This window comes from Callorhinus ursinus, unplaced genomic scaffold, assembly GCF_003265705.2.
Source record: "Callorhinus ursinus isolate GAN/ISIS: 27379988/994484 unplaced genomic scaffold, GSC_fseal_2.0 scaffold4, whole genome shotgun sequence".
NCBI classification, from domain to species: domain Eukaryota; kingdom Metazoa; phylum Chordata; class Mammalia; order Carnivora; family Otariidae; genus Callorhinus; species Callorhinus ursinus.
Window position 1 is genome coordinate 20,489,184 of NW_027397066.1, and position 71,765 is coordinate 20,560,948.

Below are 71,765 nucleotides of genomic sequence, written 5' to 3' on the forward strand. Positions count from 1 at the left end.
CTTATCTTGATGAAGTCCCAATAGTTCATTTTTGCCCTAGCTTCCCTTGCCTTTGGCGATGTTTCTAGGAAGAAGTTGCTGCAGCTGAGGTCGAAGATAGAGCTTGAAGTCCGGAATTGTGATGCCACCAGCTTTGCTTTTCTTTTTCAACATTCCTCTGGCTATTCGGGGTCTTTTCTGGTTCCATACAAATTTTGGGATTATGTGTTCCATTTCTTTGAAAAAAGTGGATGGTATTTTGATGGGGATTGCATGAATGTGTAGATTGCTCTAGGTAGCATTGACATCTTCACAATATTTGTTCTTCCAATCCATGAGCATGAACATGGATGCAAAAATTCTCATCAAAATACTAGCCAATAGGATCCAACAGTACATTAAAAGGATTATTCACCATGACCAAGTGTATTGATCCCTGGGCTGCAAGTTTGGTTCAACATCTGCAAATCAATCAATGTGATACAATACATTAATAAAAGAAAGAACAAGAACCATATGATCCTCTCAATAGACGCAGAAAAGGCATTTGACAAAGTACAGCATCCTTTCTTGATCAAAACTCTTCAGAGTATAGGGATAGAGGGTTCATACCTCAATATCATAAAAGCCATCTATGAAAAACCCACAGCGAATATCATTCTCAATGGGGAAAAACTGAGAGCTTTCCCGCTAAGGTCAGGAACATGGCAGGGATGTCCACTATCACCACTGCTATTCAACATAGTACTAGAAATCCTAGCCACAGCAATCAGACAACAAAAAGAAATCAAAGGCCTCTGAATCGGCAAAGAAGAAGTCCAACTCTCACTCTTTGCTGATGATATGATACTTTATGTGGAAAACCCAAAAGACTCCACCCCAAAACTGCTAGAACTCATACAGGAATTCAGTAAAGTGGCAGGATATAAAATCAATGCACAGAAATCATGCCATTTCTATACACCAACAAGACAGAAGAAAGAGAAATTAAGGAGTTGATCCTATTTACAATTGGCACCCAAAGCCATAAGATACCTAGGAATAAATCTAACCAGAGGCAAAGGATCTGTACTCAGAAAACTATAAAATACTCATGAAAGAAATTGAGGAAGACACAAAGAAATGGAAAAACGTTCCAAGCTCATGGATTGGAAGAACAAATATCGTGAAGATGTCAATACTCGCGGCCATCTCTACTCTGTAGGGACAGCTAGCCCCACTGAGTGCACTGGGAGATTGGCAGAAGGAAGCCCCAGGGGGCCCAGAGGACACGGCAGGCCCATATGCTGATCAGAGGGGCCCTGAGCCAGGGTCTGCACACCTGAGAATATATTCTGGTGTCAGGATGAAAATCAGCAGTCCACAGCCCTGCTTTGTTTGGCCTGTCTGGTTTTTTGGTTTGTTCAGTGGTAAATTTTGTAAAACCAGTTATCTGGCTTCTCCAGAAAAGTCCAAAGATCTGGCAACATCACTCCGTGTCTTCTCATGCAGCCCCTGGAGCTGAGCCCTGACAGGGCATTTCCTGCCCAGACTGGACACAGAACACACCGGTCCTCTAGCACCTGGCTTCCCCATGCGCACTTCCCACCTGCAGCCTGCCCGTGATGGAGATACTCTCTGCCCCCTCTGTTCAGGCGCTTTGTCTGTCTCCTCATCTAAGCAGGACTGAGCTCTATAAGCAACAGTACTGTTTATAAAGAGAAGATGCTTCCCTCCCCGGGCTCCGATGCGTCTCACCCCTCCAAAGGCAGCAACACTGGGCTGGAGGCCGGTGCACTAGGGGAAGGCAGGCACGCTGGGAGAGGCTCACTCAGGCTGCTGGATTTCCAGGAAATAGATCTTTCAGGAAGGAAATCGTGTGAGAGGACACTTTCTATGGGCAAGAATTCTAAGTGTCTTCGGTTAGCTGGTAAAATGTGGGGTGGGTAATAGGGTGGGTTAATGGGGGAAGAAGGAAGAGAAATGCCAGACCTCCCCTTCACCTCGCCTCAGGTGTCTTCCTTCTAGATTGTTACGTGCATGAGTGTAGGTCCCCAAAGAGCTAGAGTTGGTGTTATTTTAAATTTACTATGCGTTTCGGCAGCTTTTCAGGTAAGGGGAATGGACATAGGACATAGATAAAAATGTTTAAATGCAATTCCAGTCCTCATCAATGCACCCAGACACGTTTGGGGGGAGTTACTGGGGATATGGGTAGACTCCCGTGTTTCCTACATATTTCACAGAACAGTCTGTGTGTATGGCATAGTACGCCCATACAGTCCAACTATCTTACATCTGTGTAACTCTACAGTTAGCAGCCTTTTCCTGATGTAATCTTACTCAATTTTCATCGTGAGTTGGGGAAGGTAGCTTTAAATGTTGTCCTTATTTAACGGATAAGAAAACTCCAACTCAGGGGTGCCTGGGTGGCTCAGTCGTTAAGCGTATGCCTTTGGCTCAGGTCACGATCCCAGGGTCCTGGGATCGAGCACTGCATCAGGTTCCCTGCTCTGCCAGAAGCCTGCTTCTCCCTCTCCCACTCCCCCTGCTTGTGTTCCTTCTCTCGCTGTGTCTTTCTCTGTCAAATCAATAAATAAAATCTTAAAAAAAAAAAAAGAAAACTCCAACTCAGAATTAGGTGGCATCTCCTAATGGATGGACGGATAGAAATTTTTTCCCCCCTAATTTTTAAATTAGTATGTATGGATAGTCCTATCCATAACAAGAAATCGTTAGATTTTACCCTGTGATTATCCCTGTTAAGGTTGGTATATATCTTCCAATCTGTTTCTTTCCATAGCTATCCTGTTTTTTGAGTGGTACCTACCCCATTGGCTCATGGCTGGCTTTAAGAGAGGGTTTTGTTATGTATGTATAAAGCAGTAAATGTAGTTTTTGTCTACGTGACGGCATTATATCAATGGGAGAAAGGTTGTTATACATTCATTTAAGTGGTTTCCAATTGTTTGCCACCATAAGCACTGTCTTTTAGGAACATCTAAAAAAAATACTTCTGGGGGAGGGTCATGAGACAATCTAGGAGTAAAGCAGAATAGAGACCATTTTTAAACACCACTGTCACTGCCGGCATCATCTCCTGAGATAACACACCCCTGTCTTTTCCCCCTAGCTCTTCCCACACTGGGTTCTATAACTTTCACTTTTTTTTTTTTTTTGGTAGTCACCTATGGTGGGACTATGAGATGCCCTAACAGGCTGTAGGAGATCTTTCTGTGCGAGCGGGTGCTCAGGAATCACTCACATCTCTTCCTTTGGCATCTCCAACCAGGCCTGTGGGACCCAGACCCAACAGAGAGCAGAAGAGAGATTCGAGCCTCCAGGATGGCGTTCAGGCTTAAGTTCCGAGCTGTGAGTTCCTCCTTAACTTCAAAATTATTGTTTTATCTTTTGATTGTAATTAACCAAAAATTAATTTTAAGTAATGTGGTCAAAAGTTATACATTCAAATAACTTTAAATCCCCTTGGTTTAAAATTGAAGTTGAGTGAAATATTTAGGGAGCCATTTGGACCCCCAATCCCAGTCCCTCAACCCAGGAAGGAGCCATTTCTTTGGAGATCTAGTGTTGAAAGAAGAGGCCCTATGACAATCCGTGAAGGAAAAGAACAGGGGTGATGATGGCTGAGGGCAAGGGAAATGCTCAGTGAAAGTCTGACACAAGAATGATGAGGAGGAGTGTGCATGTAAAAATTTAGAAAAATGTTCCGGGCAGAGGGATGGCAAGAGCAAAGGCCCTGGGGTAGGAATAAATGACAGAAGCAAAAGGAACCCCAGCATGGCAGGGAAGCCACCTCTTTCTCTGTGCTGGACTCCTGGCCGCCAAGCAGGCCGTGGGGCCCAGCGTGATGATCCAATCTGCACCGCTTACCCCGGGCCCTCTGTATGATACTAACTTGTTAGTCTTATTCCCTGATGGTATGTCCTTGTAAAATGGGATTTTAGTGTTGGTGGCCATAACGCTTTAGAATCTAGTTTGGTACAATAGAGTAAGAAGAGGTTTTCTGATTATCTAAAGCAAATGATGTTAAGCCTGGGCAGTAAAAAGATGCATATAAATAGGCCCATTAGACCTTTCAGGCTTACTTACTCTTGCTTTACACAGTTTTAATGACCATTAATTAAATGGATAAATGAATGAGGTGAGCTATTTTTTTAATCCACAAAAGGTTAGAAATAGCAATATACTGGTGGCTTCTGATAATGATAATGTAGGAGGTTCCTGCTGCATATACTTACAATGATCCCTCAGAAGGAGCCTCTAATGACCCAACTGCTAACACTGGGCAACAAGAAGCAAAAAGGGGCGCCTGGGTGGCTCAGTTGGTTAAGCGTCTGCCTTCGGCTCAGGTCGTGTCGTAATCTCAGGCCGGTTCTGGGATCGAGTCCTGCCTGCATCGGGCTCTTTGCTCTGCGGGGAGCCTGCTTCTCCCTCTGCCTGCCGCGCACGTGCTCTCTCTCTCTCTGGCAAAAAAATAAAATCTTAAAAAAAAAACAAGAAGCAAAAAAAATCACCCAAACCCTCCCCAAACACATGCGCACACACACACACACACACACACACACACAGGAAAAATTGAAAACTTAGCTGTCTGGGCCTATTTTAGATAGAAAAACAGCTCTGAGGCGCTTCAGAAATTATGAGCTGGTCACTAGATTTTATAAAAGTCATCAGGAGGTTGTTGGAGTCCGTTTTCTGCTGGCAGGAAAAGTCCGTGTGTTCTGTTTTAAAAGTGGATCACATAACTGGTTAAAGATCTAGGACAGAAGAAGCTATACACATAAGTGCTAGCTATGGGGACGGTAAGTATTTATGTGACACAGCCAGTCAATGGCTCAAACCTACAGGCTTCAAAGGATTTCCAAGTCCCTTGATAGAACCCAGAGTCTATTCTCTTCCCTGGACCCCTCCCCAGTACCACTAGGGTTTTTTTTTAACCTTTTTCTTTTTTTTTTTGAAGATTTTATTTATTTATTTGACAGAGAGAGACACAGTGAGAGAGGGAACACAAGCAGGGGGAGTGGGAGGGGGAGAAGCAGGCTTCCCGCTGAGCAGGGAGCCCGATGCGGGGCTCGATCCCAGGACCCTGGGATCATGACCTGAGCCGAAGGCAGATGCTTAACGGCTGAGCCACCCAGGCGCCCCAAGTCCTCACTTTTCTTCATAGTTTTCCCAGTTAAGCATGCATTCCTGAGCCATAAGACTTAATTTGGGCCGGTTTGGGAATTTCATAAAAGCGGAATCCAACAGTATGAGCCCTTATGTCTGGTTTCTCTTAACTTACTGGTTAACTTACCTTTGTGAGAACATCTATCCATTTCCTTCCACGTAACAAACTGTTCGTTTTCATCACAGTTTATCTGGCCACTTGACTCCCAAAATGGCAATTTCCTGATAGTATTTCATTGTAGGAGTGTTTTGCGGTTAATATTCCATTCTATTAATGGAGATGGACCTCTGAGCTGTTTCCGCACGCTGTACTACCATGGGCAAATTTGGGCAACTTTGGGCAACTTTGTCTTTTGGTGAACATACGTGTCCATTTCTCTTGGGCATATACCTGGGACTGGAGGTGTATACGCTGGGTTTAAATCTAATGGTGGTTTAATTCTCGCATTTCCTTCTGTTGTGATACAGAGCACCTTTTAATGTGTTTATTAATTATCCTCGTTTGTGAAGGGCCTGTTCTAGTCCCTTGACCATTTTTTAAATTGGATTTTTTTTTTCTTGATATTTGGAACAGTCTTTATACACTCTGAAATAAGCTCTTGGTCAATTCTATGTGCTCTAGGCCTCTCCTTCCACTCTGGTTGGCCTTTTCATGGTCATAAAAATATCTTTTCCCTTATGGTTAATACATCTTGTTTGCTACTTAAGAAGTCTTTCCCCCACCCTGAGTTCATGAATATTTGCTTATATCGTTTTCTAGAAGTCCTATTATTTTGGCTTTTACCTTTAGATAAATGCTTGGGTGTGTAGGGTGTCAGGTAGAGGGTCAAGTTTGATTTGTTGCTGTTGGGATATGCATTTATTGCAGGTTATCTTTACCCTGCTGCTCTGCGGTGATATGGCTACAAATCTAGTGTCCATATATGTTCCCGAACTCTCTATTCTTTCTGCTCATACATGTTCTTTGGGCAACCAAACATCCCTATAAGGAAAAGGAGGTATGAAATTAGTGAAAATGCTTGCTGGTTATGTGGGTGGAATTGGTAACTAGGTTAAGATTTTAACTCTGTCAACTAGTAGTCCTGCAACATGGTGGGGGGAGAGTTATTTCACTTTTCTGGGACCCAGTTTCCTGGCCTTTATACCTCACTCCTAGTATTATAAGGACTAATGACTTCCTATATTTAAAGTGTTAGGACAGTACTCGGGTAAGGGCTCAATAAAGAGCAGTCACACAATCTTTAATCTGCTATTTAAAAACTCCTATCATGCCAAACCCTAGCCTGAATTGATAAAGCAAAGTCATGCCATGTAATATACTATTCGTACATCTTTACAGCCAAAAAATATCAGGTTTGATTGCAGGGTGCTGCCCAGGCCCCAGAGGGTCTCTCGCATCTTTCTAAAACTGGGAAGTTCTAAATTCTGAAACACATCTGGCCCCAGAGTCTCAGCAAGGATTGTGGGCCTATGTTATTAGCACATAGTTTTGTAGCCTTGGGCAAGCCTCTGGGTGGGCCTGATCTGGCATTAATGATACATTGAATCCAATCAGTGTTACCTTATAGGACAACAGTAAGCACACAAAGTGCTGAATGGTACTTTTAGAAGTTTGTGTGTAAACATAGGCTGTGCAAAGTATGTGTAAGTTCTTCTCAAGGATGATAGTGCACTCTATCTAGGATGGGATGAAGATAGGAAAATACCCTGTAGCAAACTGTGCTCCCCTCTAAAGGGAGGGATTCAGGACTGACACATAACACATGGCATCTAGATTTCTTCCAGATTCTGTGGAAAAAGTAATAGGAAAACTACAATCTCAAAGTAGAATCAAATAGATATCATCCCTCCTCTATTACTGGGATGCACACACATTAAAAGAAAGCCTCCTGATTCAACCAGCATTTTGCCTTTTCAATTGGAACAGAAAAGGGAAACTTTCCCTTTCCAAGGGTTGGTTTTTTTTTTTTTATGTTTATTCATGAGAGTCAGAGAGAGAGAGAGGCAGAGGGAGAAGCAGGCTCCCCACCTAGCAGGGAGCTCGATGCAGGACTCGATCCCAGGACCCCGGGATCATGACCTGAGCCAAAGACAGACGCTTAACCATCTGAGCCACCCAGGCGCCCCTACCTTTCCAAGGTTTTTTTTGAAATTTTGATCTATTCATTCCTTGTTGGGAGTGATGTAAAGGCAACATGAAAGTGATTAGCTCTGTGCCTCACATTAAAGCCCACAGTAACTGGTGGGGGGAGGCTTGTCGGGATGGGTGTCCAAGTAGGCTCACCCCTGTGAGCCCCGGAAGGTGGTGTCTGCAGCCTGCCTGCCCAGGGCTGGAGGGGGCACTGAGCTCAGTGAACACGTGCCAATGGAGTGCCATCACCAGGAGGCTCTGCTTTGGAAGTCACTCTGAGGAGAGGTGCTGGTTGATCACTGTCTCCAAGGGCTGGCTTTGAAGTCTGGCACCCACTAGCACAACGATCATCCCTCTATTAAGAACAGCCCCGGCTGATTTGATTTCTATGCCCACTCTCCAAGCACGATGTCCTGACCCTTGGACTGATGTGCCTGGCATCTGAGGCTGTGGAGAAATGACCTCAGAGTCCCCGAGGTTCACGAAGAGAGTAATCAAAGCTTCCCACTCAGTGTTCTCCCAACACCGGGAGGTTTCCCGTGAAAACTACAGTGGTTAATAGGTACTGGGTGCTCATGTGCTCATCAGATACTGTGCTATGTGCTATAAATATTTAGCTCATTTTACTCTGATAGGGACATTATTCCCATTCTACACAGGAGTAAATGAAGGCAGGGAGAGCAAAGGGTAGAACAGGAAACTGAGCTAAGGCACTTTGACCCAGAGTTAAGTATGCATAACCACTGACTTCCCAGGGTCAGCCCTGCTCTGTGGGTTCTAGGAAGCAGCGCTCCTGATTTCCTTCCCCCGAGGGAGGAGAGAGCTCTTGGTTTGCAGATGAAACCAACGGGCCCTCCACTCTTCCTTTGCGCGCAGCTGGGTGACTAGTAAACTAAGTCTCACCTTCCCTGTAGAACCAGGACCGTGTGGCCGAGGGAAGGGGCCTGGGTTTTGGAGTAAGATCCAGGTTTGATCCCCACTGAGCACATCCGAGTAATGCTATGCCATGCCCCCTAACCCTTCCAGAAGCCTCAACTAGAAAGGAAGCTACTGTCACTCCTGGGAAGGGGTTTGTGTGATCATTGGAGAATGTCAGCCCTCACATAACTGGGTAGCTGTTAGGATGTATCATGATAGGCTCTCCCTGGGACAGGTCTTCTCACAGCTGGGATGGACAGAGATGTGCGGCCACATGGGGAGTACAGAGGGCAGAAGAGGGTGAAATTAGGGACACGGTCTGCCAAAGCCCAGATGAGCAGGCAGGGGCTCCCTTCTAGAGGTGAGAGCAGCCCCTCTCCCCTTGCTTAGCTTGGCTAATCCAGCCCAGCCCAGGTGGCAAACCCGGGGCTCCAGAGGGCCAACTGTCTTAACTGCAGAGTCCAGGCTAGGAGGACAGAAAGCACCCCCAAAGACTGATAAGGCCGAACAATCCTGGCTTTGTTTTGGAAGGATTTGTCCCTGAGTTTCCAGTTGGCTTTTATCTGTGTCTCAACGTCTCTGACCTCTTCAGCCTCACAGGAGCTGAACTAGAGGATTCAGGGTCTTGAGTTGCAGAGAGCAGGGGACGGGGTGCGGTTGTGGGGCGAGGCGCAGCCCAGGGCTAGCCCCCCAACTTGCTGGGCTGTGCGGCGGTGGCCGGCGCTAGGGCGGTGGGGTGCGGGGGGAAGACGAGGGTGACGGGCGCTGCCTTCGGGGCGCGGGGCGGTGTGAGGCTGTCCGGCAGCCCGGGCGCCCGGCTTTCCTGCGAAGCGGGGCGAGGTCACGATGGGCTCATTAAGCCGTCAGGTAGGCAGTGCCCCGGCGGCGGCGGCAGGCGGTCCAGGAATGTGCGAGGGGCGTGATGACAGCGGTCGCCGGCGGCCTCTTTGCGCAACACCTTCGCTATATATACCCCGGCCGCTGAGCTCCACCTGGGTGCCTCCCTGGGTCCATTACCTGCGTTGGGAGCGCTGGTGAGTACCGCCGCCGGGCCAGGCGCTTCCTTCTCCCTTCTCGCTCTGCAAAGAACCTTCATTTACTCCCTATCCGCCCCCCTCCCCCCCACCACCTCCCTCGCACTTCATTCTTTTAGATATCTCTCCGATGTTGACCCTCCAGGAACTTGGCTGGCTTTGGGCTGCAGAAGACAAAATAATACACCTTCCCTAAATTTTCAGATTTTTTTTTTTTTTTTTTTGTTCTCGCTGTGACTGCTTTTTTGCTGTCACAACTCCCACGACGACGTTGTCAATGCTGGCCATGGTATTACTCAGCCACAGCTGGGGGTTCTAAAATTATACATGTTTTGGAATTCGTGGTTTGGGGAGGGGAAAATGGGGAGATGGAAGGTGCCACCTAGAGATCAGGACGGTGGGGCTCTCCTTTTGGTCATTCACTAGCCGTGTGACCTAAAAGCAGGTTGCTCTGAGTCCCTGGGCCTCAGTTTCGCCCTCTTTGTGAGAAGGGGAAGGGAACCGTCTCCTGGTGTTCCCGGGCGCTGAAAATTCTAGGTTTGTGCAGCTGTCCAGTAATGCCATTCCCACCAGTGTGACTTCCATGTGCCACCATTTTTGTCTGTGGCACTACTGATCTAAAGTGACTGCAGGATACCGTCTAGTTTGCTGGTCCCATCAGGGCAGGCAACCATCCGCACAGGGCCTGTTTTTACAGCTGGGGGTGGGAGAGCCCTCAGTTTTTCAGTGTTTTCAGAGTCAGAGGGGACCAGGTGAGCAGTCTGGGGGAATGGCTTGCGAGGAAATGTGCACAGGTGTGGTCGGGTTGGGCGGCACCCAGCATCTCCAGGCCAGAAGTAGGTGGCACGTAGAGTGGAGTGGATTCAGTCTGCAGATTCCTGGAGGCGGATGCCTGCCACGGGGCAAAGAGCGTTAGAATCACTCCGTTTCCTTAGGGAGGTGGCAATTTTCTCAAACATGTTGATTTCATGGAGGCACCTTGTGGATTTCATCACTTAGAATCCCCTGTCCCTCCCTGTTTCTATTCACAAGCGATTTCTGTGTTAGCTCTGCTTGCTTCGGACCTGTTTGTCTTTCTCTCTCCCCCCGACCCCCCTTCCTGAGCTGGAGTCCTTTAGGTTGTTCAGGCTTGGGTATTCTTGAGAAAGTTGTGCTCCACAGGAGGACCCATTATTTGAGGTTGTTAAGAGTGTTTGAATCTCTCTGCTCCTGCCAGCCAACCTGCTGATAATGATCTCTGTTTTTGTAACTTTGGGAACCGGTGGCAGGAGAGCATGCTTGTACAAGGTTTGGATGTTGAACAAATTGTCCCCTCTAAAACCCACCCCAGATCACTCAACCATCTCACTGAAACAAGTCCCCAGTGGTGGGAGGACGGACGTCTGGATTATAGCTGTTAGGCACAAAGCTGACATAAAAATAGCCTGGATTCAGTTTAATGAAGAAAACAGCTTCTTGGGATCAGTGATTTGGAATAAACTTTTTTTTTTTTTAAAGATTTCATTTATTTTGAGAGAGAGAGAGACAAGAGATAGCATAAGCAGGGAGAGAGGGAGAAGCAGGCTTCCTGCTAAGCGGGGATCCCAGAACTCTGGGATCATAACCTGAGCTGAAGGCAGAAGCTTAACCAAGTGAGCCACCCAGGTGCCCCTGGAATAAACTTTTAATACCATTTTCAGCCACCTTCCTCCCTGCCTGCCCTCTTCCTGTCCCCCACCTCAACCATAGGGACTGCAGAATGGCAGTATCAACAGGAAGTAGTCAGGACATCCCACTGAATTTAAAAAAATGCACCAGAGTGCAAAAAGAAGGCTGCAAACAGATTGCAATATGTTGAAAGTGGTTTTGGCAATTAGCTCTTTTAACCCCCCACCCCCGACACAATGCAACAGAATTGATATAGTTAAAAGTGAATTGCAGGATTTATTTTTAAAAGTTCATAAATGTACATTGAAAGTGCATCATGAAGGTGTGGTGAGGTAATACAGCCAAGGTTTAAAGAGATAGAGTAAATGTCTTTTTAAAATCCCATTCATTCTTGTTGTCAAAAGTCTATAAACTAGAGCCACTCATCAATGCAAAACCTAAGCCAATTGCTTCTGTCTCCTGTCCCATGCAACCTCCCCACCCACCCCCCCCCCCACCCGGTCTTTGGGATTATTTTGCCTTGTGATGGCTGAAGGAAGCTGAAAAAAAGTAGCCATTTGCCCTCTTGGGAATTTTTGAAGTCTGGGTCATTCTTTCAACGTATGGAAAGATTTCTGAAGCATATTGAACGGTGGACTAAGTTTGAATTGTTCCTGAAGGTGTAGAGTCTGTATAACTTGAAGCAATTAATTTCTTTGTGCCTTGGTTTCCTCCGCTGTAGAATTAGCATGAAAGTATAAGTACTTAAAAATACATTTGCAGAACTAAAGTGCGTGTAAGGTGGGATGGGTTAATTTGCGTAGGGGGGCCAGGAGGGAGACTGTGTGCCTGTCCCTGTCTCAGCAGGACTCTGCTCCTGCCTCCTCCTCCCGGGAAGTACAGGCGGCCCCAGCACCGGTCCTGGTTGGAGAAGCTCAAACAATGCAGAGTGGAGGGGTTGGGTGACTGCCAGGTGCCCTACATTTTCCCTGCTGCTCAGGTCTGACAAGAGCCGGGAAGTGTCCTCTCCTTGGCCTGCAAGAATTCCTCTTGGCGTGCGATACACACGTGGATGTGGGAAGTTGAACCAAAAGAGTTATTCGGCTCAGTTGTAGGGATGAGTGGTGGGGAGCAAGGGAGCAGATGTGTGATCATAGCCACGTCAAAAAACAAACAAACAAAAACATATCTTTGTGGCTATTAGTACTAAACAGCCAAAATAGATGACTTTATCCGTCTCTGCTCTTTCTGGCAGGTAAGAGTGTGCCCTTGGGAAGGTGGGAAGAGGGAGCAGCTAGATCAGAGGATACCCTGGGGAGAGAGCCTTGCGGGGGGCGGGGGGGCGGTTCAAAGGCTCCAGAGACCCCTGCTGATGCCCAGAGCCCCTTCCTAGAGAAGCAGGTTCCAGACAGGCCAGTGTCTGCCATCCCACTGGGAGAGTGGCCTTAGATTCAGGTTGGGGCCTCTGTCCAGCTCAATCAGTGTCACCTTTTCCTGCTTAGCTGAGACTCCTCTAAAAAGGCTCGGCCTGTGCTGAATCCAGGTCGCTGGTATGCCAGAAGCCTCTGTGGGAACAGCAGCCTGTCATTACAGCATTCTTGGCTGGCATTTCTAGCCGTTTGAGCAGGCAGGAGGGACCCCTGCAGGGGGACGAGGCCTGCCAGCTCTCCAACACGTCCCTGGAGCCTGGATTGAGGCCCCTTGGTGACACACGGCTGTGGTGGGGCCCAGAGGATTCTTCCTCCGTCTCAGCACCTGGCTGAGAGGTCTATGGAAGGGGCCCCAGCTTTGGAACCAGCATTCCCGGGTTCCAATCCGGACTCCATGTGCAGGTAGCTGTGGGACTTCCTTAATTTCCCTGTGCCTCATTCTCTACTGGAACGAACGTGGTTATTGTAAAATTTAATGAGGTCACGGATCACATAGGACACCCCCCCCAATCACAAAACAATGTTAAGCACCTTTCTCTCTTGTGCTCTGGGTTCTTTTAGTGGACACACATTTCCAGAGGGTTCACTGCTGTGCCGGGCACTGAGATAATGAGCTTATGGTCTAGGGCACAGTGGCGTTTGGGCTATGCATTGTCCGTGATGCAGTTCATTCCACAGAGTTCTCTGTGTTTACTCTACCAGGCACTCTGCTCAGGGCCTCACCTAGGCCCATTAATCAGTCAGTCCCGCCACGGCTCAGGGAGGGGGATGATATTATCCCCATTTTGGAGATGTTGAAACTGAGGCTCAGAGAGGAAGTTCAGGGTCACATACTGTGGCAGGACTCTGTGGAGCCGGTCCTCAGCCACTGTGGGGTATGCTCTTGGTGCTGTGTGCCAGGCGCTATCCTGGCAGCAGACCTGGCAACTCCGGGGGCCTGGAGGAGGAGGAGGCCCTGAACCGCCGCCTCAGGGCCAATCACGGAGCATTGGCTCCAGGTCCTCCTTCCCTCTAGATCCGCAAGGGCAGCCTGCCTGAGAGCTGATTGGTGCCAGGTGCCCTACATTTCCTCACTTCCCAGGTCCTGAAAGGAGCAACCAGCGCTGTGGGGGTGGGGAGGGCCTGGAGGGGAGTGGCCAGCAGTTGTCCAGTGCTCTGGGCTTGGTCCAATGGCTCTCCTGGCCCCCTGCCCCTGGGTGGGGGGGAGGGAGGGCAGGGCTTAGGTGTGTGGGCCTGTCCCTCCCCTTCTTACCAGGCAGAGTCCAGCACCGTGAACCCCCAACAAACAATGGTGGAGTACGTGAATGTACCCGAAAAGGAAGTACTGCACGAGGTGAGGCCATTGCCTCATCAGGGAAGTGTTTGTGAAGAGGGGACGGGCTTGGACGGACGGCTGGACTGGGGAGAAGGAAGACGAAAAGAGTTCCAAGAAGGAGGCGTGGAGACGTTCCGCAGAAGTGTTTTTTTGCTTTTCGGTGGGACTGGCAAAGTAAAACGAGGGCCTAGAGCTGAATGAGGCCAGCACGGGCCTCGCAGAGTAAGTCAGTATTCAAGACGACATCGGTGGGTCGGATCTAGGCACTTGGTGATCACTCAGAAATCCAGTCCCTGAAAACATACTTGAAATAGGCAAAGAATCACCCTTCTCAGACCTAAGTGCGGATGAGAGTTTCCCACGCGGGGCTGCCGTGACATTCAGGGTGCAGTCTCTTGATGCATCTGCTCTATCCAGCAGATCTCGTCCATCCCAACTTAAGGTGAGGACGAACAACCACTCATGGGTAAAATGCAGGCTGGATTTGTTTCCTAGTCAGGGACCCAGGGCATCCCTTAAGCAAACCCTGTATGCGGACCCCTCCATTCACAAATGTAAGGGCCCTACGATGTGTAGTCTATTGAGCCCTGGGAGAGGTCGTAGAAGGTCGCAATAATTTTCACAATAATTTTCAAATTCTTCCTTCAAACTACCCTTGAGCAGAATAAGCCAAGTATATAGGAACCCCTTGCAAGTCTGTGAGTAGTTCAAAGTAGTCCTTGCAAGCTCAAAGCAATGCTTTGTGTCCTATCTTTTTTAAAATTTTGAATTCACAGAAGTTTTGCACTCTATAACGTCCCTGCTTGTTTTCCCGTAATAGCTGAAAACCACACAAGGTTTACAACGTGTCAAACACCATTCCGAAAACTTTCAATACATAACACACTTAAGCATAACAATCTTTCATCAGTCATCTTACCCTAATTTGACATACAGGGAAACAGAGAAGCAAAGGAACTAGCCCAAAGTCACACAGCAAATGGCATCACTGAGACTTGAAACCAGGCAGTTGGGGTCTGAAGTCTGGTCTCTTAACCTCTAGACCGGTAACTCTCAGCCCCCAAGGGACATTTGCCAATGTCTGGAGACCTTTTGGGTTGTCAACACTAAGGGTGAGGGGTGTGTCCTGAATAGAGGCCAGGGAGGCTGCATATCCTACGACGCACAGGAAAACTCGTGCAAGCAAAGCATCATCTAGCCCTAAATGTCAGTAGTGCCGAGGCTGAGAACGTGCTCCACGGGGAAATATCACATCTCCAGTGTAAATCATCCACCAGTCACACTGTTCAACCTCCCTGTCCCCCAGTTATGGGAGTAAAATCAGCGCTCCAGGAAAATAGGTTTATGTCATGGCCAAGGATGTTGTAAATCAGGGCTCCAAACTCACTGACAGGTTGAGCTGTGTTTAAAAACTCTGTCACTCCCCTGCCTGGTGACTTTGAACAAGTTGCTTAATCTCCTTTTTTGCGCTCCAGGTTTTCCTATTTGCAAGTGCGGATGAGCATGCCCCCTTTCTTGCATAAAGATTGCAGGGGATAATGTGTCAAGGCCCAGCACAGCACCTGGCACCTTGCTGGTGCTCATTAAATGGTAGTTATTAGAAATCAATGATTCTGTGTGTGGCGGAGAGCCCTATGGTCACACAGGCGCTGCCTGCCTGGCACACAGGGATGATCAGAGAGGCCTGTAAGACTCAGGCAGGGGCGGAGGGAGGGCTTGGACAAAGATGGGGGGCTTCTGAAGGGGGGGTCCTACCTAGGCAAGAGCAGAGAGTGACACCCTACAGAGAGGATTCGGGGTCCCAAATTTAGGCCAGTGACCTAAGGAAGGGGGATCATTTAGGGGGCAGTGGGCAGTAAAGAAATGGGGAGTCCGTACAATCACAGCTGGGTGCTAGGAAAGTTAACCGGTGAGAGACACTGGGCCCCAAACCAGTTAAACAGGCTGCCGTGTGTTGGTCGAGGCAGGAGGCGCTGGGGCTCAGCCTGGGGAGGTGGCACCGGCAGGCAGCTGGAGACCACAAGCCGCGATGCTCCCAGCTCCAGTCAACAGGTCCTGGTGCGGGCTGGGTGCGCGCGGGGGCGTCGGAGATGAGCTTGCAGTTCTGGGAGGCTGATAGCAGGAATTGCAAACAGCCAAGATCCACGGAGGGGGAAACACCTGGGGTGATGGGGAAGTGCCGACTGCTCGAAGGGGCCCCGCAGACAGCAACGAAGGCACGAGGGGACGGGAGGCTGAGGTTCGCAGGTGGAATGCTTTTGTGCCAAAAGCTAGAGTGCCAGGAGCTTTGAGAAGGAGTTCACGGAGCTCTTGCTTCCTCCCTGGGTTCTGTATGCGGAAGTGGGACGCTGACTTCTGCCGCCCCAGTGTTGAGAGGCATCTTCCCACGTGCCTAGTAATGGGGCTTTCATCAGATACAGGGCATTATTGCGTGGCTCATCCCTTCCAGGAGCGTTGCAGGCCTGGAGCTGAGAGGCTGGAGTCAGGCGTGCTGTGGCCCTGGGCCAAGTGGCTGTATCCCTCTGAGTGCTTTGGTTTTCTCGCCTATAAAATGGGAGTAACACTAACCTCTCTCAGGGTTGCTGGGAGGAGGAACCTGAACCCACTGATCGGACAGGTTACTGTCCCAAGCACCTTGCAGAGATGAACTCACTGAAGCTGCCTAATAACCCAATGGATTATGGACTGTTATAAGCCCCGTTCTGCAGAGGGGAAACTGAGGCACGGAGCCAGTCAAGTGACTGTCTCGGGTCACAGTGTATCTGGGGCAGAGCTGGAGTATGATTCTGAACCTCTGTGCTATGTAAAGTACCCAGCCTAGCGCCTGACTGAAATGAAGAGCTCTAAGATTGTTTCTTTCCCCAAAACACTGGAGCTAAGGATTCCTGTGTTGGGAGAGTCACAGAGGTGACTTTAGCTACGCTTCCCGAAGCATGGGGGCCTGACTCTGTCTTTTCTTATCTCTGTGCTGTTTCAAAGCCAAACCAGTGCACCTGCAGAGTGGCCGGCCTTAAGCTGAGCTTAGAGCTCTCCCAGGCCAGCCTTGGTCTCCTCCCCAACCACCCAGCTCCACCCTACCTGCCCTGCCTGGGCTCCAGCCTTATAGCTGCCTCCCAGCACACCCCAGGGAGCCCCGCCCCGGGCCTAGCAGGCCTTGAGAACAGCAGGCTTTGCCCCACCTTTGACTGTCAGCTATAAGAAGGCTCTTCATTGAGCCTGAGGGAGGAGTCGAACCTGTGGCAGGCACAGCAACTCCAGAAGGCTGGACATCAGAAGCAGCCCTGCTCCTAGAAACCAATCGAATGCCACGCAGAGAACACCCAGCCCAAGAGCGTCTGTCAGAAAAGGCTCAGGATTCAAACTGACCCGGCTTCACAGCTCCACACCTTGGGGCCTTGGGCAAGTTACTTAGCCTTCTTGTGCCGCAGTTTAGTCATCTGTGTAATGGGAGAATAATAACTCCCTGAATGGGTAGCTGCGAGGTTGAGCACAGCCCAGCTCAGTGAACACCGGCTCTCTCGCTGGCCAGGCAGGTCCCAGCATCCTATTCGGAAAGCACGTGAGGCCTGTTGTGTGCCAGGCCCTGTGTTGGATGCTTGTTAAGTTGAAATGAAAGGCAAGCCAGTGCCTGCAAGACGTTCTTCCCTGTGATTGTGGAAGAGCGTGTCATGCCCTGCAGTTCATGGGGAAGTCGAAATTCCTTAGCCTAAACAAGTTGATGAAACCCCTTCATGATGGGGACACCCAGAACCAGCTTAAGTCCTGGCTTTTATCAGTACGAATAACCGTGCCAGCACGGGTGTCTCTGAACCATCGTACTTTGTGGGTCTGGGGTTGGGCTGCATCTCTTAAAAGAATTTGGAAATTTCATACAGAAGAAAAGTAAGTCACCCACAATCCCATCACCCACTCTGAATCCCATGCAGCATTCCCAGATCCTATGAGAACATGCTGTGAGTGGGACAAAGAAGTACCTTTTCAATGTAGCTAAAGCATTTTCCCGTTTTCTTTTTTTTTTTTCTCGTTCTTTATCACCTGTTCAATGGCATGCTATTACACCGCATGGACGTACCGCGGTTAATACTACAGTTTCCCTATTTTTACTTTTCATCTTTGACAGCGCGGCAACGTCTTTTCAGTCAGCATCCCATTCATTCAGTCAACCCCCATTTATTGGGCATCTGCCAATGTGCCAGGCAGAGCTGCAGACCCTCAGGATGCAGTGATGAACTAGACAGAGCCTCTTTTTGGAGGGAAGAGCTTACATTTTGGTAGGCAGGAAGTAGATCCATTTAAGAAAAATGGGAAAGGAGTTAGATAGACCCAGATTCTGGGAACATCTCTTCAAAGAAGTGATCAGAACAGGGAGGTATTTTGGATTTTCTGGGAGAAAATATTCCCAGATTCTTAATTCCTAGAAGTGCAATGACTAGGTCAGAGATGTCTTTTAAAAAATAAAGCACTCTAGGGCGCCTGGGTGGCTCAGATGGTTAAGCGTCTGCCTTCGGCTCAGGTCATGATCCCAGGGTCCTGGGATCGAGTCCCGCATCGGGTTCCCTGCTCCTAGGGAGCCTGCTTCTCCCTCTGCCTCTCTCTCTCTCTCTCTGTCTCTCATGAATAAATAAATAAAATCTTTAAAAAATAAATAAATAAAGCACTCTATAGTGGTGCTTATCTCACTGCATCTTCTCCAGCATAGCATATTATACCTAAGAAATAATTCTCTGCTGATTTGATTTTTCGAAACTTATCTCCCTGTTCTCTTTTGCATAGTGTGGGTTGTTAGTGGGGCCAAAATTCTTATTTTGTGTTTTAGCCACCTGTACTTCCTCTTCTGTGAATTGTCTGTCTCAGTCCTTTGTCCTGCACCTGTCTAACGTGTGTCAAAGGACAAGGACCACAAGGAATGGACTTCCAAGTGTGTCAAGAGCCACACTTCCTGTCCATGTAAGCAAGAAAGGCTTTGTTGAGAAAATGGGCTATGAGGAAGTCTCTATCAAAGGTTAGAAGGAATGTGGTTCTGACAAAGGGTCATTAATCCAGGCTACATGGCATAGTCCTAATTGCCTGCTTGGTGCCAGCTACTTTCTAGGTATCGCCATTAATTTCATAACCCTGCAAAGTATGAAGAACTATCCACATTTTATAGATGGGGAGACATTTATGCCTTTATGCTCAGAGATATAAAAGGACATTCCTAAACATACACCCACTGGTAAGTGGCACCACTGGGATTCGAACCAGCTCCAGTGTGTCAACGCTGCTCACAGAAGACAGGGTGGTAGGCAAAGCAGGTAGAACGTATGAGCATCCACAAGTATGTTAAGTCCACTGGATGAGGTTCGATGCCTAGGTCTTTAGCCTAGAAATAAAAAGCAGATGGGGGAACCCATCAGAGGGCTTGAGGACTTGGTATTCCGTGAGTTGATGAAAATGGATAGGTTCGCATCCCCTTGCTGACTAAAGGAGAGTCAAGACAGGCTGAGAGAAGGAAGTGAGAGAAACCAAAGCAAGTTCAGCTGACTTAAGGCTAGAATGAAGAAACACTGTAAGACGTGGTTTGATGTAGTGACAGCCGAGGCGAGCAGTTAAGGGAGACCCAGTGGTGGAAATAACGGCACTCAAGAGCCCACACTTGGGAAGGTATGTAAGCACAACACCCTTCATCTCTCCCGAATGTCTGTGGCCTCTGGTTCTTCCTGTCGTAGCACCTGAGTGTGACGCCTTTGAGTGGCTGCTTCTTTAAGCTCTGTTTTCCGTCCACAGACCATGGCTCCTTGGCCCGAGCTGGAAAATGCCCAGCCCAACCCCAGTAAATACATGGAAGGGGCCACTAGTCAGCAGTCCACCACACCTGGGAAAGGCAAGGAGACCAACAAAAGTAAGTGCTGTTCGTCTTGCCCCAGCCTGGCCTCCTGTGAGGACCCTGGGAGACAGGTCTGACCCGTATTCCTCATGGCCTCTGTTGCTTGTTTGGGTAGATGACACCGGGACGCCTGTGACCAAGATCGAACTTCTGCCATCCTATTCCACCGTGGCACTGATAGAGGAGCCCACTGAGGTGGCAGACCCCTGGGACCTGCCTGAGCTTCAGGACACCGGGATCAAGTGGTCAGGTAAAAGTGGGGAGGGGGGACCCCCATCAGTGAAGGGTTGGGCTCACGGTCTCCACGGTATCATCTCCCTTGTGTTGTCCTCTTGTCATTGCTCTGATGCCCTTCAAACAAAGGTCCTGGCAAGGGATACCTCCTGGCAGGCTTGGAGGCTTCGAGTCCAAGCACAGTGTGAGAACTGGGGGACCTCTTGTTCTCCTTCACCCTGTAAATGTGCCAGCATTGGAGTGCCAACCAGGCCAGGCACTGTGGTGCTCCTTGTAACCCACTGTGGGCCGACTGGGTCCCGGGAGCTGTGTTCTGGATGCAGCGCTGAACAGTCGAGGTCCCTGCTCTGCGAGCTCCTGGATGAAGGGCAGTGGGGTGTCCCCACCTAAACGTGGGCATCGAGGAAGGCTTCCAGAAGATAGAATATATAGCCAGCATGGCTGGCGTGCAAGCAAACGCTGCATTTCTTTTCCGGGTGCAGGGTGTAGGGTCTGTCTGCAGATCAGACAGCTGGGAGGGAGGAGGTGAGAACCACTGTAAGAGTGAGCAGAGAAAATAGCAGCATCCAAGGACATAGCATTCCAGGATGTGTGAGCGCCCAAGCCCTCTTCCAAATGGAGGCCGTGATTGCTACCTTGCGGCCACGTTCTAGAAAGTATTCTGTGCTGTTCTGAAGGTGCTTAGGAGAGCCATTATCTCTGACCCCACACTTAGCAGGTGCCAAGTGCCCTTAACTGCCTCACTCAGCAACACTGGTGCAGCTGAGCATGGAGTCTGGTTTGCTTGTCAGTGCCCCAGACCCCACCGAACCCCTCCTCCCCAGAGCTAATCCTTTATAGAGACTTCACCACAGGCTTCAACTAAATGGACTACAGTGGTAATTGCTTTGAAAACTGCAGTCACGGATGCATCCCATCTCTAGGCCTGTTTAGCCCGACCTGGGGGCGTGAGGGAGGGGAGGAGGGGGAGCTCTGAGCTCCTGGCCAATCTGGTGAGTTTCAGGCCCTAACAGCCTTCCTCCCTTTTCCCCTACCCCAGAGAGAGACACCAAAGGGAAGATTCTCTATGTCTTCCAAGGAATTGGGAAATTTATTTTGCTTCTGGGGTTTCTCTACTTCTTCGTGTGCTCCTTGGATGTCCTCAGCAGTGCCTTCCAGCTGGTTGGAGGTATGGATGAAAGGGACAAAGACCTGGGGTGGGGGGATTTTCGTGGTATTCGGTTCAAATAGTCACAAGTCATCAAGCCCTCTCCAGTTGCAGCCTCTCAGCCTGTTTTAGGATGAGAAGTCACCTCACGTCTTGTGAAGTCATGCCTCTATTTTATAGAAGAGAAAACTGAGGTCTGTAGAGGGGCTGTGACCAGCTGAGGTAGCTTAGGCCAGCAGCCAGGGCTGGAGCCAGTTCCAAGCTGTCGGCTTCCTGTGTTTGTCCGCCAACCCTGGACAGGAAGCTGTCTGACAGAAGGAATTATCTCAGGGATCCCTGCTGTCTTGGGCCTCCCACTTGAAGAGATTATTAGCTAGGAGTGCTCTCTAAGCTAAAGCAATTGTGGAAAATCAGGGCTGGGCCTTAGCTAGAGAAGGACAAGCGTCCCAGAGTTGGTGGATCTGCATCCCTAGCAGTTTCTAAACATCTTCCGGGACGGAATGTGGCTATGCAGTGTGAGGGGGGACCCAGGAGTGAGATCAGCATCTGCTTGGTCACCTGTGTTCCCCTGATGGGTGACGACATTGATAGCCAGCACTTTGAATACCTCCTGGCGTCCTACACATTCCTTCCCAAAGTTCTTCCCATTTATGAGGAGCATCCGGGGGCTGAAAGAGGTCATGCTGCCCAGCCCTTTGTTTCATAGCCTAGAGCTGGCGTAGTGGGATCCAAACTCAGATCCCAGTGACACCGAGGACAGTTGATTTTTATACCCCTTGGTGCCTTTCTTGGGAACTCATCTTTGTGACCTGGGAGAATGGGGAGAGGGGGCACTTGTGGGGGTGAATGAGGGGCAGACCGACCTCCTGGATGCCACTCCCAGTCCCCCCTGGTCCAAGGTAGCATCAGCAAGGGCTTTCAGTCTCTGAGTACCTGACAAGTGGCCTCCACCCTCTGGGCCTCAGTCTTCAATAGATGGGTTGGGGAAAGGATTGGTGGTCTTGGGGCATCTGAGGTTAGGCTGGGGCTGGAGAATGGGGGTTGGGTAAGGTGGATAGAGAAGAATGAAAATATCCATTCCTGAGGGATAAATCTTATGAACGGGGAATTCATCCCAGAGACGGGAATTAGGGCATCAGGAGACTGACTTGACACCCACTGGGCCAAGAAGAGTTGAGGCCCGGTTGGTGACCAGAGAAGGCTAGAGGAGGGCTTGCTGTGGGAAGGAATGACAGAAGTATGGGAGGTTACAGGGAGAAGGGATGAGGAACAAAAGATGGTGGGGTATGTGGGGGGCTAGCTCACACGCGTGGAGACATGGTGCCAGGGCAGCACCAGGAAAAAGCCCATGGAAGTAAGATTCCATAGGTCCCAGCTGGGCTGGAGGCTGGCCTCGCCTTCCCCCCTCAGCCCGCTGACTGCGTCTAGACACTGCCGGTGTATCCAGTGTCCACCTAACATTCTTGGGGCCGTGCCCTTGCTTTTTTCAGGAAAGGTGGCCGGACAGTTCTTCAGCAACAACTCTATTATGTCCAACCCCGTGGCGGGTCTGGTGATTGGAGTGCTGGTGACTGTCCTGGTACAGAGCTCCAGTACCTCCTCGTCCATCGTCGTCAGCATGGTGGCCTCCTCACGTGAGTCCAGGCACCTCTGGGCCCAGACACGTTCCAGGCATTTCCCTGTCCAGCTGGGGAGCCTGGGATTTACTCTGAATATGTCCAGGCTGGTCACCGCTGTCTTCCTATCTTGAGCAACTGTGACGTGTCCTGCCTCGTCCCAGGCAGCCTCCTGTTTCCATCCCCGTGGCTGGGTCTGAAAATAGTCCCCAAGGCTGGAAGACTCAGCTCTGAATTCTCTGGAACTGTATTGTCCAGTCCAGCAGCCACTAGCCACATATGGCTATTTAATTTTGTTTATCCTCAATTTATTCTAATTTAAAAGATAAAAATTAGTTGCCGGGTTGCACTAACTATATTTTGGGGGAGCGATAGTCACTTGGGGCCAGTGGCTGCCATATTGGGCCATGTAGATGAGGAACATTTCCATCACTGCTCAGTGCTAAGAATAAAGGCGTGTAATCCCACCACGCACTGGCTTGGGGACAACTGAGCTTGGGAAGCTGGCATTCCGAACTTGAACCCGTTGATAGTTTGCTCTGGCTAAGTTGGGACAGATACTCGGGGGGGGGGGGGGGCACAATTTAACAATTTAAACAGGTTAATTTTCAGCTCAAACCAGCTGTTTTTAGCAAAATTAACTAGATCTTTTCTGGGCTAAATTAGAAAAAGGTATTCTTCAAAATAATTTTCCTTTCAGGGCACCTGGGTGACTCAGTCAATTAAATGTCTGACTCTTGATTTTGGCTCAGGTCATGATCTCGATCTCAGGGTAGTGGGATCGAGTCCCGTGTCGGGCTCCATGCTCAGTGTGGACTCTGCTTGTCCCTCTTCCTCTGCTCCTCCCCCCACTCATGTTCTCCATCTTTAAATAAAATAAAATATTAAAAAAAACCTTTACTTTCATATGTTAGAACATTGTGACAGTGTACTAATTGTGTTAGAAACAGAAATTTGCCATGATAAATACACAAGTCCTTAAACATTGTTTCCTGTTTTCCCATAAGCTGGCCTTGCATCTGTAATAGGGAGGACAGAGAAATTTAGAAAGGCACTTGTAAACTGGGGTTCACAGAAGGGCTTCTTCATGGAGTCTGCGGAGTCCCTGAAATTATGTGCCAGAAATTTTTTTTGGTACACATGCATATTTCTGTGATGAGCTGTCCTAGCTTGCATCAGATTCATAGCCTGGTGCTGACCCAAAAATGGTTAGGAAAGGCTGCTTTGGCAATTACCAGCTTGACTGAGGTCAGTCTGGCCACATTGGGACCATGGCCAGGCTGCCTTCCTAAGCTTGCTTGCTAACCCACTTTCTCTCTTCCGCCCTCTAGTGCTGAGTGTACGTGCTGCCATCCCCATTATCATGGGGGCCAACATTGGGACCTCAATCACCAACACCATTGTGGCGCTCATGCAGGCGGGAGACCGGAATGAGTTCAGAAGGTAGGAGGCTCAGAATCAGCCTTTCCCCGCCATGAGGCTCATCGATTTGGGCCAGGTTGCCCTAACTACTTTTAACTAGCCAATGAGAACATGTTGGTCATTCCTAGAGCTCTTAGAAGTAGCCATAGTGGAGTACAGGTGGGGGTTGGGATCACATACTTACCAGCTGATGAAACTCAGCTCCCTGGTCTGCATAGCCAGGACCATTGGCCGTCACCACTATTGTCCATAGGACTAAAACCAATCCTACAGGTAAATGCTTAGCAAGGTACTTGGCAGGCAATCAGAGCTCCCTAAATGCAAGCCCTAGCTAGAAGCTTCCCTGCCATGTTGGTGTAGTTAAAACAAGGCCAGTTGGGATAGGATTTACTATCCCACTTAGTCAGAAATAATTATAACCTCCTAAAGCTTCCTCTTTGGCTGAGCTCAACCCCTGCCACCTCCTCTTTGTTCTTCACTTGCATGCCAATAAAAGGCAAAATATAGTTTTTGTGGATGCGGAAGATCTGAAAATGGGGCGGGTTGAAACAGGCAAAGGGAACCCTTTCCTTCCAAAAGGTTAATGGGAAAATGAAGCACATTCTCAGCCTGCCTTCTAACTGATGGGCTTTTTCCAGAAGTTCTTAAAACAGAGAAGCAATTTGTCTACGTGATGCAGTCACTCCACGGGTCCGGCAGACAGCATTATGCAGGCTGGCTGGGTGGTCAGCAAATGCCGTCCCTCTTCCGTTGGTGAACTGGCAGGTGGCAGAGGTCCTCAGAGTTGCTCATTTCTGCTCAGACACGGCTAACCTTCTTTGGTCCCTGATGAAATGTCCTGAGGGCCGCAATAATGATACAACATTATCCAGGGGGGTGGTTAATTTGATCTTCTCAAGAAGCTGAGTAGACTTTTCTTTGCCCCATTTCATTAATGCAGAAACACAAAGAGGTTAAATAACTTCCCTAAGGGGCATGGCTGGGACTCAGTCTAGGTTTTCTTCCAGATTTCGGGCTCTTTTCACCGCCACATATGAAATATAAACTTGCCAGATATAAACATGATCTATGAAAGTACCTGCACATAGGAATATAATTGAACTAGCCCACCCCTTGTTTGTTTTATTTAAATAGATTGCTTTCAGTAACATCTTTGGAGATGTGCATCATTCTTTTCCTGGTGGCTTGGAATACCTCCGTAGGTTTCCGGAAAAATAATGATGATATCTGACACCTATAAGGCTCTTAAAACATTTTGCCAAACTACTAAGAAACATTTACATCACTTTATATCACTTTATGAAATCACCTTTTCTAGGAAGAATAAGTTACTTTTAAAAATATTAGCTGAGATGGTACGTAAAGATTTGCACTTACAAGTAAATAAATTGTAAATAAATTTTACTACTAGTGAAGTTAAGCATTTCCCGCACAGGTTTATTAGCTTCTGTCTGTTCATGTCCTTTTTTGGTTTCGGGTGATTTTTTTGCACATGCAGATGTGTTTTTTTTTTTTTTTTTTTTAAAGATTTTATTTATTTTAGAGAGAGGGAGCACACGTGTGTGTGGGGGGCGGGGGAAGGGCAGAGGGAGAGGGAGAAGCAGCCTCCCTGCTCAGATCCGTGGGCTCCATCCAATCCCAGGGTTCCCATTCATGGGGCTTGATCTGAGCCCAGGACCCCGTGATCATGACCTGAGCCGAAGGCAGACGTTTAACCGACTGAGCCACCCAGGCGCCCCAACATGCAGATGTTTTTTAAAGGAAACTTTTTATTGAGGGGAAAAAAAAAAATCTCATTTCTCAGTCTGGACATAGGATGGAATTCAGGGGAACGTATGAACCTTCTCAGATCTAAATTGTGGTGTATATTGGCCTTATTTCCTGTGCAGGCCGTTCAAACGTTTCATCAGAGTCTCAAGAGCTTAACAAAGTTAAGAACACAGTTGAGGGCTTTGGTTACCATCATACTTCTGGCCCCCATCTTTCCCCAGGAAGACTGTCTTCAATGGGTGTGATTCCGAAGTGGTCTTGATGCAGCACTTCCAAACGGTGGCCACTGAGCTCATTATTGCAGCCATAACCTGTCTACTTCCCTTTCCCCCACAGAAAGAATTGAGTGCTGTCTGGCTTGGTGGCAAGGGCTCTGCCGGGCAGTGGGAAACCAAGGGTCCTGGACCCAGCACCCAGGCAGTGGTCTTCTATTCCCCTATGCTTGCTGGCCCTCAGTTTCCTCATCTGCCAAATGGGGATATTGATACCGCCCACGTGGGGGTTGCTGTGAGAATGTGAATGGGACATAGATAGGTGGCCCCCCCACCCCCCGGCAGCCAATGTCATCCATGACCTGCCTAGACTGGTGCCCACTTGCTTGTTCACTAATCTGACTGTTGGCTTGGGGTGGGATTCTTATAGGGCTTTTGCAGGAGCTACTGTCCATGACTTTTTCAACTGGCTCTCAGTGTTGGTGCTCTTGCCCCTGGAGGCAGCCACCCATTACCTGGAGATCCTGACGGACCTGGTGGTGGAGACCTTTAACTTCAGGAATGGGGAGGATGCCCCAGCACTTCTGAAAGTCATCACAGACCCCTTAACGAAGCTCATAATCCAGGTAACCCAGCCTCCTTCAGAGAGGCAAAGGCAGGAACTAACTCCTCCCCTCCCCACCCCCGCCACGCCCCTACCCCTCCCAACTGGGCGGAGATGGTGGAGAAGGATGAGGGTCTGTAATCGCTGCTCTTCGGTTGCCTCTCAAAAAGGCCATGGGGAGGCAAGACTTCAGGGACACCGGGTAGTGGAACTGGCCTTTTTGGTCTTCTTGACTTCAACACGAGTCATCTTCATTGGGGTGGGAGCGGGCGGTGACCAGTGCTTCTCAAGACTCAGACTCCATTGGATGCTTGGGGCCATTTTATTGCCCCTACCGACCTCCGGCACCCGTGGGCTCACAGGTAAAGCATTATCCTGGCTCCTAGCCAAGGAGGAAGGTTGCTGTCCTTCCCTTCCATCTCACCCCTCTGCTCCCTAGGGTCATTGAAATATTATTGAAATAAATTTTAAAAGGTTTTGTGGTTGTTACCTTGGAAAACAGGTCAGCTGAGACCTTGCCCCTTATCACCCCTACCTTCTGGGTTTGCTGTCATCCAATGACCATCTGCTACTGTGTGCTCCTAGCTACCAGCCCACTGTTTAGAGGATCATTCATTTCTTTGTCAAGCACCTGCTAACGTCCAGGTGTGGTGTTCCATCCTGGGGTGCCAATGGAGTGAGTCCTGACTCACTCCTGCAGGGGCTCTCAGTCGGGCTTAGGTTGTTGAAGCCCCTTTAACAGAACTTCCTATGTGCCTGTCCCTCCTCAGTGCTGGGGACGTGCTGATTCTCTGTCTGTCTTCCTTAGCTGGATAAGAAAGTTATCAATGAAATCGCAATGAATGATGAAGCCGCCAAAAACAAGAGTCTGATCAAGATTTGGTGCAAAACTTCTACCAATGTGGTATGTTTCTAAGAATGTTGCTGGGTGGGCAAACTCTTGCATCTGTGCTTTAAGCAAAACTTTTAATTCAATGTGGGCAAATGAGAGGTAAGAGGAAGTAAAAATTGGCCCATGAGAATCCTTACGGAAACAAGTCTTTGAATGCTGGATGGACAGACAATGCAGTATACCCAACCCATTTTGCCCCACCCGGCACTGTGGATACATTATTCCTGGCTTGTTATTTTCATGTCTTCCATGGCCACCTGTGTTCCCATTTATGGAGGGACCTGTGGAAACAATGCATCACACGTACAGACTCACACACTGATGTGTGTCTCTCTCCTACTTGCCACATAGCCTGCCAGTCCCCACCAAAAGTGAGTATTGTGGACTATACATCCCATTTCTCAATGTTTGTCATCCAGACTCAAATGAATGTCACTGTCCCTTCGCCTGAGAACTGTACCTCGCCTTCCCTTTGTTGGTCAGATGGTTTGTACACCTGGACTATCAAGAACGTGACCTCCAAGGAGAACATTGCCAAGTGTGAGTGGAACTCAGCAGAGCATCAGCCACGGGGATGGGCTGTCTGGGGGGTGCTGATGGTGTTCTTTATCTGGGTGAAGCCCATTAAGTGAAGGAAAGCAGCACACTAAGGATTCACTGAGCACCAGCATTATACCAAGTCATGAACTATGCAGTTTGATAGCAGCGAAAACTAAGGCTCAGGGACAGATCCGAGTCCCCACAGTGAGGGTCAGAACTAGGACTTGAAGCCCGGTTTCTCTGGCGGTTCCATAATGCACCAGAACTCATCAATAGATTCCACCGAGTGCTCCCTCCATATGCTTTGGTATCCCTTGGGCTCTAGGGAGACGCCAGCCAGATTTGCAGGAGATGTGGGGCCCACACAGAACAGAATAGATACATTCACCCTGAAGTCATGAGTCCCTGCTATACAGCAGGCCCCATTCAAGACCCTGGAGCCATAGCACTGATCAAGGCAGTGAGCCTACATGATGCTCCAATTCTTTAAGAAGCTAGACTGTTGCCCTAGGAATCTTGGCCTAGACATCTTTAACTCTTCTAATCATTCCTTATATACCCATGTGTGTATCTGCTTCTCTTCCTCCTCTCCACACCACCCACATTCATTCTGAGCAGTCAATGTTCCAGGTGTGGTTTACCTCACAGCATCCATGAGTCTTATGACCTCCCATGTTCTTGGCGGCACTATCCATCCATCAATAAAACCATATAACTGTGGGGCCACACAGGACTTCTAAAAAATCAGGAGTTTTACAGTTAGCAATAGCTCCTGCTCTGACTGGCCCATCCTACCATTGCTGCTCAGACTCTTCGTGGTAAGTATCCTTGGTTTCATGAGTAAAATACACCATGGGATTTAGAGGTAGAAGAAAGCCCCCAACTAGCTCTGTGACTGCAAGGATCTCACTTCATGTTCTAGCCTCATGAGGTCCCACTGGCTAGAACAGAGCCTCAGGATCACACTTAGCTGCAAAGGGAGGCTGGGAAGTGTGGTCTTTATTCTGGGTTGCATAGGTCAAGCTAACAACCAAGATTGTGTTCCTGTCATACAGAAAGATGTTGGTGAATGAGTAACAACCTGTGGCCTTGGCGGCGGGGCGGGGGGGTGGCGGGGGGAGCCGTGGCCCTCCTAACAAGGGCTTTCCATGGTCTTTTCAGGCCAGCACATCTTTGTGAATTCCAACCTCCCGGATCTTGTTGTTGGCATCATCCTGCTGTTAGTCTCCCTGCTGGTCCTCTGTGGCTGCCTGATCATGATCGTCAAGCTCCTAGGCTCCGTGCTCCGGGGACAGGTAGCTGTTGTCATCAAGAAGACTCTCAACACTGGTAGGCACCCTGACCCCCCTCCCCTGTCAGTTCTGGGCTTTCTAGGGCATGGCGTCACTGTGGCCACTCCAGGGGCGGCTGGGGGCGGGGGGGGGGGGGCTCCTTTAGATGTTTATCTAGCAATGGCCTCTGCATGGAGTTTCTCTCTTGGATCTGATAAGCTGAAGAAGTTAAGATGCCATTTGCCCTTGAAATCATCCTTGGTGTCTTGGGTGGAGTCTGGGGAAGTAGGCACAAGCTTCTGTCACATTTGCAAGGTCCTGAGGAAGAGCCAGCTGAAATCTAGAGATCTGTGAGATAGGCCTTCCTTCTGGCAGGTTTTCCTATACCCAGGACTTTCAGGTCTGTCAGGATCCCTTAGAAAAAGGGTAATGGATGCCCACACTGCTCCCCACTTCCCTTCAACTCTTGGGAAGAAAACATGGTTCTGGATAATATGTCAGCATCTTGAGGCAGCCAATGCAACCCCACTGGCCAGGGAGAAGCTCCTGATGAGTATGGCATCCTGGCCAATGAGAGTGTGCCAAGCCAAGGACATCCCTCCCCATGAAACTTCAGTGAAATGGGGCCAAGAATATCTGCCTCCCAGGGTTGTCCCAAGGTTGCCACGTGGCTGAGCTGGGTGACTCTGGGCACCTGCTGGGTATGCAGGGCCTAATCTCATATGGGTGGTACCAAGAGCTCATTGTGTGCGACTTCCGAGCTGCTGCCCTGCCTCCATGCTCCTTCACAAAGGTGGAGGATCCACAGCATTGGGAGGCCAGGCCAGGCAGAAGGACAGAGGCCCCAGTGCTCCAAGTGCTCTGTGGGAGGAAGGTGGTTATTTGGGTGGTGTCTTAGTTCTGCTGCTATAACAAATTATCCTAGGCTAGGTAGCTTGAACAACAGAAATGTATTTCTCACAGTCCTGGGGGCTGGGAAGTCTGGCCTTGGAGTGCCAGCATGGTCAGGTTCTGGTGAGGTCCCACTTCGTGATTTACAGATGGCCACCTCCTCACTGTATCCTCCCATGGAATGAGTAGAGAGGAAGCAAGATCTCTGTTCCATAAGGGCACTAATCCATTCATGAGGATTCCACCCACATGAACTAATTACCTCCCAAAGGCTCCACTTCCTAATACAATCACACTGGGGGTTAGTGTTTCAACATAGGAATTTTGGGGAAACATTCAGCCCATGACATGTGGGTTTAGCATTTCTACTTCTGAACCTCAGTGGATGTGTGTGTTTGTCTTCATAACACACATGCACATTCTTGGCTCCACCATCCGAATGTGCAAGGTGAAAGGATTCTAAAAATCTGATTTGCAATTTCCGACCATGGCGTGGGGTGGGGAGGCTGCTGACCTGACCCTCTAGCCCAGCCCATGCCCCCCCACCCCCAGGTCCTCTGGAAGTCCCAGCTGGGCCCCCAACCCAGGCCTTCCTTAGAAGACCTGTGACCAGTCTCTTTTCCTTCTGTCTCCTAGATTTTCCCTTTCCCTTTGCCTGGCTGACTGGCTACCTGGCCATCCTTGTGGGGGCAGGCATGACCTTCATCGTGCAGAGCAGCTCCGTGTTCACATCTGCTATGACCCCACTGATAGGTGAGTTTCTCCCTCGCTTCCCCTTCTTGTTGCCACTACCATCTGCCGTCATCCCCTGGGGCTGATATTCTGGTTTTTGTATTTTCCTGCCAGGTATTGGTGTGATCAGCATCGAGAGGGCATATCCGCTCACGCTGGGCTCCAACATCGGCACCACCACCACAGCCGTCCTGGCTGCCTTGGCCAGCCCTGGCAGTACCCTGAGGAGCTCACTACAGGTTAGGAAAGGTTGCGCCGGCTAGGGGCTCTGGTGGGCTACAGCCCCATTCGTGGGCTTGCCAGCAGATGGTTTTGAACAAGAGCCAAGTTTTTCTCTATGTTCAAAATGTGAGACCTCCCCCATCCCTGGTGGTGGTTGAAACAGAGGCAGGGCGGCCACTACTTGGTAGAGGTGGGAAAGAATATTCAAGAAGCATAAACACTTCCCATCTACTCGCTCCCCTCTTGGGGAACTCTGCCTGGACATTGGGAGGTCACTTGTGCTCGGGGCTTAGAATTTAGAAGAATCAGGGGGACCTGGCCAGATCAACTCAGCTACTTGGGCAAGAAGACCTTTGGCATTTACATTCTTGGCCTGCCTTTCCACACTAAGTGACCTCAGACGGGTGACCTAACCTTGAGCATCAGTTCCCTCATCAGAAACCTGGGAGCCATATCTCATTAGGATTATTCTAAGGATCCGATGAGACTCTGTCCAGACAGAAATCTGAGTGTAGAATATAAATTTGAGCCCTCCACGTAATTGGAAATTTTCAGTAGCCACATTTTCGAAAACTGAAACAGGGAGATCAGTTTTAATAACGTATCTGATTTAACTCATTATCATTTCAACATGTAATTGATTAAAAAGCTGGTGAGATGTTTTACCTTCTTTTTTGGACTAAGTCTTGGAACTCAAGTGTGTGTTCTACACTTGCTGCCCATCTCAGTGTGGGCTAGCCGATTTCCACGGGCTCGGCTGCTACACATAGCTAGTGGCTAACATTGGACAGGTTGGTCCTGAGCCCCTCGCATGATGCCTGGCACCTAGGGGGCCCACAGGGAAGGGGCAAAGTGCGTGGCCTCTGGAGCCGGGCTCCTTGGGGTTTGAACCCCACCTCTACCATCTCCTACCTGTGTGACTTTGGGCAGAGAGCCTCACCTCCTCCTCAGTTGGCTCCATTGCCTCCACTGTCACATGGGGATCATGACGGTCAGCAGCTCTGAGGATGTGTTTAGAGGATTGACGTAATCCACATGGAGCCAGCTATCCAGCAAGCCACTCCTTTGCCCCCCGCCCCCCGGCCCCCCAGCTCTTAACTGCTCAGCCGGAAGCAGCAGGGTCAAACCCTGGGGAGCATCCTCATTAAATTCATTGTTAGATTTTTGCCTGGAGGACTTCAGGTGGACTGAGCTGTGAATCATCTAGTCACCTCACTCGCCTTCCCCCAAACTACACACGCGCGCGCACACACACACACACACACACACACACACAGTAGGTCCTCAGGTAATGCAGGCCCCTTCTGAACTGCACCCTGAAGACCAGGAAGACCCCTGACTCTGCTCAGGATGCCTGCAAGACCACCCTTCCGGCTCCCCGACTCCCCCAGGCACCAGACCCACTCACCTGTCCCACCTCTTGCGTTGCAGATCGCCCTGTGCCACTTCTTCTTCAATATCTCGGGCATCATGCTGTGGTACCCGATCCCGTTCACCCGCCTGCCCATCCGCCTGGCCAAGGGACTGGGCACCATCTCTGCCGAGTACCGCTGGTTTGCGGTCATCTACCTGATCATCTTCTTCCTCCTGATCCCGCTGGGCGTGTTCGGCCTCTCGCTGGCCGGCTGGCCGGTGCTGGTGGGCGTGGGGGTGCCGATCCTCTTTGTGATCCTCCTGGTGGTGGCCCTCAATGTCCTGCAGTCGCGCTGCCCGCGCCTCCTGCCCGGGAAGCTGCGGAACTGGAACTTCCTGCCGCTGTGGATGCACTCGCTGCGGCCCTGGGACGACCTGATCTCGCTAGTCTCCGGCTGCGGCTGCTGCCAGAACCGCTGCTGCTTCTGCTGCCGGGTCTGCTGCCGGGTCTGCTGCCGGGTCTGCTGCCGCACGTGCTGCCTGGTCTGCGGCTGTCGCCGGTGCTGTCACTGCAGAGGCTGCTGCCAGCGCGAGGATGACGAGCCCGTGATGCCCAGCAAGGCCCCGGAGGCCTTTGATAACGCGGCCATGAGCCACGAGGCCCAGGACGCGCCCCCTGCGGCTCAGTGGGAGGCGCCGGGCTCACCGAGCGCCTCTAGCAGCACCGCCTTGTAGGGGGGCAGCAGGAGGGGCCCCCATCCCCCCGGGCGCCGCGCTCCTTCCTCTGCCTGGGGGAGCCGTTCCCTCCTGAGAAACGGTGTTCACGGCAGCGCCCCACTTTCATTGCCCTTGGCCCGGTGCGTCAGCCCTCACGGGAGCTTCATCTCGGCGGGGGCTCTCCAGCTTCCGCTGGCGGGAAGGTGCGCAGCGATCCTGCGAGGCCGGGAGGGCCGAGGGCTAGGGATGATCACACTGCCCACCCCTGCCCCCACTGGGCGGCTCCACAGGACCCGGTGTCAGACTCGAGCCGTCCTCTTCCAAAGGAAGCCCTGAGGGAGGGATTCATGGAAGGTTCTCAAAGACGCACGTGTTAAGTGTGCACGTGATGATGTGAGGGTGAGAACAACACTCAGCCGTGCCCCTCTTTGACCACAGATTTGCTTCAACCAAGAGCAGGAGTCCTTGCCCCAGACCAGACCCCTTCGGGGGAAACTGTAATTGTTTGGAGACTTGGTGAGGACCACAGAGGTGGGTCTTTCCCCCCTTGCCAGAGCTCCCCAAGTCCCTTGTTGGGTGTCCTCACCTGGGCAGGTGTGGCTCATCTAAGCTTCCCTGTTGTGTCCTCGCCCAAGTTTGCAGGGCGGGAGCCGCGTCTGAGCTCCCGAGAGGTTCAGGGTGCACTTTGGCTCACCTGTTGGCTCCATCGTTCTGAGAAGTGAGTGGTCCTGGTCCTGAGCTGGGTGGGCAGTTGGAGGATGAGAGCTGGGGAAGGGGGAGCACTGGGGGTGGAGATGGTTTATCTGCTAAAAGGGCCTAGGGCTCTTCTTGACTTGGCTAATCTATTGACCATGTGGCTAGAGCCCAGTGCTGCCCTCTTGGTCAGATAAAATCATCCTTCTTGAGCCTTTTGGAATAAGATATGCAGCCCCTCTATGAGTCCTCTCCAGTGCCGCCACCTTGAACCCCAGGAAAGACAGGGGACAATTGTAGCTTCTATCTGCCCCCCTCACTCTCACTACAAGATAGATGTCTGCGTTGGCTGTTCGGTGGGCAGCTTCCATGCATCCATCCAAGCCAGAAACTCTTTCCGTTCTCTCACATTCCCATAGAGAGGTAAGCTCCGATTTCCTGCCCTCTCTCCATGCCTGCAGAGAGCCAACCTTTTCCAAAGGGCGGAAACCGGGGCATGGCCAGACTGCCCCCAGAACGGTGATCATCAAGTAGCAGGAGGGGTCCGTGTGTGGCTGGGGGTCCAAGGGCAGTGCTCCCTGCCCCCATCGCCTTCTCTGTGCCTTCTAGAGCGACTTGCTGTCTTTACACCTCCTCCCTCCGCCGCTTCTCACCCTGAACCATCCCAGTCTGCCCCGGGAGAGGGAGGGAGCCTCAGCGGAGTTTGGGGGAGGGGGTTCAGTGCAGCCACACTCCAAGACCTTGTTCTCCCCCATCCTGGCTTATGCGTCACCTTGGCAGGTTGGGATGCCAAACTGAGCCCTTCTCTGACCCTTAACCCCTGTAGATACCAATTCCCAAACAGAGCCATTTATACTCATATTTATAGTTGCACATCTGTACAGCATTTTTCATAAGTTATATAGTAAGTAGTAGTGTGATTTGTGTTTTGTAGTGCGCTCATTTGGAAATGAGGCCGGGTTCTACTATGAAATATAAAGAAAGCACCTTTGTATATTTTGTAATACTGCTTTTTCAATGTGCCTCTGTAGCCGTACCTGGGCCACACACCCTGTAAATATGCAAGTTAAGCCTGGGCAGGGCTGTGGCCCTCTTTGCACACTGACTTTTTAAAAATTGGATCCTTGTTACCCACATTGATTGTAATTTTTTTTACTGGTTGTGGGAAGGGAGAAATAAAAAAAGACAATCAAACCCCAAAGGAGTGTGTTGCTTTCCGTTACAGAGAAATCGGGTCTTCCTGGGTCTGTTTCCTAAAAACGTGGGATCTCTTTTACTCAGTTAACATCACCACCCACCTCTCCATCACCAGGGTCAGCTGCGTCATTTGCGGGGCCCCTCGTTCAGGAAGCAGAGGGAAAGTGCCATTATAGGCACTAAATATAAAGCTCTCTCCTTCCTTCAGTGGTCTCTCTCTTGACTTAGGGCTTTTAAAATGTTGCTGGGTGGTGCTATTCTAAGTAAGATTTAAATTTAAATTATTAGCATATAATAGCATATTTAAATTACTAGCATATGGTTCACCTTTATATTGCACAATGCCAACTTCAAATGTAAACATAAGAGCTTCCAACTCACACGTGGAATTGCTGAAATTACACAACTCATTTTGTAGCTCCTACGTGTATTGTTCCTACCAGAACAGCAGAAATGCTGCAGAAAACTGTTTTTATTTTTCTTCTTGACGTGCGTTCTACCCATACCCTACCTTACCGATGAGTAAGGACAGTGAAAAGAGGCACGAGGGGCTGACCTTCTATGTCATCTTTCCAGCGTAGGTGAGTGGCTCACAGAGAGGTACCACGAGTGAGAAGGGCTAAGATAGGGTTCCTCAGTTCATCTCTTTTCGTTGTGCTCGAAGAAAGTTCTGGTTTGAATGGGAAGCACGTCCTCCTGGGGATGTCAGTACCCCGGCGTACTCGGTTGCAGACTTAGCACACTTGTACTTGGCTTTGAGTCTTGTTGCACTTAGGCTCTTTGTGGGTCTGCTTGAATTCTGTACTCAGGGGCATTGCCAATGCTCTGTGTGAGTCAGGGGACAAGGGACTGTGGGCTCCCGGATTGCCCATTCTCCTCACACACATGCTCCATTGTCCCATTGGACTTCACTGAAAAAACTAAGTTAATGGATTCAGATTTCCAGGACGCTGATGGCAGAGCATTTCCACCAAGGATGAGGTCCTTCTCAGTGTGAGGTCCTCTGTGACTGCATGCTCACGAAGCTGACCGTGCCCACTACCCCACCCCAGTCAGTGTTAGGGAAGAGTTGATTTAAATTAAGAAATGTGTGCAGAAGGACAATACATTGGTAGCACCTCTCCAGGACCGCGGAAGCAGGTGCGGAGGGCTGAGTTGGCACTACCGGGTGATAATAAACTCAGGGTTGGGATGGCCTGGAGAGCTGGGTCCCACTCCTGGCTACATCATTTACTAGCAAAACTGTTAACCTTCTTCGGTGTCAGCTTCCTTCTCTGGACTATGGGACAGTAATGCATGGCTTCCTAAGATTATGAAAACTAGGTAATACATGTAACTACTCAGCCCAGGGTTGGTTTACTGTAAGTGCTCAGTATATAGTCATGCCCCTCAAACTATAGGGGACTTGACATGCCTGGCAGCTGTATCGGATATAGTTTCGATGCCTGTTGTGCATTTTTCTCCTTTATGCGTATTTCCACAGTGAAACGTCAAGTCAGAAAAGCCATGAGCCCAAGACCCAGAGGCCAGAACTGACCTCAGACTCATTATCAGGATGAGCTGGACGTTCGTCTTGTGACTCATTTCCAAATGGACTTGGGGCCCCTAAGAAGCAGTCAGGGGACAAGATGCAAAGAACACCTAGCACTTTGGAAACTGTCCTCTAAGGAGAGACTCCCTCTCTAGTCCCAACCTAGGATGCAGAGGTAGGCATTGTTTTAAAAAGTTTTGAACATTATTTTTGTTAAGGCTGAAAATCTAATAGTTATATAGAGCTGACAAGTTGCCATTGTCATTGCCCCAATCCCTCCCCATACTCCTGTCTTCCTGTCTGGTTTTCCAGAAGCAACTTTCCCAATTCTTTGGCTGGTCTCTTCTGGTATTTTGTTCTGTAACCATCATATGATTGTCATGGGTTTTCCTTACGCATCTCTTCACCTGATTTTTGGTAAATGAGGTTTATCTGACACATTCCCCCGCAGACACCAATTTCCCAAATCAGTAGTCAATATTTACATCATGATGAGTAATATGATTTACATTATTATGTTGATGCAGAGCACTATTTTCTTTTTTTCATCAGTGCCGTCATATACCTATAAATACTTTTTTCTCTAATTGCTCCACAAAGTGTCTGACAACCTTTTGGTTTCTTTCCTTTCTTTCATTTTTTTTCTTTTGTTTTTTAAACCCTCATCCTCTTAATCTCATATAGACTCGTGTTCTGTCTGCCTTTGGAGCAGCTGTCCGTCATCTTGGGCTTTGCCGCTCTGCTAGGTTGGATACCGTATTTTTGCAAGTTCCTATTTTATTATTTTTTGCCCTTTAGTTTGCTTGGATTTCCTGAGAAAGGTTACAAAAGCAATGAAATTTTTGAGCCCAGGCAAGTGTGGAAGTTTATCCCCCCAGCCCAAAAAGCCCATCCCAAATTGCTGAGCAATTTGTAAGCAAATAAAATGGTGGGCCTTTCTAAGGTGTGAAATTTTGAGGTTGTTTGTTATACAGCACTAGATAACTGGTACGGAACCAACTGTTGAAGCCACAGAATTTTACCTTAGTCTAATGTTTCTCCTGCACCTCATTACCACCTGTCCTGCCTATCACAGCTTCTTTTGCTTAATCCCCTGAGAGAATATATCTCCCCTCACCTGGAGTGGTTGGAGCAGATCTATAGGTCCACCATGGTGTTTTACTTAATTTTTAGTTTCAGCTTAACATCCTTGGTGTGTGATATTAGCAGAAAAATGATCATCCTTGGGTACTGGCTAATGGATGACCTGTGCGTAGAGTGTGAATTATGCTGTCAGTTAGTAAAATTATACCTTCGTGTTTGGCTCAATGTAATTACATAGGATTCAAAGGGGATCTGGGATCTGCATCTGCTGCTGGGGTTGAGGTTGTAGTTTTACATTCTAAAGAAGGCTTCACTGGAGTCCTAGGGAGTCACTAAATAACATCTCTTTCTTCTCTTACAGAATTTAGAATCAACTGAAAAATAAGACATAGAAGACAGACTGATGGAGATGAAAATGGCCATTTTATTACTAAGAAGGCTGATTGTAAGATGTGGCTTTTATATCTTCAGGGGTGGGAGAAAGCTTCTTAACATTCCACTGTTGAATAAAACCAATTTACTTTGCCAATCACAGGCAGAGGTGAATGCTGCTGGTCTCCCCCATGGGGTAGAGCCCGCCCTGAGAGACCTACCACAGCTGACCAAAATAAATGGATACTGTGCTCCATTTCTTCCCCCAGACTGACCATCAGATTGTGACTGCTGTGGAGGTCCCAGAGCACTTGAGGATCCCCACTAACACCACAGATGGGGACAACCAACAGCACTTGAGCCCCTCGATAGCTGTTTTCCATGCATCACCTCATTGACTGGCACTGGAGCCTTAAGAGACAGAAGTTATTTCCATTTAATGAAGCAGATTCAGAAAACTTAGCTGTTGGTCCCTGATGATAGGATTCAAATATAGAGCCCGATGTCCTGTCCGATAAATCATGCTGTCTTGTGACTCACTGACCTCCGGATTACAAGGCAGGTTCTAAACATATCAGAGTTGAAGTGTTCAAGGCATTCTGGAAAAAGAAGCTTAGAGAGAGGAGGTAGAACAGTCCAGGAATAAGGAATAAAGGGTATGGGACTCAAGATTATCCAATGTGATAAACATGTGCTGAATATCCATCACTTCCTGTAGCAAACTCCCAAGGCCAGCTCCCTCGTCCTCACAGGTACCCTAGTTTTTGCTCCTCACCACCCACTGAAGTATGTGTGGGACATATCACAAAAAAAAAGCAAGCAAGTCACTCCCCACACATTCAGGGCAGAGGTGAAAAGAGCACCATATTCTCACCACACATCACTTCAGAACCAGATGAGAACCTTGAGATTTGCTGGTGGAAGGAGAAAGCTCTCATCTTTCTTCCCCCTGAAGTTTTAGTCCCGAGTAGCCAAGAGGGAAGCTTGACTCAGGGAACTGTTTTCATCCCTTGCCTTGATCTTACCTCCGGCCCCCACCATTCTGTTTAAAAACAGTAAGGCAATCTTGTTCCTTCATTGATTTTACCGTCACCCTCACTTTTGCTCCTCAAATAAAAAGGGAGATATTAAGAATCTAGATATGGTGGAGGGAAGACATCTTTTTTTTAAAAACAGAGCAGGAAGTTTGGGCAGAAGCAGGCTCAGCTGGTGGTGGGCCAGGCTGATGCCACAGAATGTTGGCTGTGACCATTAGTGCCCTTTGCCCACCGCTTCACATGTTTCTGTCTCAGCACCAATCCAAGACGGGCTTGCTTCTCTCTTACTCAGGTCTAGGGAGGTGGCTTCAATGGAACCATCAGAGGGTGAGGTGGGAGCACTCTGCAGCCACTGGGGACATGATAGGGGGCTACCCAACTTGTGTCTGAGAAAAAGTGGCTGGTGGCAGCAGAGAAAAAGGCTGTGTTTAAGAAACAACCGTACTGCACTCTGACAGCCAGTTGAATGTTGTCCGAGATGGCTGACTCACAGAGTTGCTGGCTGGGAGCTCAGCCAGGGCTGTCAACCAGGTGCCTTGATTCTCTTCATGTGGCCTCTCCATGCAGCTTAGGCTTCACAGAGCATGGTGACTGGATTTAAAAAGGGAGTGTACCTAGAGTGGGAAAGAAGCTGCGAGGCTCTGAAGGCCTAGCTTCAGAAGTTATACAGCATCCCTTCAGCCACATTCCACTGGTCAAAGTGGAGAGGAGTGGACTCCACCATTCCACAGGAATAATGGCAAAGACTCTGTAGCCATTTTTAACCACCACACTGAATTTGTGACTTAAAGTGATCCTAAGACTTTTTTTTAACCTAAGAGTGACTAGAAAAATTGTGAGTTTTTATGAGGAAGCCAAGAAAGAACTTCCCATTGAAAAAGATTTAAAGATCAGGAAAAAAATAAAGTTGCATTCTGATTATATATAAGAAGTCATTTAATTTTTCAGTTATGATTATAAAAATAACAAAATAACCTAACATTGAAATACATAAAGCAGTGTGCTGGAGATTTTTTTTAAAGATTTATTTACTCATTTGAGAGAGCGAGAACACGAGCTGGAGAGGCAAAGGGAGAGGGAGAGAGAATTTTAAACAGACTCCAATGAGCATGGAGCCCAACTCAGGGCTCCATCTCATGACCCTGAGATTACAGCCTGAGCAGAAACCAAGATTCAGAACCAATTGCACCACCCAGGCATCCTTGTACTGGAAAAAAATTTTTTTAAGATTTTATTTATTGAGAGAGAGAGAAAGGGTGCAAGCAGGGAGGGGGCACAGGCAGAATGAGAGAGAGAATGTGTGCTCCCCAGTGAGCACGGAGGCCGACCTGAGACTCTATCCCTAGACCCGGAGATCATGACCAGAGCTGAGATCAAGAGTCAACATTTAACCAACTGAGCCACCCAGGTGCCCCTGTACTGGAATTTTTTTTTTTTTTAAGATTTTATTTATTTATTTGAGAGAGAGAAAGAGCATGAGAGGGGGAGGGTCAGAGGGAGAAGCAGACTCCCCACTGAGCAGGGAGCCCCATGTGGGACTTGAACCCGGGACTCCAGGATCATGACCTGAGCTGAAGGCAGTTGCTCAACCAACTGAGCCACCCAGGTGCCCCGTGTACTGGAAATCTTAATAGAATCCATAAATGGAAAAAGTTTCATCTAGATTTAAAAAAAATTTTTTTATTATGAAAAATTTCAAAGATATAAAAAAGTAAACAGAAAAGTGTAATGACTTCCTATGTACCCGTGTACCTAGGCTTCAGTAATTATCAACCCAGAGCCAGTATTTTTTCACTTACCCAAGCCTACTTTCTCCTTTCCCGTACTGGTTTGAAACCATTTTCAAAGATCACATAATTTTATTCATAAATATTTCAACATGTATTTGTAAAAGATAGGAATGCTTAAAAACAAATACTCACATGGTGATCAGTGTTAACAGACATATTGTGATGATCATTTCACAATATGTACATTAGCGAATCAGTAAGTTGCACACCTGAAACTAATATAATGTTATATGTCAATTACATCTCAATAAAATTCAAAAAAAATTCAAATACCATTATCACATGTAAATAAAATTAACAATAAATCCTTAAAAGTAGTTGGACATTTTATTTACTTTATTTTATTTTTTTTAAAGATTTTATTTATTTATTTAACAGAGAGAGACACAGCGAGAGAGGGAACACAAGCAGGGGGAGTGGGAGAGGGAGAAGCAGGCTTCCCGTGGAGCAGGGAGCCTGATGCGCGGCTCGATCCCTGGGATAATGACCCGAGCCGAAGGCAGATGTTTAGCGACTGAGCCACTCAGGTGCCCCAGTAGTTGGACATTTTAATACATCTTTATTTGGCAGATCCAGCAGGCAAAAATAAGGATATAGCCCAATTCGGTAGAGAGTAGCCGCATGTGGCTGCCGAGCACTTGAAATGTGGCTAGTGGAATTGGGAAACTGAATTTTTAATTGTATTTAATTTTAATTAATTTTAATACAATTTTTAAAAATGATACTTGATTCAGTATTGACAAATTTTTAAGAATGTTGAGAACAACATAGGCATGCAAATATACTTTTTCAACTGTAGATTTTATGGAATCTAAATATAGATCAAGTATTCCTGATGACAATTTAGCATCTGAATTGAGAAGTGCTGTGAATGTAAAAGACACATTGAATTGAAGACTCAGTAGGCAAAGATGTAAAACATTTCATTAATACATTTTATATTGACAACTTATTGAAATGATAATATTTTGGATGTAAGGTGTTACATAAATACTTTAATTAAAATTAATTTCACTTATTTCTTTTTACTTTTTAACAGGGCTACTAGAAAATTTTCAATCACATATGTTGTCTACAGTATATTTCTATCAGATGGCATTGAGAAAGTCTGAATGATGTGATTAAGAAAGTCAATTTAATAGGTAAATATTATATTCCCTTTTCCTATAAACATAACACTTCTCTAGGACTTGTAGGTCACTTGGAAACTGATTATATATTATTCAACAAAGAAAATTTCAGGAAATTCCCCAAAGCACGAATTATTTGGTGCGTCCTCTAACCAATATTAATAACAGAACTGCAATCAACAAAAAGACTCAACCCTATGAAAACACAGGGATTCTCTCCTAATAAAACCTCTTTTATCAAAAATGAAACCAAAATGAAACTGTAGGATATTTCAAACGTAGCAGTAATGAGCATACTGCATGACAAGGCTGTAATGAGAAGCAAATTCAAAGTAGCAAATGCTTTCATGATTAAAGAAGCAAGAAAGAAAGTAACGGAATTAAGCAGTAAGCTCAAAAAGTTAGAAAGCAAAGTAGCCTGAAGGAAATCCAGAGAAAGGAAATACAAAGGTTAAACAGAAAAAAGAAAATGCATTACAAAATAGAAGTCAACAGTCTTAGATTAAAAAGAAAATCAAAATAGGTAATGTTTTGTTTATCTAATAAAGAAAAAGCGTGGAAAAAATGCAAATACCTAATATTAGATATATAAAAACAGCCCACATTTACTGAATATTTCCATGTCCTAGGCATTGTGTTAAGCCCTCTACCTACTCCCCTTCGCGTCCTAGCATCCTTGTGAACTGCAAAGTCCTATTATCTCTACTTCTACTTTTGCATGTCAGGAGCCTGTGATTTATCTAACTAATCTCATCATAGGAGGAAGTAGGAGAATGGAAATTTGAACCCAGGGCTTCTGGTCCTTAGGTCTTGCCATTTTATTGTTTTATTTTATTCTTTTTTAGGGACAGAAAGAGACAAAGTGTGGGAGCAGGATGGGGAAGGGGCAGAGGCAGAAGGAGAGAGAGATTCTTAAGCAGGCTCCTTGCCCAGCACTGGGCTGGATCCCATGAGCTGAGATCACGACCTGAGCCGAAACAGAGAGCCAGACACATTTTTTTAAAGATTTTATTTATTTATTTGACAGAGAGAGAGAGAGACACAGCGAGAGGGGGAACACAAGCAGGGGGAGTGGGAGAGGGAGAAGCAGGCTTCCCGCGGAGCAGGGAGCCCGACGCGGGGTTCGATCCCAGGACCCTGGGATCATGACCTGAGCCGAAGGCAGACGCTCAACGACTGAGCCTCCCAGACGCCCCATGGTCCTGCCATTTTAAATCTCCACACTATACCAAGTAGTGGAGAAAATTACAGATACAGAAGATACAGAAATTTTTAAATTATGTGCAACTCAGCAACACACTTGAAAATCCATACAAAAGGTATGATTCTCCAGTAAAATGTAAATTACCAAACTTGAATCAAGAAATGGATAATAATCTAAACAAACCAATAACCATGAAAGAGAAGTTGACTGCCTTCACAAAAGTTGCTGGGCTAAGTGATTACAAGAGAAAACTCTGTTAGAAAAGACTTTGAAGGAGTAGATAATTCTCATGACAAAGAACTTGTTCCAGGACAAGGGACAGGGGAAACTATGGATTACATCACAATTCAGTTTATGAGGCTAATTCAGAAGAAGGTTTAAAAAAAATGTATAGATGATGTTCACTTAATGTATATCGAAACAAAAATTTTAAACAACATTCCAGCAAATAAGCCCCGTAGTACATGAAATGCCAAGTGATGCTATATTAGAAATAATAAGGATGGTTTGATATGAAAAAAATCTACTCATAAAATTCACATCAATATCTGTCCTCTTGACAGATATTTTTGAAAAATTTGATAAATTTCAATATCCATTTCTGCTTTATTTTGATTTATTATTTTTAATTTATTTTTAAGTAGCAAACTTTCATTTTAAAAATACGCTTTCTTTTTCTTGGTAAAGAACATCTGTCTCAACGTCCAAAATCTAACTGCTATAAATAAGAATCAACATCATACTTAAAAGCTGCACAGCAGGGGAGCCTGAGTGGCTCAGTTGGTTAAGCTTAAGCATCCGACTCTTGATTTTGGCTCAGGTCACGGTCTCACGGTCCTGAGATTGAGCCCAGGGTTGGGCTCAGTGCTCAGTGGGGAGTCTACTTGAGATGCTCTCTCTCCCTCAACCCCTCCCCTCTGTGCTCTCTCTTTAAAATAAACAAATCTTTTAAAAAAATAAAAGTGATACAACAAAGGCACTCCCATTAAAATCAGGAACAAGACAAAGATTCAGGTATCACCACAATGATTTACCATTATTCCAGAAGTTTTAGCTGTTCCTAAATAATGCAAAGGAAAAAAAAAATCCCACTTACAATAGTACCAACGCTGTTCACCCTCCAGGAATAAACCTCTCCAGGAAGAAACATGAAAGGAGACGCAATCAAAATTATATATATATTATCTAATCTTTACAACATTTTGGTAGACACAGTGAGCAACCTTTTCAATACTTTCCTAAACCTTCAATTTAGCATAAGCAAAATTTTACAACCAGGAAAAGGTCGATAACAACCACAGAGCAAAAGAATCCCTAGGGAGAGAGAGCTGGGGGTGGGGGAATGGGGGTGAGTTGGTGGCCGCCGGTGGGGTCGTTGGGAAAAGGAATGGCTTGAAACCAAGGTGCACCGCCCCCACAAGGATTTCTTGGGAAATTCTGCATCCAGAGATGAAGGTGACTGTCTCTTAGAATACTGCAGTCCAAATTCCTCTGTGAGTCAAGCTGAAACTTGTTGGCAATCGGAGGCTGTAAAAGACAGCGGAGGCCAAGCATGGGGTGTGATAGCGTTTTCCAGACTGGTTAAAGTCCTCGGTCCCAGACAGCCTGACAGTGGGCTCTGGGGCCCTAGGCCCAGCTTTTCTCAAGGACGCATGGCCCCGGGCCAGGGCGAACAGGAGTCTTTTCTGGCCAACTTTATTTTTTAGTTCTGGTTTCCTGGTGGGAGGGGGGAAAAGAGACGGGGTGTGTATGTGTTTGTGTGTGTATCTGTGTCTGCGTGTATACAAAAGTGTGTATATTCTCCAAATATTTCATTTATTTATCTTTTAAAAAGATTTATTTATTTATTTTAGAGAGAGAGGGAACAAGATTATGAGGAAGGGAGCGGAGCGGAGAGGAGGGGAAGGGAGGGCGAGAAGGGGGGGGTAGAAGGGGAGGAGCAGGGGGGGAGGGAGAGAAAGGGAATCCCAAGGCGAGCCCCAGCTGAGCACAGAGCGGGAGGCGGGGCTCGATCTCAGGACCCCGAGATCACAACCTGAGCCAAAACCAAGAGTCTGACGCTTAAAGGACTGAGCCACCCAGGTGCCCCCAGACATTTCCTTTAAAACTCACCCTTTGGAGGCGCCTGGGTGGCTCAGTCAGTTAAAGCGTCCGCCTTTGACTCTGGTCATGATCTCTAGGTCCTGGGATCAAGCCCCAAGTCCAACTTGCTCAGCAGAGTCTGCTTCTCCCTCTCCCTCTGCTCCCCATCCCCCCAGATAAGTAAATAAAATCTTTAAAAAAACAAAAAACACCTCACCGTCTGAGGGTTGCTGGAGAGGAGGTGGGTGGGCTCAATGAGGGATGGGGATTAAGGAGGACACTTAACTGTGAGGAGCACCGGCTGTTATATGTAAGTGGTGAATCAGTAAATTCTACTCCTGAAACGAGTAATGTAACTATATGTTAACTAACCAGAATTTAAATAAAAACTTTGGGGGAAAAACAAAAAACAAAACCCCAAAACTCACCCCCCTCTGTCTTGGGTAACAGGAACTCTGGTTCGCTCCGGTGGACTCCTGAGGGTCTCTCGGAGTGCTGGCCCCTGTGGGCCACGATGAGTCACCTTTCTCTTGCACCAAGCTGCACCTTCTGTCTCCTGCCCTTAGCTGTTGGTCCACACATGGCTGCTTACTTATTTGATGCCACTTTACCCCTTCCTTCATGTCCCCAAAGCACCAAGACCCGCTGTTTAAAGTCACGGGCTTTCCTAAAAATTTGAAAATGTCATCGAGTGGACACCGCCAGAAAGACAACTTTCATCTCAACTCAGTCTGTGGACCACATGGGATCACCTGGCGTGCTTTGTTGTCCGGCTTTCTCCTTGGCCTACCTTCCTGGTGCTCAGCCCGCTCCTGCTTCCCAGATCTCAGCCCCAGTTCATTTCTCCCAACCCCTAGGTCCAGAGACCTCCAGACGCCCTCCATCCCCGGAGTCTATAGAGGAAGCCCCCAGTCAAGGAACAGCAAAAATTAAGACCTTTTTAAACACAGCTCTCCCTTACCAAGGAACAGCCCCTCCCCTTTCCTTTCCCCTTCTTCCCCCTCCTTCTGTCTACACACGCAAATGTTAGTCATTTCTGGGTGGTAAGAAATATTGATCAGGAAAATTATATCCAATGATACATATTATATATTTATATTATACATTTATAATTATGTGGTCACATATGCGAATATATCAAAAGTATAAAAACTTACATATTTTCCCCCTCCTCCCAATTGTTTGACCATGAACTTACATTATTTTGTCACAAGTAAGAAAACGTAATAAAGAAAAGAGAAACGCAAATGACCCCCAGAAAGTGTCAATTGGGAAACTGGATTTGACCCAGGAGTGTCCCCTTGCTCAAGGACAAGTCTTCAGCTCTTAATATCTTATCTAAGTCCCAAGTGACTGTCAGGTGCTCACTGAGGACAGGAAGTTCTTGTGACTTTGGCCCCCTGGGCTCTGAGCTTGGAAAGGGAAAAAGTGCCTGGGGTCTGTAGAGGAGGACCGGATCAGTTTTCCCTTCCTGCCCTCTCTACCCCCCCACCCGACTCCCCAACTCCCCGGACCTCAGTGGCACCCTGATGAGTCTGAAGTCTAGCTTGAAGGCTAGACTTTGATCCCGGTGCCCTCCCCTGGGAAGCAGAAAAGGGGATTAACAAACCTTTCTTCAGAAGAGTGTTTGGGCGAAGTGAATGAAGATGCTGGTGAGTGCTTTGCAAACTGTGCGCCAAGCACTTGGGCAGTCAGTTCTTTGCACAGAACCTTAGTAAGTTCTACTGTGTCGGGACGTGCCCTGGGCACAGGATGCACAGACCATGAAGGCGTGTTCCTGCTCTCCAGGACCGTCAACCATCCAGAGAGGGAGACAGGGCAGGAGCTTTGCTAGGGCAGAAGGAGCCAGGCCAGACGCAGAGCCAACCCTATGCCTTCCTTGCGGCCGCTGTGGCCAGGGGCACGCTATTTAACCTCTGGGACCCACCGGCTTCTATCTCAGCAATGTGAAGCTACCATTTCCACAGCGTTGTTGTAAGGATTAAATGAGATTTCCCCAAACCTCAGGTATTAGCACCTCCCCCTTTAAAATGTTTGCTTGCTATCCCTGCAGCAGGTACAATTAGTTCATTAACATTGCCACCCACTTTTGCTTCCTCTGAAATGGTAATATTTGTGAAATCTTGGGTTTAGTGTGTGAGGCCCATTTTTTTTTCTAATGCACATTAAAGCAAATGCACAGTTATTAAAAATTTCTTTTTTAAGATTTTATTTATTTATTTACCAGAGAGAGACACAGCGAGAGAGGGAACACAAGCAGGGGGAGTAGCAGAGGGAGAAGCAGGCTCCCGCGGAGCAGGGAGCCCGATGCAGGGCTTGATCCCAGGACGTTGGGATCATGACCTGAGCTGAAGGCAGATGCTTAACGACTGAGCCACCCAGGCGCCCCGCTATTAAAATTTTTAAAGTTCATTTGGGTCAGAAACATTTCATGTGTCTCAGGGATAGAAATACTATACTCGGGAAAATACTGAGATTCATAACTAAAGCACCTAGCACGTTGCTTGGTGCATAGTAAGGCTTACAAGCACACAATTCTGTTGGTTCTGAGGAGGTGAGAGGGAGAACCCAGTGCCTTGGGGGTGGGGAGGAGAAAGACTTCCCAGAGGGGGTGATCTCTGAACGCAGCACTGAAGTCTGAGCCGTCCCTCACCAGACATGTGAAAGGGAGTGAGGAAGGGGGGAGGGGAAAAGGGAGGTGCTTTCCAAGAAAAGGGAGCAAAGACCAAGATCAGAAGGGGACCTTAGAACTTTGAGGAATTGCCGCAGGCCGGCCTGTGAGCGATGAGCCTGCAGAGAGAGAGATAAGGCAGCTCAGATAGAGATACATACGGGAGGCCATTCGTGGAGTTTGTACTTGATCCTGATGGATATGGAGAAACTTACTGAGAAGTCACATGTTCCCGTGGACCGCCTAAGAAGATCTCAGAGAATGTTTAGAGTGGCCCAAGGCAGAAGGTTCCAGGCTGTATGCACCGAGGCTGCCTGATAAATCTGTGAAAACATCTCTCGCCCCTCCATCCCTTCATTCACTCACTGGAGCTTCCAAATACGCAGACCATTTGGAACTATGTGTTTCAGCAGGAATGAGCACTTTGTCTCCAATACCAGTTTCTACTGTCCCGAAGAGCTAAGGCTGTTCAATCATCATTCACCCACCCGGTGGTGAAAGCCGGAAAACTAGGAGCTGTCTTCAATTACTCCTTCCTCCGCACACCCTCCACAGCCAGGGGCTGCGGGTCTGTCCATTTGCCCTTCTTGATACTGATCAAATCTTGTCCTTCGTCTGCTCCCTCTGCCCCTGCAGTTCAGACCGTTTGCACCTCTGTGGTGGGCTCCACACCAGGCTCACTGCGGGTCACACCTGGATTCCTCGATGTATGTGTCTGCAGGGTCCCAAGCAAATCCCTTATTCTTACTAAGTCCCTGTTTCCTCTCCGTCAAATGGGGATAACGTGTCTATGCATCTGTCTCATTGGGTTGTTGCAGGGATTCTGTGAGATACCAAGTGGACAGCACTTTTCTAGACTGCATGGCACGTGGTAGAAGTTTGGTAAAGTTTTGGTACTATTATAATAGCTCTCTCCCCACCTCCATTGTGTAATCAATGGCTGCCTAATATAACCAAACTCCATAAATGAATTAATTGACCTTCTGGCGTTAGTCACCAGCCTCTTGGACTGAGTTCATGGGAGTCTGTCCTGTGAGTGTCATCGAATCTGATCTCCCTGTGCAGATTACTTTTTTTTTTTAAGATTTTATTTATTTATTTGAGAGAGAGAGCACATGAGAGGGGGGAGGGCCAGAGGGAGAAGCAGACTCCCTGCAGAGCAGGGAGCCCGATGTGGGACTCGATCCCGGGACTCCAGGATCATGACCTGAGCTGAAGGCAGTTGCTTAACCAACTGAGCCACCCAGGCGCCCTCCCTGTGCAGATTACTGAACCAGGTGAGGCTGAGGATCAATAGGGGCGAGACTAATGATGAAGTTTTAGAATATAAGGCCACATCAGGCTGGTCCCAGTCTGGTGCTTGGGATTAATGTGTCATGAACGAAATCAGGAATGTGGCTAAGACCAGTTAGAAAGTCAGTGGTGTTGGGGATCACAGTCAGCAAGGGTTTCACACCCCGTAGGGCTTTCCCTCTCTGCCCTGGGGCTCTTCCTCTCCCCTCCCCACCCCCCCACCGCCAACCAACTCGCTTCACCTCTCACCCTTGTTCTCCTCCAGAGCTTGGCCCAGAGAGTGACTTTGAGCAGAGAAAGCAATGTAGTGGGCCAGGAGCTTATGAGCTTGGGTACATCCTAGACTGGGGTTGAATTCTGGCAGGAATGGCTTTGGTCCTCTCATGATTTTTTAAAAATAATTTATTAAGGCGAAATTCCTGTCGCATAAAATTAACCATTTTCAAGTGAACAATTCAGTGGCATTCAGTACATTCAGGACGTTGCGCACTCCCCACCTCTCTCTAGTTCCAGAACATTCCCATCACTCCAAAGTCAAACCCTTTACCCATTAAGCAGTTTCTCCATTACACCTTCCCCAACCCCTGGCAACTACCTACCTAGGTCCTCTCTATCGAATTTTCCATTCTCAGTATTTTATGTAAATGGAATCATACAATATGTGACTTTTTGTTTCTGACTTTTTTTACTTAGCGTAACGTTTTCGAGGTTCGTCCACATTGTAATATGTATCACTATCTTTTTATGGCTGAATGATACTCCATTGTATGTATATACCACACATCGCTTATCTATTCATCTGTTAATGGAGATTTGGGCTGTTTCTACCTCTTGGTTATTGTAAGTGAATGTTCCACTGATATAAGAATTCCTGCTGATTTGAGATAGTCAATGAACCTGAAATTGTAAATAAAACACTTGGGAAGGACTCCACATTTATAATGTATATGTCACACCAGATTTGCTGCTGAACTAAGAGAAGAGGAAAAGAGGATTAATGTTTTATAAGTATTTACTGGATGCTGGGCCTCAGGTGCACAACATTTGCTTTCTCATTTAATCCTTGCAACAGCCTATGAAGTAGGTATTCTGATGCCCATTTTACAGATGTAAAAACTGAGGCACAAAGAAATTAAGTCATTTGCTCAAGGCAGATCTCTAAGAAGTGTAAAAGCCAGTATTTTAGCCCAGATCATATGGTTTCAAAGTCCACACCGTCTCTTGTAAAGAGTGGAAACAAAGTTTAGTTCACTTGCAATGGAAAATAAAAAAAAGCTGAGAATGACCCAATTAATTCACACTGGAGCTTCTCTTGCCTCTGTATGTATATTTAAGCCACTTGAGCTAAAATATCACACGGGCCCTTCTTAGTAAACTAGAACAGAACTCGTATTTTATAGAATGTCAGTACCTGTTGGAGAGTCCTCTGACTGCTTTATCTAAAATCGATAATTTCAAGAGGTAGTTTTATGTTCCCCCTTCCTCCAAACAGACCCCCGAGAGATTTTCAGGGCTGTTTCTAACCTGGAGTCATCAGTTCTCATTCCTGGTTCTAGAAGTTCTAGATTCTAGCTAGTTCTAGGTTCTGAACCTCTAGAGTTCAGAGGACCCCCCAAAAAATCTATCCACCAGACCATGAGTGCTCCTGATTTTAATCCTTCGGGGTGAGAACCACAAGTGGAGGAGCATCTGGTTACCAGGGGTCCTAATGCAGCAGGCCAGCAGTGAGAAGCCAGCTTCTGAGCTCTTGAATGCAGCTTTACCCCTAGAGGCCAGAGTTTGCTGTGACTCCTGCTGGAAACCCAAACATCTTAAGCTGAGTGGTCATGCCAGCCCAACCTGAGATGCCAAGCAAAGCCAGCCATGTACAGCGAGTTTTAAACTGTATATTCTCATTAATCTACTTCCATGAATTTATCCCAAGGGAATTAGTATGGAAACTATGGATTTGACTACAAGGCCTTTTTTTTGGTCAGAATTTTTTTTTATAATAACCAAAAACCAGAGATAACATAAATATTCCATATGGGAGGATTGGATAAAACAAATACAAATACATCCATATAATGTAATATAATTCAGCCACTGAAAGTATGGTAAAGAAAAAAAAGTTGTTCTGTTAGGTGAAAACAAGAATTAAGTCGAAAAGTTTACAGAGCAGTACTGGCTGCTAATCTAGCTATTATTTATCTATCTCCAGAGCCTGGACCTGTAAACCTATTAGCAATGGGAGTCCTCAGCTAGGGAAATTATGGAGATTTTTGTTCTTTCTCATAGTCTCCAGATTTTGCTGTAATTCACATGTTACTTTTGTAATTGATATTTAGTTTCTCATAATATGTTCTTATAATTGTATTTCTTTGGTGTTGGTTGTGATCTCTCCTCTTTCATTCATGATTTTATTAATTTGGGTCCTTTCTCTTTTCTTCTTGCTAAGTCTGGCCAGGGGTTTATCAGTCTTACTAATTCTTTCAAAGAACCAGCTCCTAGGTTCATTGATCTGTTCTACTGTTCTTTTGGTTTCTATTTCATTGATTTCTACTCTAATCTCTATTAATTATCTTCTCCTGCTGGGTTTAAGCTTTTTTTTTGATGTTCTTTCTACAGATCGTTTAGGTATAAGGTTGGCTTGTGTATTTGCGACCTTTCTTGTTTCTTGAAAAAGCCTTGTATTGCTATATGCTTCCCTCTTAGGACTGCCTGTGCTGCATCCCAAAGGTTTTGAGCAGTTGGGTTTCCATTTTCATTTTTTTTCCATGCATTTTTAAAATTCTTCTTTAATTTCCTGGTTGACCCATTCATTCTTTAGTGGGATGCTCTTTAACCTCCATGTATTTGAGTTCTTTCCAAATTTCCTCTTGTGATTGAGTTCCAATTTCAAAGCACTGTGGTCTGAAACTATGCAGGGAATGATCCCAATCTTTTGATACCAGTTGAGACCTGATTTGTGACCCAGTATGTGTTCTATTCTGGAGAATGTTTGCTGTGTTGTTTCCATGTGCACTCAAGAAGAATGTGTATTCTGTTGCTTTAGGATGGAATGCTCTGTATATATCTGTGAAGTCCATCTGGCCCAGTGTATCATTCAAAGCCCTTGTTTCCTTGTTGATCTTCTGCTTAGATGAGCTGTCCATTGCAGTGAGTGGGGTGTTAAAGTCCCCTATTATTATTGTATTATTGTCAATGTGTTTCTTTAATTTTGTTATTAATTGGTTTATATAATTGGTTGCTCCCATTTTAGGGGCATAAATACTTATAATTGTTAGATCTTCTTGTTGGATAGACCCTTTAATTATGATATAGTGTCCTTCCTCATCTTTTATTATAGTCTTTGGTTTAAAATCGAATTTGTCTGATATAAGGATTGCTATCCTAGCTTTCTTTTGATGTCCATTGGCATGATAAATGTTTCTCCAACCCCACACCTTCAATCTGGCAGTGTCCTTGGATCTAAAATGAATCTCTTGCAGACAGCATATCTATGGGTCTTGTTTTTTCATCCAATCTGATACCCTGTGTCTTTTGATTGGGGGCATTTAGCCCATTTACATTCAGAGTAACTATTGAAAGATATGAATTTAGTGCCATTGTATTACCTTAAAGTCACTGTTTCTGTATATTGTCTCTGTTCCTTTCTGGTCTATGTTACCTTTGGGCTCTCTCTTAGCTTAAAGGATCCCCTTTAATGTTTCTTGCAGGGCTGGTTTAGTGATCACAAATTCTTTTAGTTTCTGTTTGTCCCGGAAGCTTTTTATCTCTCCTTCTATTTTGAATGACTTGGTGGAGGCTTGCTGGAGGAAGTATTCTTGACTGCATAGTTTTCTCATTTGGCACCCCAAATATATCATGCCAGTCCTTTCTGGCCTGCCAGGTCTCTGTGGATAGGTCTGCTGTCAATCTAATGTTTCTACCTTTGTGGGTTACAGACCTCTTGTCCCAAGCTGCTTTCAGGACTTTCTCTTTGTCTCTGAGATAAGCAAGTTTTACTATTACATGTCAAGTTGTTGACCTATTTTTATTGATTTTGAGGGGGGTTCTCTGTGCCTCCTGAACTTGAAAGCCTGTTTCCTTCCCCAGATTATGGCAGTTCTTTTTTATAATTTGCTCCAATATACCTTCTGCCCCCACCACCCTTTCCTCTTTTTCTGGGATCCCAATTATTCTAGTATTGTTTTGCTTTATGGTATCACTTATCTCTCAAATTCTCCCCTCGTGATCCAGTAGTTTTTTATCTCTCTTTTTCTCACCTTCTTTTTTTTCCATCTTTGGTCTTCTATATCACTAATTCTCTCTTCTACCTCATTTATCCTAGCAGAGCCTCCATTTTTAATTGCATCCATTAATAGTCTTTTTTATTTTGACTTGGTTAGATTTTAGTTCTTTTATTTCTCCAGAAAAAGATTCTCTAGTGTTTTTCATGCCTTTTTTCAAGCCCAGCTTTATAATCATTCTGAACTCTAGTTCTGACATCTCATTTATATCCATAGTGATTAGGTCCCTGGCAGTCAGTACTGCCTCTTGTTCTCTTTTTTGAGGTAGGTTTTTCCATCTTGTCATTCTTGCAGAAAGTGGTCACTTTTCTATTTGTAGAGTTGCAGCTATTCTTTTCTTAGATCTTTGGTTGAATTTGTAAGTGTTCAGAATGATTTGATGGCTCAACTCCTGGGACTAGACAAAACAAAAGTCTCCTACTTCTCCACCATCTTGGACTTCCCCTCTGGTGTCCTCAAATTTTTTAAAAATTCATTCTCCAAAACAAGACTGCCATCCGCCAACTGGGATGATGTTGGGCAAGTTAAATAACTTGTCAGTGTCTCAGCTCCTTCATTTATAAAATGGGAATAATAGTAAAACTACTTAATAAGGTTTTTCTGAAAATCAAATAAGTTAAAATATGTAAAGTCCCTAGAAAAATGCTTGTCTATATAGGAGGTAAATATTTACTATTGCATTAGAAGTAGTAGTGTTAATATTATTGTTATCATTATCATGTTCCCCTCATTCTTTAAGCAAGAGAAAAAGGCATGATTTATACACAATATCCACAAAACAATAATTTATCAAAGAATAGATTTAACAAAAGATTTGTTAAACCTTTAGAATAGGGACGCCTGGGTGACTCAGTCAGTTAAGTGTCTGCCTTCAGCTCAGGTCATGATCCCAGGGTCCTGGGTTAGCATTCCACATCGGGCTCCCTGCTCCTCAGTGGAGTGTCTGCTTCTCCCTCTGCCTGCCGCTTCCCCTGCTTGTGCTCTATCTCTCTCTGCCAAATAAATAAATAAAATCTTTAGGAAAAAAACAAAGAACAAACAAAAAAACCCTTTAGAATAAAAATTATAAAACTTCACCAAAAGCTTTTTAAAGCTTTAGGAAGATGATAATGACTAAAAGATGGGTACCATTTTCATGGATAAGGAGACTGAATAACATAAATATTTCAAGCCTCCAAAATTTAATCTGTAAGTTACCTGATTTTAAAATTCTTTTAGAAAAGCAAAGAGACAGAAAGGAATTAACTAAGACTATCTTGAAGAAAAAAGAGGAGAGACTTGCCTTATCAGACAAATACCAAGATTTAGTATTATAGGCACCATCCCCCACCCCCACCCTGTGTAGTTGAAAATCTGCATATAACTTTTGACTCCCCCAAAACTTAACTGCGAGGAGCTACTGTTGACCAGAAACCTTGTTGATAGCATAAACGGTTGATTAACACAGAATTTGTATGTTATATGTGTTATATATTGTATTCTTACAATAAGTTAAGCTAAAGAAAAGAAAATATCATTAAGAAAATCATAAGGAAGACAAAATACATCTATAATACTGTACTGTATCCAAAAAATCCATGTGTAAGTGGACCTGCACAGTTCCAACCTGTGTTGTTTAAGAGTCAACTGTAATTATAGAAATAAAGCAGTTTGTCATTTAGGTAAATAGACTCGACGCTCCTCCACTGTGTTAAAAATGTGCTGAGATATTGATCCAGTCATCTCTTGGGGTTGTTAGGGGAGGCCTGGGGTGGTCTGAAGCAGCTGAAGCCCCAGGAGGGATCATCAGCCTCTTCTGTTTACTCCAATGTGCAATTTGAAGATATTTTTCTATGTGTTCATGATGTGAGAAGGTTACAAAGTGCTGGAATAGACAAGCAGACTAGAATAGAGAACTCAGTTTCTCATATTCATGGAAATTTTATTATCTTTAAGAGTGCCATTACTAATCTATTGGGACAGAAAGGATTTTTCTTTTCTTTTTTTTTTTTTAAGATTTTATTTATTCATTTGAAAGAGAGAGAGCAAGAGTGTGAGAAAGAATGAGCCAGAGGGAGGGGCAGCAGGAGAGGGAGAAGCAGACTCCCTGCTGAGCAGAGAGCCTGACACAGGACTTGATCCCAGGACCCTGGGATCATGACCTGAGCTGAAGGCAGATGTTTAACTGACTGAGCCACCCAGGCACCCCAGAAAGGATTTTTCAATAAGTGATACAGATATACATACACACATATACATATATATATATATGTCCTAATACAGTTATAATATAACTGAATATATTTTATATAACTATATATAACTAATTATAATATATATAATATATGGGAAATAAATTAAAATTGCTTTTTTACCTAACACCATAAACAATAATCAATTTCAGATGAATTAAAAAACTAAATGTGAAAAAGCAAAATACTACAAATTTTAAAAAGAAAACCCAGGAGAAATATTTTGATGACATCAGATCAGAGAAGAATTTAGCAAAAGTAGAGAAACAGCGTGGGGGGCACCTGGCTGGCTCAGCTAGTAGAGCATGCAACTCTTGATCTCAGGGTTGTAACTTCAAGCCCCATATTGGTTGTAGAGATCACTAAAACAACAACAACAACACCACCTAAGCATAGTGAAAAAACTAAGGAACTACCTGGAAAAAAATTTACAACTTACATCACAAAAAGCTAATTTCACTAAGAAATAAAATCCTTTTTGCAAATCCATAAAGCACCAATAATTTGGTGTAAACAAACAGATCACAGAAAAATATATAGAAGTGGTCTTTAAAAAAATCTAAAAATATTATTTATTTCAACTTCACTAATAGTAACAGAAACACAAATTACAACCACATTGAGATACTATTTTCTACCTCTCAGGTTGGTAAAAATCCAGAAGTCTAATATATATAGTATCATCTGTGGTATAGAAAACAGACCTCTTCCAGAGCTGTGGAGAGCAAATTTTTACAACCCCTACAGAAGGAATTTGGCAATGTCTTTCAAAAATACAGTTGCATATACCTTTTAACCATACATTTCCATATCTAAGAACTTGTTCCCTAGACATATGCACACCTCTGTGTAATGATAAAAGAACAAGGTTACTCAGTGCAACATTGTTTGTATTCCTCAAAAGTTGGCAAACTCTCAAATATTAATCAGGAAGTGATTGAATATTAATTATAATACACATACTATGGGATCCTGGAGCTGTAAAATATAAACTCTTTAGTACTGATATGGAATCATCTTCAAGGTATAGATAAAGGGTGGAAAAACCCTAAGACACACCACACACAACAGTGTACACAGTATGTTAATATTGGGGCACCTGGGTGGCTCAGTTGGTTGGGCGACTGCCTTCGGCTCAGGTCATGATCCTGGAGTCCCTGGATCGAGTCCTGCATCGGGCTCCCTGCTCGGCAGGGAGTCTGCTTCTCCCTCTGACCCTCCCCCCTCTCATGTGCTCTCTCTCTCTCTCTCATTCTCTCTGTCTCAAATAAATAAATAAAATCTTTAAAAAAAATATTGGGGTTCAAAGGTGAAAATATTTCGTTTGTTTTTATATGCATAAAATAATTTTGGAAGGATGCCAAGGGATACTGGGTGATGGAGGAAGAGGAAGAGACTTGTCACTGTATGCTGTTTGTACCTCTTGAATTCTAAGCTATATGTATTGTCTCTCAAATAAAAGATTAATATATTTAAAATTTAGCGAATTAACTCCATTGAAATTTAAAATTTCTGTATGCTTAAAGACATCATTAAAAAGATGAAAAGATAAGTCACATACCAGGGGAATGAATAAATTTTCAGCACATGTAACTAACGATTAGTATCCAGAGTTCCAAATTCAGTAAGAAAAAGACAGATTGTTCCATATGAAAATGGACAGATAATAAGATCAAAACATTCACAGAAGAAGAAACATGACTGGTCAATGGAGTATTAAGATGCACTTCTTCTAACGATCAAAGACTATAAATTAAAATGAGCTGCCATTTTACTGCCATTAGATTGGAAAATATTTAAAATTCTAACAATCTTAAGTGTGGGTGAGGAGATAAGCTATGTGGGGCTCCCAGGTCCTGCTGGTGGCAGTGGAATGTGGTATGACCACACTGGAGACCCACACAACAATCAGGTAGGAAATACACGCTTTGACACAGGAGTATCACTTTTTGGTACTTTTCACAGAAAACTTCTGGCAAATATGCATGAAGAAACACAGACAGAAAATATACATTGATGTATTGTTTGTACTAACAAAAACCAATAGGAAAATTAATAACCAATGGTATAATTACAAAATAAAATATATAGCAATATTCCTATATGCATCAACATGGATAAATCTCAAACATATTAGGTGGGATGAAAAGCAAATTTTAGAAGAATATTATGTAAATAAAATTTTAAAAACATTCAAAATAATTCTATATAATGTTTGTCTTTATTTACATATGTGGTAAACATTAAAAAATATGCTGGAATTAAAAATACTAAATTTAAGTAATGGTTACCCCAAGTAGAGAGGAGGGATGGCTGTGGGTCATGTTCTGTGTCTGTAGTATTTTGGTGTTTTAAAACCAATCACTGAAGGACAAAAGAAAAAGCTAACATTTTACAAAACTGATCAGTGAGTACATGAATATTATTTGCTATACTTTATAATGTTTGAAATAATTTTAATAAAATAAACAAGAATGCAATAGGGACTGAGCAGTGACTATTAAAGAGCACAGATTTTTTTTTTTTTTTTTTGGTCAGGGTTTTACTTCTCAGCACTACCATTTGTAAGCACTGGGGCCCTGGGCAAGTCCCTTTACCTCTTTAAACCTTATTTTCTCCAGCTGCAAAATGGGGAATAATTATAATAATTATGCAGTTATAATTATAATAGCTATAAGATTAAGTAAGATGCAGATTGAACAAGATGATGAATGCATGCATGATCCTTGTACACAGTAAGTGCTTCATTAAATGTTAACCCACATAATCAACATCTCAATTTGACTAGGGGAAGGGCATTCTGGAATCACTCTGACTCTCATTTCCTGACTCTCTTTAGAAAATGAGATTTTGTGCATTAGATTCCCAGAATTTATGCATTTTTTAAAGATTTTATTTATTTATTTGTCAGAGAGAGGGAACGAGCACAAGCCGGGGGAGAAGCAGTGGGAGAGGGAGAAGCAGGCTCCCCACTGAGCAGGGAGCCCGATGCGGGACTCAATCCCAGGACCCTGGGATCATGACCTGAGCTGAAGGCAGATGCTTAACCACCCAGGCGTCCCGGATTTATGCATATTCTAACTGCAAATTTGTACCCTTTGACCCACATCTCCAATTCCCCCATCCCCAAGGCCCTGGTAACTACTATGCTACTCTTCGTTTCTAGTTCAGCCTTTTTAGATTCCACATATAAGTGGTATCATAAAGTATTTATTTTTGTCTGTCTGACTTATCTCACTCAGCATAATGCCCTCAAGCTCCATCCATATTAATGCAAATGGAAGGATGCCCTTCTTTCTCATGGCTGAATAATATTCCATTATACTGGTGCGCGCACGCGCGCACACACACACAAACATAATGTCTTCTTCATCCATTTATTCATTAATGGACACTTATATTATTTCTGTATCTTGGCTATTGTGAATAATGGTGCAATAAACATGAGAGTTCAGACATCTTTTCTATATCCTATTTCCACTTCTTTGGGATATATGCCCAGAAGTGAGATTCCTGGATCATATGGTAGTTCTATTTTTAATTTTTAACAATACTGTATTATATACTTGAAAGTTACTCAGAGACTAGATCTTAAATGTTCTCACCACAAAAAAATGATAATTATGTGATGTGATGGAAGTGTTATCTAACGCTGTGGTAGCTATCATATAGCAATATATAAGTGTATCAAATCAACACGTTGTATACTTTAAACTTCATAAAAGCTATATGTCAATTATAACTCAATTTAAAACAGTGAGATTTTAATCTCATTTCTGGATGACATGTAACTGAAAGTAAGGATATAAGCCTGAAACAGTTTCTTTTTTAAAGTCTGGCTTTAACAAGAAGCTGAGTTTCGACTAGAGCTGCTAATTAAGTCTGCAAGGAGGACACAGCGCTGATTAATCCAGCTGTACCTGCTGGTGGCAAATCCTCGGAAATAACAAAGAGCTGTCATTTTCCTCCAGCACTGAGGGGCCACAGTTACACACTCAGCTCTTTTTGGGCTTGTTTTCACACAATCTGCCAGAATACTCAAAGTGGCACTTACTCCAGGCTTCTCGATATGATGATATACCCGACCAGTCCTTCTGTAACTACTTACTGTGGTCCTTCTCTCTGTCAGCATTGTGCAGGGTGGGGGTGACCCAGAAGTGTCCCTGCTTTAATACCTCAACAGTCCCACTGCAGAGACAAAGCAGATGCCAAAGCACAAAGACCTGAACAACAGGACAAAAATATGCAATTAATTGCTTCATTCAGTGGTAAAGACAACAAACCAGGGAATTCATAGGAGGGGGCAGTGAGCAAAGGCTGCAAGAAAGCATCTCCAGCTTTGGCATCAGACAAGTATAAGTTGAAAGCAACGCCCCTGCCTCCTCGACAGGCAGCATCCGCTTCCCTGCCCACATAGCTTCCCCATGTGACTTGCTTTAACCAATGGGGCGTTAGGAGAAGTGATGTGAATGAAGGTTTTATTTTTAAAAAATTTTAAAAAGATATATTTATTTATTTGAGAGAAAATGGGGGGGAGGAGCAGAGGGAGAGAGCATCTCAAGCAGACTCCCTGCTGAGAGCGGAGCCCAATGCCCGGCTCGATCCCACCACACCACCTGGGAGATCATGACCTGAGTGGAAATCCCGAGGGGAATGCTCAACAACTCAGCTACCCAGGCTCCCCTGAATGAAGGTTTTAAAAATGCTTGCACTGTTGGAGTTTTGAGCCTTCTGCCCTGGGATTGACATGTTGAGCATGCCTGGACACACCCCACAGCCTGGAAACCAGCCCAGCTGAGTCCCATCTAGATGAGCCGAACCACAGCCAACCCACAGGTGCCTGAGTGAGAAGTAAGTGCTTATGGCTGCGAGCCACTAAGCTTGACGGTGGCTTGGTACTCAGTATGACTGCAACAGTAGTTTATTCATCTGTAAAATGAGGAAAATAGGTGTCCTACGTTCAGTGGTTTTGTGAACATTAAGTGGAATAGAAGCCAAATGTCTCGGATTTCAACACCCTGAGGATGCAACTGCGGTGCATTAACATTGATCCCGGATTTGCAGTAGCTCGGCTACTCAAGAGGAAATCCCTTCCTCGGAACACAGACTATCAGTAGTCCTGATGTTTCTCAGTGTGGGAGGGTGCCCCCTCTCCCCACCAGCACCCTGAACTCTGCCAGGGTACCACTCGAAGCTTGGGTTCTACTTCTGCTAAGCAGCTCAGGCTGACTGTTTGGTGGGCTGCAATAAAGATTCACTGATAAACAGCAGAGGACGTGAATTTTATGATGCAGGACAGCTTGATTCACACACTTAACTATCTACTGTCTGCTGAGCTGTGTATTTCAGTGGGACACTGTTGCTAGATTCATGACTTAGGGTAATTGCTTTGATAAGGACAGAAAATATTCTCTCTCTCATTTATACTCAGTTGGTGAACTCCACAGCCTGGTCAGAATTTTGTCAGAATTTAGTGAAACAGCCCTTTCAAGTGTGGAATGTTCTAGAATGGCAGGGTTAAGGAGAGACCCTCTGACACCTACCACAGCAAACCCAGTTCAGTCCTCCTGCACAGCCCTTGGGGCCTGTTGCTGAGTCTGAGGCCCTAGGGTCAATTTCCTCCCTGCCCTCTGTAAGACCTTGCCAATCCATGACCCTCAAGTATGTCAGGCTTGTCTGAACCCCAACTGTGAACAGTTCCCAGAAGACATTCTAGTTTCCATACAAATCTGAGTCTGCAAACAGCTTCTTGTGAGATGGGCTATCTATTCTTCGACCCCTCTCAATGGGTAGATCGGGTCCTGCTAGGATCCCTGCTTACAGAAACAGAAATAATGTACAGAAAGTACCAAGTAAATGGTAGGTAGTCAAGAGTGTCAATTATCTTCCACTTTCTGGAGGCCAAGAAATTTGAGCTAGATAATGGAATAGTTGAAACGAGAAAAGGAGGAGGTCTGAAGTCTCTGTGCCTGGTGTGAGTAAAAAAGCCCAATCCTTGTATATCAGACCTAGACATTAGCTCAGAGATGACAGAATGAGACCAGTGAACTGAGCCCAGATGGTCTGCTGATTGCTCAGGGTTCCTAGGAAGTAATGTGTGCCAGGTGTGCCTGCTCTGGGTGATTGCAGACCTGTGGGTTTTACACACCCTTTTGGTGATGAAATCATTACAAGGCCTCCCAGAATTCCTATAAATGTTTCCTAAAGTTGTATGAGTACTATTTTTCTTACATTTGTAGCTCTTCTTCAAATGTGAACATTATTCATTTTTTTTAAATTAAGACTAGGTTTTTTTTAAAGATTTATTTATTTTAGAGAGAGAGAGTGCAAGCGGTGGGGGGTGCAGAGGGAGAGGAAGAGAGAGAATCTCAAGCAGACTCCATGCTGAGCACAGAGCCTGATGTAGGGCTCGATCTCAGAGTCGTGCTATCATGACCTGAGCAGAAACGAAGAGTCAGATGCTTAACCGAATGAGCCCCCCCCAGGCACCCCAAGACTAGATTTTAGAGCAGTTTCAGGTTCACGGTAATATTCAAGTGAAGATACAGAGATTTCCCATATACCCCTTGCCCCCACACTGTGTAGCCTCCCCCATAATCAACATCCCCCACCAGAGTGGTATATTTGTTACAGTTGATGAACCTACAGTGACATGTCATTGTCACTCTAAAACCATACTGTACACTAGGGTTTACTCATGGTGTTGTACGGTCTATGGGTTTGGACAAATATATAATGACATGGATCCATCATGATGGTATCACACAGAGCATTTTGACTGCCCTAAAAATCCTCTGTGCTCTACCTATTCATCTCTGCCCTTCCCAATCACACACCTCTGGCAAATACTAAACTTTTTACTGTCACCATTGTTCTGCCTTTTCCAGAATGCCATGTAGTTACAATCATATAGTATGTAACCTTTTCAGATTGGTTTCCTTCACTTAGTACAATGCATTTAAGTTTCTTCCGCGTCTTCTCATGGCTTGACGGCGCATTTCTTTTTAGCTCTTCATATTATTCCACTGTCTAGAAGTATTACAGTTTATGTATCCATTCACCTACCGAAGGGCATCTTGGTTGCTTCCATATTTTGGCAATTATTCATAAAGCTGCCATAAACAGCCATGTGCAGGTTTTTGTGTGGACAGAAGTTCTCAATTCATTCAGTCAACACCAAATGCAATTGCTGGATTGTATGTTAAGAGTACGTTTGGTTTTGTAAGAAACCACCAAACTGTCCTCCAGAGTGGCTGTACCATTTTGCATTCCGGTCAGCAATGAATGAGCGTTCCTGTTGTTCCACGTCTTTGCCAGTATTTGGTGATGTCAGTGTTCCAAATTTGGGCTGTTCTAATGGGTAAAGTTGTTGCTTTGTTTTATTTTGGGGTCAAAGTGGGACCCTTACATATAATCAGTTTGGATACTGCTTGACCTGGCCTGGGGTCCTGCCCAAACAACTCTGTTCTTCCTTTTCACAGTGGTGAGCCCTTCCAGACACAGTTTGGCTTTGTGCCATCTGCGGGGAAACAGTAGGTGGGCTTCTTAACCCAGCACTTACCTGAGATATGTGGGTACTCCACGTGTAGACAGGAGGCCTGCTGGCTGTCCCATGGCTATGTGGCCTACTGCAGGAGGCCTACGTCAGAGAAGCAGAGGGAGAAGGGTGCCTGAAAGTGACAATCAATTAAAAACACATGAGGCAGGATGTGGGAGGGAAGGCTGTGTCCAGGGATCAGAGCTGCCAGGAGCAACTGCCTTCCTATTCCATGACCTCTCAGCAAGTTCTGCCTGGCTGAGCAGCGAAGGGACGTGAAATATGAGCCAGGCCCGTTCTCAGAGATCGATCCAGTATGTATTCTTCATGGACTGAATAGAAACTAGAAAATAAGAGCTCTCCTTACTGGGTATCAGCCAGCCTTCATTCTGAGTCCCTGGTTTCCTTAGGTTGACTTCCTAGGAGAATGACCCTTGGTGTTTCTCGTGCCTTAGACTTGCCCTCTAAAGAATCATCACTGTCCTTCTAAACACCATGTTGAAGCTATTTGCCACTCTGTAAGCACCAGGAAACATCCAATGGCCACGTTCAGCTTCCTGACCTTTTGAGAGACCAGCTGATATTTGGGTGGCCATGTTCTCTGGCTTTCTTTTTGCAAACTTTCCAGAAGGCAAATCCGTGCCTGTTCAGAGGCAGCCTTTTCTGAGCTCACTCAGTGCTGAGTTCCCAGGTCATGCTAACCAAGTGGGGAACCAGAGGCCCTCCTGTCAACGGGAGCTCTCTGCTCCACTCTCTCCCCACTGTGTGTGTCCTCACCTGCAGACCCTCGTTCAGGCAGTTCTTCCCACCTGAGATGCCCCTCCTATCTGCCTGGCTAAAACCCTGCCCAGCCCACAGGACTCAGTCCCCACCTCTGTGACTATCCCTCGCTTCCTGGCTACCACTCGTGCTCTCCATCACTGAATGCCTTGAAACCTATCTTGTATTATCTTGGTAATGGGTTGCAAACGTATGTACATTACATCAAGATGTGCATTGGAAATATATTTTCTTTAGTTTGTCTATAGTCGAGACTTATGTTTGTTGTTGCACATCCTCTGGGTATTAGTGGGGACGGGTGGAGAGAGTGGCGGGAGGGAGCTGTTTAGTCCAAAGTAACAAACTAGTGCAGTATCTTCGGGGGATGTTCAGTTTCTTTAGGTAAAATGCCTCCTTTTTCAGAACCACCCCCACCCCCAGCCCCAAAATTCCCTTGTAAGATGGTAGAATGGTGGAACCTGCGGGATTCTTACAGTGGTGTGTGAAGTCTTCATACTATCTAGTCATTGGCCAGCCTCCGAAGCAAACATCTGCTGTCAGCACACTTGTGGTCCCTTCCCTTGGCCTAGGCAGTGCTTCAGGGTCATCCTCTCCAACTGCTGCTCACCAATGACCTCCACTCTGGCTTTCACTCATGTTTAAAGATCTCCATAGCTGGGGCGCTTGGGTGGCTCAGTTGGTTAAGCATCCGACTCTTGCTCTCAGCTCAGGTCTTGAGCTCAGGGTCGTGAGTTCGAACCTACTGTGTTGGATCCTACTTAAAAAAATAAATAAAGAGGGCGCCTGGGTGGCTCAGTTGGTTAAGCGACTGCCTTCGGCTCAGGTCATGATCCTGGAGTCCCGGGATCGAGTCCCCCATCGGGCTCCCTGCTCAGCAGGGAGTCTGCTTCTCCCTCTGACCCTCTTCCTTCTTCTGCTTTCTATCTCTCATTCTCTCTCTCTCCCAAATAAATAAATAAAATCTTAAAAAAATAAATAAATAAATAAAGATTCCCATAGCTGCAGCCTCTCTTAGAGGAGACAGCCAGCACCCTCGGCTACCTTCCCCATTTCTCCCTCAGGGCACACACATGTTTCTGCTCACCTTCAAATCACACAGAAAGCCAAGAAGACACAGGGAAGCCTCAGGCTCTTGCCCTTGGCTACAGCAAACAGAGGCACTGGTTGAACCTTAGGTATGGGCAGAGGGTCAGCAAGACTGGCGGGGCACAGAGGATACGAGAGGGTCTAGAGAAGGAGATCGACGGCATCTGCTTTCAAACTCTGTTCCTCTCTTTCAAACTCTGTTCCTCTCTTTTCCCCACCATTGGCTATAAAGAGTGATTTTTCTCTTATTAAACTCTTTCAACCATAGTACCTAGTTGTCACAAGTGGAAGGAATATTGGCTCTCCAATATTGATAGAAAAATCTTTGAGCTAATTCTCCAAATGTATCTTTTGATATAACTAAAGAAATGTAAGAAACCCATTCTTTCCCCACCAGGCTTAGTTGGCAAGCCCAATTTCCTGTTAATGAAGTCAATTATCTGTTTTCTTCCACTCTCTGGTTATGAGCTTTAGGGCTCTCTCTGAGGGAGAAAGCTTCAAAGGAACATGGGTTGTGGGAGAAATTAAAATACATTGGTTTAATATGTGCAAATATTGTTCCAAATTTCATCTTGTTTAACACTTGTGCTTTTATTTAACTTTTTATATTTGTTGGTCCTCTCTCTCCAAGTAAGTAAAATGTTTGTTTTATCCACCACGGAGTTTCACACACTGTTACATACAGAGTAAATTCACACAGGAGCATTAAAAACAAAATTGTACAGCTTCATTGAAATGTCATTGACACACGACATACTGCACATATTTAAAGAATACAATTTGATAGGTTTTGACATATGTAAATACCCGTGAAGCCATCATCAAAATCCAGATAATGAACATATCTATCATTCCCAGAAGTTTCAAAAGCATCTTCCCTGCCCCCGCATCTCACTTCAACCCTTGCCTGCCCTAGGCAATCACTGATCAGCTTTCTGTCACTGTAGATTAGTTGGCATTTTCTAGAATTTCATGCAAATGGAAGAATTTGGTATGTACTCTTTTTTGTCTGGTTTCTGTCACTCAGCATAATTAATTTGATATTCATCCATAGCTTATGTGTATCCTTAGTTTGTTTCCTTTTATTTTATATTGGGTAGTCATTTGTTGTATGGATATACCATAATTTGTTTATCCCTTCTTTTGTTCATGGACATTTGAGTTGTTTCCAGTCCACTATATATACAAGTGGACGTATATTTTTATTTTTTCTTGGGTAAATACCTAGGAGTGGAATGATTGGGCTGTATGGGGAGTAGAGTTGCCAGATTTAGTAAATAAAAATACAAAGTACCCAATTAAATTGAATTTCAGATAAACAGCAAGTAACTTTTTTTAAATATGTATGTCCCATTAAATTTTTAGGCCATACCTATATTAAAAATTATTTATTATTTATGTGAAGTTCAAATATAACTTCCTTTATTTTATCTGACAACATTAAATTAACTAAATGAACACTTGATTGACACTATTAACTTTTTTTTAAAGATTTTATTTATTTATTTGAGAGAGAGAGAATGAGAGACAGAGAGCATGAGAGGGAAGAGGGTCAGAGGGAGAAGCAGACCCCCCGCTGAGCAGGGAGCCCGATGTGGGACTCGATCCCGGGACTCCAGGATCATGACCTGAGCCGAAGGCAGTCGCTTAACCAACTGAGCCACCCAGGCGCCCGACACTATTAACTTTTTAAGAAACTGCCAAACTTTTTTCTGAAGTGGTTGTAACATTTACATTCCCTCAAGCAGTAAATGAGAGTTCTAGTTCCTTCATGTCCTCATCAACACTTAGTATGATCAATCTTTTTCATTTTAGTCATGCTAGTAAGTATGCAGTAGTATATCAATGTGATTTTAACTTGCATTTCCATAATAACTACTGATACTGAGTATATTTTTAATGTTCTTCTTTGGTATCCCTATAGCTAGCTTGATGATGAGTCTGTTCAGTTTGTCCACCGCCCCCACCATCTTTTTTTGTATTGTGTTTGTGATACCTTATTATTGAGTTCTAAGAATTCTTTACATATGCTATATACAAGTCGTTTGTCATATACTTTTTTTGCAGATATGTTCTTCCAGTTTGTGGCTTTTTTCATTTGTGTTAACAATGCTTTTGAAGAGCAAGAATTTTCATTTTGATTAAATCTGATTTATTGATATTTTCTTTTATAGTTCATGTTTTTGTGTCCTTATTAAAAAAAAATCTTTGCCAGTTCAAGGTTACTAATATTTTCTTTTAAAAGTTTTATAGTTTTAGCCTGTACATTTAGATCTATGATCCACTTTGAGTTAATTTTTTTTTTTTTGTCAATGATAAAATAAATAATCTTTATTATTGGCTTATCAGGATTCATAATACCTGACAGATTTAGGTTTACAAAATGTGGTAGTTTTGTTCAAAATTATCTGCTAGTATGTAGCTGAAAAAAAAAATTAACACTGATTTCTTAGCTAAAATTTCCATTCGACATACTGTCCTGTTTTTTTCAGATTTTCAAAGTCTGCAAACTCAATCTTACACTTTTTCTCATATACTTTAAAAGTATTTTGTAATATATGGATATTTAAAAGCTGTCAATTACTGAAAGAAAAGCACACTACCTGGATAAGCACACTGCAGCAGAGCTATCGATTTGCCTCCAGGAGCAGAACACAGATCCAGAACCTTCTCCCCATCCCTTAATTCCAGAGCCAATACTGGCAGAAGAGAGGCAGCATTCAGGAGATAGTATTTTTTTAAAATTCCAATTTGGTGTCTTTCTGAAGGCATTCTATCTGGAGTTCTGCTAAGGTAACACTTCATTGATTTAGGATAGTAGGGTAAAGATCCTTGAAAGAGTGTGTGATAGCCCTTTAAATGTAAATCTTTTTCCAGTTCAAAGGAATAATTGAATCTGTTAAGAAGGATAGCATATTGCCAGCATGATGGAGATATTAGTATATCCCTTACTGTATTCCAGGCATCTCCAAGTTCTTTGGAATACTGTTTTTCAAAATGATCCAATACAACTTTGCAAATCTGTTTTGCAAGCTTCCTCTCTGATTTTGCTTTCAGCCGGGTCAACATGATCCCGCCGCGAGATGCCAAACAAGAGGTCTACACCACCGAGCATCTAAAACCTCCTGGAAATCAAAAGCACAGCCTCACATCCGAGATTTACCCGCATTCACTTCTACCCCTCGCTTTTCCGGTTCCACTTTGAGTTAATTTTTATCTGTGGTGTAAGGTACAGTTTCAATTTTTTGCTTATGACTATCAAGTTGTTGTTTTTAAGAAAAGATTATTCTTTCTCTAAGGCAGTTGAATGTCTTGACCAATTTGGTGAAAATCAATTGACCATATATGTATGGGAATTTCTAAAATCTCTATTCTGTGCCATTTATCTATATGTCTGTTTCTATGGCAATACCATCCTGTCTTAATAACTGCAGCTTTATCATAACTCTTAAAATCAGGTAGTGTCAGTCCTCTAGTTTTGTTCTTTTTTTTTCAGTGTTGCCTTAGTTGTTCTAGGTCCTTTGTATTTCTACATAAATTATAGTATCAGCTTGGCAGTTTCTACCAAAAAAAATTCTGCCAAGATTTTGATTGCTATTGCACTGATTCTATAAATCAATTTGGAGAAGATTGACGTCTTGAAAATATTAAGTCTTTTGATCCATGAACATGATCTATCTCTTCATTTTATCTAGCTTTTCTTTAAATTTTTTCAATAATGTTCTTAGTTTCAGAATACAAAGCTTATAAATCTTTTGTTAAATTTATCTCTAGATGTTTCATATTATCTGATGCTCTTGTAAATAGTTTTTTTTAATTTTCACATTTCAATTGTTTATTGGTAATATATCAAAATATAATCTGGTTTTGTATGTTGACTTTGAGTCCTACAGGATTACTGAAGTCACTTAGTTGTTATAGCATCTTTTTTGGGTATTCCTTAGAAATTTTACAGATGACTTTCAGTACAATGCTAAATAGAACTGGTGAGAGCAGACGTTTTTGCTTTGTTTCCAATCTTAGGGGGAAGCATTCAGTCTTTCACCATTAAGGGAAATGTAGCTGTAGCTTTTGCTGTAGATGCCCTTTATGCAATTGAGAAATTTCCCTTCTCTTCTTAATTTGCTGTCTGTTTTTATTATAAAGGAATGTTGGATTTTGTCAAATGTCTTTTCTGCATCTATGCAGATGATCTTGTTTTATATTTTTTTGTCTTTTAATATGGTGAATTACATTGGTTTCAATCATTAAATCAACCTTGAATTCCTGGGACAAACTATATTTGGTCATGATGTATTATCCTTTTTATTTATTGCTAGTTTCAATTTGTTAATATTGGTTAGAGATTTTTGTATCCGTGTTTATGAGAGTTACGGACCTGTAGTTTAGTTTCCTTTTCTTATAATATTTTGTCTGATTTTATGTCAAAGTAATGCTGGCCTCATAAAATAAATTCTGAAGTATTTCCTTTACTTAATTTTCATGAAAGTGTTTGTCTAGAGTTGGCATTATATTTTTCTTAAATTTTTTAAAGATTTAAAAAAATTTTAAGTAATCTCTACACCCAACATGGGGCTCAAACTCACAACCCAAGATCAAGAGTTGCATGCTCTGCTGACTGAGCCATCCAGGCTCCCCATTTCTTAAATTTTTGATAGAATTCACCACTATAGTCGTCTGGGCATGGAAATTTCTTTTTGGAAAGGTTTTTAAGCTATGAACTCAATTTCCTTAAAAGCTGTGGACTATTCACATTATCTATTCTTACATTAGCCTTGGCAGTCAGTTCATGGCTTTTAGGGAATTTTCCATTTTATGTATGATGTCAAATTTATTGGTTTAAAGTTTTCATAATATTCCCTTGTTAGTCTTTTTATGTCTGTAAGATCTGGTGATAGTATTCATTTATTCCTGATACTGGCAATTTTTTGTCTTTTCTCCAGAGCTTTACAAATTTCATTGTTTTTTTTTCCTCAAATAACCAGATTTGATTTCATTGATTTTCTTTACTTTTCTGGTTCAATTTTATTAATATCTTCTCTTTTCTTTACTATTTCTCCTCTTCTGTTTACTTTGAGTTTATTTTGCTCTTCTTTTTCCTTATGGTAGAAATTTAGATCATTGACTTGAGAACTATCTCTTTTCTTTCTTTCTTTTTTTTTAAGATTTATTTGTTTAGAGAGAGAGAGAGAGCATGAGAGAGTGCAAGCAGGGGGAGGGGCAAGGCAGAGGGAGAGAGAGATTACTCCAGCAGACTCCCTGCTGTGTGCAGAGCCCAATTTGGGGCTCGATTCCAGGACCCTGAGATCATGACCTGAGCTGAAATCAAGAGTCGGCCACTTAACCAACTGAGCCACCCAGGTGCCCCAAGATCTACCTCTTTTCTTATAAACAGTTAATGTCATACAGCCCCACAATTTTTGATGTATGTGTTTATTATTATTCAGTTCAAAATATTTTCTAATTTCCTTTCAGATTTCTTCTTTGATCAATGGGTAGTTTAACAATGTATTATTTCTTTTCCAGCTATTCTATTTACTTTATTTTTTTTATTATGTTACGTTAATCACCATACATTACATCATTAGTTTTTGATGTAGTGTTCCATGATTTATTGTTTGCGTATAACATCCAGTGCTCCATGCGGAACGTGCCCTCTTTAATACCCATCACCAGGCTAACCCATCCCCTCACCCCCCTCCTCTCTAGAACCCTCAGTTAGTTTCTCAGAGTCCATAGTCTCTCATGGTTCGTCTCCCTCTCCGATTTCCCCCCCTTCATTTACTTTATTTTTGTTAACTTCTAATTTATTTCCATTGTGGTCAGATAATATATTCTGTAAGATTTCTAAATTTTGAATTCTATTGAGACTTGTCTTATGGCCCAGGATATAGTTTAATCTTCATAAACATTGCATGTGTCCTTTAAAGGAACGTGTATTTTATGATTTGGGGGTATGGTGTTTTATGTTAAAACATTTATAAAGGGTTTTGTTATTCAGGTCTTTTGTATACTTACTGATTTATTTTTAGTTGTTTTATTATTGAAAGAAGTGTGTTAATGTTTACAATTTGTGGATTTATCTATTTTTTCTTATTTCTATTTATTCTATCTTCCTGATTTATTGTCGCTTTTAATGTAATGAAGTGTCCCTTTCTGTCTCTTATAACACTCGTTGTCTTAAAGTCTATTTGCCTGATATTAATAAAGCTACTCTACCTTTCTTTTTCCCCATTTGTATCTTTAGTAATGCGCTACTTTTAGAAACTATTACGTATTTTTAAATGTTTTTTTCTAGCATTTTCTAATTCTAAAATCCAGGCAATTTAATCAGGGCTGACTTTTTCTCACCAGTGTTTGGTTCTCTGCTTTGCTGATCTCTGCAGCATGCACTTTGTCTGTCCATTGGTTAATCCAACACTGTCTCCATGACACCAGAGCTTTTGCAAAATATGCTTTAGCACAGACTCATTAAAGGAAAGCCAAGGCTAAAGTCAGAGTGAAAGCCAAAATCAGGAGATTATAGGGTCCACTCATTTTTTTTTTCCTCTTTAAGGATATTCACAGGGTAGCAGACTGAACTCCAATGGACACCTACTAATTCTGAGCACTAAGGTCAATTTTAGTTTGTTTTGTGTTTCTTCATTTCTTGTGTTTGGACCTCAGGTGCCCAAAGTTGAATTAAT

At 45.1% G+C, this 71,765-nt stretch overlaps 1 protein-coding gene across 1 annotated transcript; it reads left to right on the plus strand.

Annotated features, from left to right (window-relative positions):
• Positions 1–9,106: 9,106 nt before the first annotated feature.
• On the plus strand, positions 9,107–34,985 carry SLC34A2 (solute carrier family 34 member 2). The gene is made up of 13 exons (XM_025887392.2): positions 9,107–9,231; positions 19,369–19,483; positions 19,584–19,718; positions 20,742–20,870; positions 22,340–22,483; positions 23,797–23,908; positions 26,300–26,495; positions 27,282–27,377; positions 27,785–27,905; positions 29,067–29,234; positions 30,704–30,820; positions 30,914–31,038; positions 32,453–34,985. Exons 2-13 carry the CDS (start codon positions 19,372–19,374, stop codon positions 33,107–33,109), a joined length of 2,112 nt encoding a protein of 703 aa, XP_025743177.1. The 5' UTR covers positions 9,107–9,231; positions 19,369–19,371; the 3' UTR covers positions 33,110–34,985.
• Positions 34,986–71,765: the final 36,780 nt, after the last annotated feature.

Bases quoted from the DNA above. Each gene is read 5' to 3' on its own strand.
- SLC34A2 (XM_025887392.2), top strand. From the start codon at position 19,372: ATGGCTCCTTGGCCCGAGCTGGAAAATGCCCAGCCCAACCCCAGTAAA. The intron at 20,871-22,339 runs GTATGGATGAAA...TGCTTTTTTCAG, and splicing joins TGCCTTCCAGCTGGTTGGAG to GAAAGGTGGCCGGACAGTTC. The intron at 27,906-29,066 runs GTGAGTGGAACT...TGGTCTTTTCAG, and splicing joins CAAGGAGAACATTGCCAAGT to GCCAGCACATCTTTGTGAAT.